The sequence below is a fragment of the Saccoglossus kowalevskii genome, chromosome 6 (assembly GCF_978046115.1).
Source record: "Saccoglossus kowalevskii chromosome 6, keSacKowa6.1, whole genome shotgun sequence".
Taxonomy (NCBI): Eukaryota; Metazoa; Hemichordata; class Enteropneusta; family Harrimaniidae; genus Saccoglossus; species Saccoglossus kowalevskii.
The window spans coordinates 26,070,086-26,131,033 of record NC_140646.1 but is presented as its reverse complement, the minus strand read 5'-3'; the positions used below and the strand labels follow the sequence as shown (position 1 = coordinate 26,131,033).

The window sequence follows — 60,948 nt, the reverse complement described above, 5'->3', positions numbered from 1 at the left end:
ATAATGAGAAAAAAAAACTTTATGACGTATTCTTTACAATTGTGTATTTTTGGACAGCGCTTTTATTCATATTACTCATTTATCGCGTCTGTTGATTTTTGGAGTCGTGTGACCCTAAAACTAACAGCCTACACAAAAGTGTTTTTCAACCCAAATCTGTCTACAAATGTATAGGCTTTGGCCTTTTTTGTTCTGGTAATACTGACATTAACAATTTTCTGGCAAAGACTATCCTGCTACCTGAAACAAATATTTGTTTCTTCAGGAAGATTTTTATTTATTTTAGTAGACAATAGCAGAACAGACAATGTACCTCCCAAAACGGAAACAAAATTGCAGATCCCGCTATACAGAAACAGAAACAGTCTTTCTGAACACAACTCAGATACACACATATGATCTAGACTTTACACCCCCACAAGACAAGTGGTCGGTGCCTGTAATTGAATCTTCCAACATGTAACCAGACGATATCGCCCTCACACGGTTCTTAATTTCAAAATGGCTGCGCCCGTGTGCAGGAGATATTTTGGGTGGTTTCTTCGTTCTTCCATCGGCAATTCTGTCCGTGGTTGGCCACGGTACCGATTGAGACAAATGGTAAGCGTAGCGGATGCGTGAAATTTTCATTGGAAGTAATCTTCTTCTGAGAAATAATTTGCATGGATGTGACCTGTCGTACGTGAACACAAATTTTGCTTACGGCTGATCATTGTCTGTCGAAACTCATTTGCATAATTAATAGTTAAATTCTGCAGTGGAGCTGCAAACTGTGTTTTCAGATACTACTGTAAAATCTGCATTAGAAGCCGCAGCTTCTATTAAAATGGTATAATGCAATAGAAGGGGAGCGGCTTCAATTAGAGCATCTACACATATGAGAAATGATGATTTTTTTGGTTCTCAAAAAGAATAGGTGCGAATTCTATTAGGGATGTGGCTTCTAATACAGCTTTTAGTAATAAGAACTTTTCTGTCTTGTTGCCAGGCGTAGATGTGTGGATTAGCATATACACACCGGTTGGGAAACTAAAAGCAATGAACACCTGAGATGTGTGGATGTAATCTTTGTTTTACATTACATGGATGTTTAATTGCATCGTGGGGAAAGTTGTGGTTGATTTATAGGGAGCCCAGGAACTATAATAAACTATATGCCCAGCCTGTATGGGGGAGGGTGGTGGTTATCGGCTAGTATCCAGTTTATACAAATATTTTTAGGTAAGAGTTCCTCAGCTCAGGGCCTCTTTGCCCATCCTAACCATTCACCTTCATTGCCCCTCCCCCATTTCAATTGTATATCCCCCTCTTCAGGTCACTTATAGTTATTTGGAGGGGCATATTGAATTACATTAGGGGGTTAGGGTTGAGGTTAGGTTTGAGGGGGCCTTAATGAACTCTTTCTGTCTATGGGAGGAACCATATCTTTTCTTAAAGAAACCAAATGTACCAAAAATAACTAAAATACCATCACAAACCTTGCAGCAATAATTTTCAGGTTTTGTTTTGTTTAGAGACAAAATAACGATTAGCATTTGGTTTACAAAATAAATTTTTAAGTCAGACTTATTTGATTTTGATCAACTCAAGTAAATGTGTTTTATTGAAACCATACTATCTCATCATTGTTTGGACAAAAAAACTAAAAACCAACACAAGAAGAGCTATGGACCCTTAGTTAAAATAGTTAAAGTTAAAGTTAATAGTTAAAGTTGATTGACAGTGTTTGTGGAGCATATATTGTAGGGATTAGTGGTGTCGTTTATAGTAAAAAGTATCGTGAAATGACAGGGGTTCAGCCACAAAACTGGATGCCCAGGACTGAAAAATGGGGTTAGATGAAAACATCAGGGAATACAGATGAGCAGAACTCAATATCTGCATAAGTGTACCTCTAAATGTTACATAATATTATTACATATGTACTGTGTATTCATGGTTACAAGGTTGCTAAATATGCAAATGAGATAAAATAGTCCCTTCTAAAGTTGTGTTTTCTGGACATTTGAAGCACAACTTGAATTGCCTTGGTACATTTTAACACTTCATTTATTAGTCCCCGTTCGGACGTAAACAGGGACTTATGGTTTGCCCTGTGTGCGTCCATGCGTCCGTGATCACCTGTATCTCGAACATGCATGGACCGATTAAGTTCAAACTTCACTCATACATCACACAATTATATGGGACATATGCACAAACATTTGGCAGCCATTTTGTTTTAAAGAATTCAGTTCTGGATCCGTATCTGAGACATGCCTGAATTGATCGAGTTCAAACTTCACACACACAAAGTACATCATGTCACAAATATGTATGTGCATTTGTTTCATGATCTCATTAACGATAGCCAAATGGCAGCCGCTTTAAGGCCGAAAATGCATTGAAATCGCACATTTTCACCATTCTGGACCCGGATCTCAGTTATGCATGGACAGATTTTGTTCAAATTTGGTACATACATTAAACATAATAGGACCTTGATGCACGTCATTTTATTTTCCGGATCAAGTTCGAAATGGCCGAGAGGCGGCCATTTTGTTTTGAAGAATTCAGTTCTGGATCTGTATCCGAGACATGTCTGGATTGATCAAGTTCAAACTTTACACACACATGGTACATCATGTCACAAATAGATATGTGCATTTGTTTCATGATCCGCTTAACAATAGCTGAATGATGGCCATTTTAAGGCCGAAAATGCATCAAAATCACGTATTTTCACAATTCCGGAACCGGATCTCAGTCATGCATGGATGAATTTTGTTCAGATTTAGTACAATGTGTTGTACATATGCAGGTGCATTTCGGATCAGACCACTGAATGTGGTCTGAGATTTCGGTCATGATCTGCTTTGAATGTATATGTCACTCCAATATGAACGGAACGGGGACGTGTCATTGACAATGACTTGTATTATTTAATTTTATGGTTATGCCTATTTGTGTAATAAAACGTCCAGAAATCATTTTCTTGCACAAACTAGACTATCAAGAGCCATGAAATAACTATGCAAATTAGTCGCGTGTTGATATAATAATTCTATTAATCTTGCAATGAGTTGCCGTCATAGTCTGGTACATTACAGCTGGAACTAAAAACAGTGTCAACACCAAAGTGATGTGCCTCTGCTCAAGCTTAATTTGTTTTTCCATTGTAGATTGACCAACAAATCAAACTTATTTCTAAATTGATTAGCAAATTAAAAACAAATCTTGCATAGAAAATCTACTTTGATATGAATATTATAAAATAGAGATACATCATTTTGGAAACCATAATTAGTATTCATACCATTAACATTATTTTCTTCTTGAAGACAACAGGATATATAAAGAATGGCAGAAACTCAAAATTCAGTCGGATTCTATTTCCAGCAGCACCATTGTTAAGTCTCAGCTTTTGGGGATCAGCGCCACCTGAACCAGGTAAGACTTTTACTTGGACAGTTCAATGGTTATGTATCCCATGATCATGGATCATCACACAATACACAGTAAACAAACAAAAAATCACGCAATGGTACTCAGTGACAGGAGAATTATCAGATTGGATAACAACAATTACTCGTACAATGCTTTGAAAATTAAAGCCCATCATACACTGCCTGACTTGAGACGCTCCACCCATCTCAACTCATTTCAGCACGTCCAGTCATGGCGAGTCGATCGATGTATATGTAAAAAACCACTCAATGTATTTTGGAATAAAATTGTATAATTTGCGAAGCAATTGACCAGTTTCGTAATACTATAATTGATGCATTTTTTGTTCTTTCAACTACGTTAGTTTGTCTAATAACAATATACATTATACTCATGACAAAACGTCTGACTAATAGTATTTATGTCAACAATTCAAAAACCGCAACTATCTCAATTACAAACTGCACTTATAGTTTCTATTTTTTGTCTGTGAAATCTGTTTAAACAAATCTGTGAATCAGGATCATTGTGATTTAAGAGCAAGGTGTTGAATGGTTTTGAAACAAGTGACCTTGGGACAGGCTATTAGCCAGAAATTTGCAACTGCCAGTCCAAAACAATTCAACTTATTGAAAATATAGATGGATTTGGATATATTTTGGCAAAATTATCAAAGAACAATAGGAAAAAACAGAAAAATGGAAAAAAATTGCCAGTCCAAAATCAAAGTTGCCATTCTGTTTGGTGGGTGGACTGGTAGCTGGCTAAAAATCCTGCATCGGGATAAAATGGGTCATGGGGCACCTCAAGTCTGACCAGTTTTTGTTTGACTGCTATATAGTGTAGCGAAAGGGGCATCCTGGAGCAGTTTTTACTGACACTGCTCGCAGTGCCGAGGAAGATTTTTGAAAAAGATAGCTAGTCCTGACAAAGAGAGAGATGATTCCAAGATGAGTTGGCAGTAGTTTATATTTCCAAAACTAAATTTTGTTTCATAAACTGCATTTAGATCATGAATGAATATACTTGGTGCTTTTAGACTTTGATATATTTCTTGTGTAGAATTTTCAAATAGAACTCTCCATATGCACTCATTACAAACAACCCCTGACTCTGTGATTTTGAACTAATTTTTGTAGCATTTGTAACACAAACAATGGTTGATAATATAAGATTTTAATGATATTTATAAAATGATATCGATATTTATATCATTTTCATTTTATTTAACTTGACCGGACACAATGTTCGCCTATACGCTCACAGTGACAGACGCATTTTTATAGGATTTACAACACAGTAAATCAACATGTAATTAGTTCTTCTCTGTAAAGCTGGTTAATAATTATAGCGTCACTGCCATGATGTCACTCATATCAACTAGCCTTTATAAACAAATGATACTGTGTGATAACCTTTATTATCTCATTCATGCACTGTTGTTGTGTAGCGAATTATATAAATCTTAATTAATTGTATTTTTATGTTGAGGGTTAAAATGAATTGAAAATTGACTACAATAACAATCTATATACATGTACATGTATCATCTGAATGCTTACATATATACAAATATACTTTAGTCTAGTGCATATGCCTCAACACTGTTCATCTGAAGGATTAATTGAAGGTCAATTTCTCTATTGTCGTTTTGGTCTAATCTAACTAACCGCAGTTAGACACATGAATGATCTGTGCAAGAAAAGTTTGTAATTCTCTAAGTCAAGCCTACCTCACAAACTGGTCAAAATCCCCCAAACATTGCCAGTAACCAATCACAGACTAGCTTAAAGCGCGGTGGTTGTCACACAGCATGTGTTCGAATTTCATGTAAATAAACAATGTATTTTACACACGTTGTATACGTCGCTATGTGTCCCATATGGAACAGGATGCGGCATAACGACTGCCGCCCTTTAAACAATAGCTTTTCCTGACGATAATACTTAGCAATGTTATTTCACCCATGCGCTAAAATCTTTTGTTTTTGTCTCGTTTCCGTTTTCGGTCTGACTTAGAGAATGCTGTGTTCAGTCACTGTCAAGCAAATACAAGTGTTACAACTACAGACATGACAGGATATAATTAAAAAACTAAAACATAAATAAAAAAAAAACAAGACTGTTTATTGTCTCAAAAAACTATTTACAAAAAAAAATTCCCCAAAACCACCTTAAGATTTCTTTGACCTACAAACTTGGCGTCAGATAATTCTTTAGGTAAACATTCGTATGGCATACGCACTATCTTATTCAACCTACATCTTTCAGCTTTCAGATAATGTATTCGTGTTAGCTCAAAGGTGACTGCCCCTAGACAATACAATACAATATCTTGGTATTCCCATGGACGTATATGGTATTCCCATTGTGCATCTCCGTCAAGTAAACAATAGAGGGGTTATTTCCCTGCTGAAAATGACAACATAATGGTCACACAATAGTTCTTTGATTGTGTGCTATCTAAAAGAGATCAACATTTGGTTTTATATTTTTTTTTCTTGAAGTTTTTGACCCACTTTAATATCCAACTTATATTAAACTTGGAGTTTTTGTGTCAAATGTTTCTCATTTAATATCTAAATTTAGTTCTAAATGAACATTGCTGACGTATCACACCATCAGTAAATTACAATAAATTACAGTCACCAAAACAACATGCATGCCATGTAAGTTAACATTGAATATATGGCATGGTAAATTATGTTACGGTAGTTTGCTACCATTAAAACATGAAAACATTGATTGAAGTAAATCATTTGAAAATTGTTGTGTGATGATTCACATACCTGCCTGTCATTCATATTTAACGTTTTTACGGAGAAAGAAGAATGTGTTTACAAGAAAACATGTGCAAAATAATCTAAAACGCGGCCATTTTGGAACATTTTCCATAGCATACAATGAAAACACATTATTTCATGGATAACCTAATCCACAGTCCCTCCACAACCGGTTATGAAACGATCAGATATCTACTGTTACAATGCGTGTTTCGGTTAATTCGTTGTTTATTTAACAGCTTATATAGCATATTCGATGGTGTAATTTCTCCCACAAAGCATTGCGTTTCTTTTAGTGCGCATGCGTACTTTCAATGTTTTCATTCGTGTCAACATAGTTTTTACTTCCGTGATCGCTCTAAAATATTACTGTAATGTGGAAATCTTACGATGATTTCGTCGATTTTGACGATGAAAATGTCGATTGGCCATCAGATTTAGAGGAGGAAAGCCGTGATGTGGAGTCTGATTTAGATTACGAGCCAACAGTGGACGAAGCAATGACGGGCGACTATACAGAATCGCTGTCGTTTCAGGAAACAATATACACAAAATAAGAATAAATTTGAACAGAAAACTGCATTACTGTCTATCAGTAAGTATTGATGAATATATGTATATAATCAGCGACGAAATCACGACGTTTTCAAAAATGAAACTGATCTACCGAGTGGCAACCATTTTGTTTTACACACAAAAAAACAAACGAGTTGCGAAATAAACAATTTCAATTTTAATGTATGTCCTATAACGCAATAAACAGAATTAACCAGGTAAAATCCTATTCAATTTTAAAATAATTCGAAAAATTATCATTATATATTTGATAAAGTGTCAACAATTTGGGTCAAAACTACCGACATCGTCATAACACAAATGCAATGACAGATTCTAAAACTGCCCCTGAAGTTCCCAGTCACAAATCATTTGATACCTCGGATAAAAACGACATACACAACCTAATATTCACTCAAGATGTTCCTGACAACTAAATAAACTCAAATAATAGCGTCAATTACGAAATATATTTGAAGAAACTATTACACTACGTTGATTTCTCCGACTCGACCAACGACCGACCTCAGTGTGAGCGCGTCAGCGTGAACTATGATGTCATAACTTCAGCTGGAAGGCTGAAACACGCATTGTTTCTCGATCTAAGCTCGTTCACACCTTTTGACAATAGCGTTTCATAACCGGTTGTGGAGGGACTGTGCCTAATCTATTATTCAAATATTTTTAGCACAGGTCACTGAACAAAATTTTGAGATATGATGGAATGTTTCTGTCCTAAAAACCTGCAAGCTATTCAAAAAACGCAATTTTCAAGGTTGTTTTGTAGAAAACTTAATTCGGTGGCCTTATGTTTTTATTTCAGAATTTTTAACATTATACGGTAACTCAAGCGCTTTTGCTAGATTTTGAGAATTTGTGAATTTTTTTTTAATGGTAGCAAACTACCTTATATCAAAGCAAACATGTATTGCATGCATGACTCAAAACAAATCTTTCGTACATGCCAAATCATTCACGTATTTGCACATCACAGCGTAACATCTTCCCCTCGGCCATTGGGCATCCCCCAATGAAAGGATGCATAACAAACCACGTTATTTTGTGCAGAGACCATGAAACCTGTCCACGCTGATCCACCACACAAATCCTAGCCAATAGAAGACAAGACTTGGTGATTTGGTGCTGTCGCGCATGTGATACATGTTTATGTTGATTCAACATTGTAGCTGTGTATTCAGTGTTTATAGTCATTGCAAAATAAAAGCATGTTTCTGGTAAAACTGTTCTTCAAAAATGAGGCGTTGAGATTTTCGGCACACAAATTTTGCAGGTTTCATCACTATGTCAACATGATTTTTACTTGCTTTACTTCTTAATTGTTAGCAGCCAATAGGTCATGTCATGTTATGAGTCATCAAAAAATACTGAAAATGTCAAGCTAATCAAATATCATTCAACTTTTCCTGCATTTTTAGAAGCCGCGAAAACACCAGAACCAGAGCCAGATCCAGAGTTGTTATTAATCCACACAGCTGATGTACTATATGATGCCAATAATACTAAAGAGTTGTACGATCTACTCATCCAACACAAAGACAGTAAGAATGATGAGTTACTATGGAGATTAGCAAGAGCTGCACGAGACCTTGCACAGTTGTCGACAACCGAGACCAACGTAAAGAAGACGCTAACATATGAAGCATTGGCACATGCTAAAAAAGCTTTAGATGCAAACGATGGAAACTTTGCATGCCATAAGGTAATGGGTGTTTTGTAATTTAATTTGCCGAGACCACACTCATTTGTATTTGACCTACATGTTGAAATTAACAGCAGATAGCAACAGTTACTTTCATTTACCATCTTCACCCCTCTACCTCTCTAATGTATTTTTTGCCAGTGTTAGCGGCAGTACAGTTGGTAACCATGGCAACAAGGAGGATATCAATGAAAATGTGTGAATGATTTGTGGAAAAATGTACATATGTGTCAGGAATCCAAAGTTTAAATGATTTCCGAGTATTACGCCCTTCGTGTTAGGCTTATAAGATTTTACCGGTAAATACATACGTAATTTACATAGAGAGGGGAATATTTTGTGACCTTTTTTAGGTGTAGAAAATCCGAGAAATAAAGAAATATTTAATACATATAATGCATGCACGTATTGTTACATTCTTCGCAAGGAGAGAAGCCTTATTGGATGATAAAGAATATACCCGGTGTGAGATTTGTCTCCAAATACTATGGTACCGAAGACTTTATGATTCCCGAGAATCAAAATGACGTCAGATGCGATTCTGCAGTGGTATTAACTTGAATGTCTTAGGAGGAGATGATTCAAGCACTCTGTATGAACTTGAGGTTAATAAACTTTGGTGAACTTTGATAGACAGGTCAACAAACTCGAGTATGCATTTCTGTTAATTTGCCTTGAGGGTTCATTCACTTATATGACAATGGACTATGGCACCTGATTTGGTATTTTCTCGCAATTTTTTTGATTTTAACCAATTAGAAATAAGCAAGTGTAAACAAAGTGATGTCATCTTGATTTACATTTTAATTTACATAATAATTATGTTTTCCTATAAATTGAATAAGAAATCGTGCCTTAGGGCTGCATATTTGGCTATACGCCAGAAATATGGTATAGCACAGATAACGTCATCATTGAACTGTCGATTGAGAACTTATTCACAAATCGTTCCATTTTCAGCTATAGTACTATACAACACTCTTATCGTCTTACATCATTACGTCTGGTAAAGTACATGTCCATTACACTTGCAAACAGCCAGGTTTTCAGTTTCCCCTGCCTTACCTGCATATTTTGACCGCGGTTACGTTTATCGAAACCGTCTAAAATATTTAGGCAATGCAGTAATATTTAATCAGCCAATTTTTTGTTATTTGTAGTTTTTTATTTCAAGTTATAGCTATATTCTCATTGTGTATTTATTGTCAAACTTTTGGTTAAATTTCTTTGTATTAAAGTGTACGTACGCACATTTAAATTAATTTAAGTCATTTAGGGCTGTGCGTGTATGATGAATGTGTTCGTTCCCTTATTTACAAATTTCGTATGGTTCTTGGATGCCCAATTGTTATTGGCCTGGGATCCGAACATTGTCATCTTGTAACGATAACCATCTTAATGATTTCCAATGCCGTGGCCCGTGAAAAGAACCCACAACTAGTGTGATCTATATATGTTTATTTCATACAAATTACAGTTTGGCATCCCTATTTAATTCGTATGAATTATTTTGAATTACGTTTCAGATTTGGGATCAGCCTATAGTATTATGCAAATTTATGCAAATATATATAGACCTCTTGACATTGGTGGCAGCGGTGGGATATTGTTAAAAAGAAACAATATCCACAAATTATACTACCCTTGTATAACGAACACTTTATCATATGTATATACAACACGTGTTACACATCATTTGCGAAAACGCTATTACGTTAGGTTATTGGATTACACTTTGGTTTCGTTCTAAAACAAATTTGTAGAAATAGAAAAATTATCAGTTCACAGACAGATGATGACAGACGCTGCCTCATGAAATTTATTAGTTCATCTGTTTGATTAGAAATTGATTGTAATAATATATGTTCTTGTTTATAATTCTTCCTATACTTGAATCATTGGGGCTTGTAGCCCTGTTATAGTACCTATTTTCTCAAACTTCGTCTGTTTTTTTGTTTTTTTCTAAGCTTGTTTCAGAGAACCAGTGAACATAATGCTCTCAAACTTGTTATTAGTCCTTGTTCTAACACAGTCGGAAACAGGGTTTAATGGTTTCTTGTGTGTTCGTTCGTCTGTCTGACCATCTGTCTGGAGCCGTTTCATACTTACGCACATACAATACGTTTGTCATTTGAACAAAGATGGCCGCCTGCTGACCATTTGTGTTGTGAAAAACTACACTAAAATCAGGCATTTTGACATTTCCAGATCCTGGGCATGCTTTGTCCAACCCGGTGGAAGGATTAATCATTATTGGGAATTAATGCACATAACTTCAACCTTTTCACCACCAGTTCCCTATTTTCATCACAAATTCACAAAATAGTCTGCACATTCCTTCAGAAGATTAGGTCAAAAATAAGGTGCACTTCCAGAATTATTGAAGAATATATTGAAAAAGTGCAGAAAAATTTGGGTGAAAAAGTCTGGTGGTGAAAAGGTTAATTTGTAAACCTTAAATGGCAGACTGGTGTCTTTTTGTGTTTCGACAATTCTATCCCAGAAGTATATACATTATATTTTGTACATGCTTCGAGAAAAACCGAATTCTGTATGCTTATGTTCTTCATCATTAAATACAACATAAGAGAGACTGCTGTGCATTGCCAAATGTTTGTATTGATTAAGGATAACATGAACAGGTGCACCTGCCTTGCAATATTTTGATTAGTTTCATGGTTTGGTAGCCATTTTGGGTAGCTTTTAAAGTGACTATAATTAACTTGAGGGATCACTGATAACCGATCACTGGTAGCATAGTGGTTGTTGCATCGGACTCAGGATCGGCTGAACACCTGAAGAGTCGACCCCTACCCTGGGTGAGTGTGCCACAGACTCAATGAGAAGGCCAATTCCACTGGCCGAGATTCATTCACTAACGAATGCGACTTTAGGGGAACCTTGGTTAAGGTTCGCAGGTGCTTGTGTTAGACCAAGCCTGGTTGACGCCAGGATAGCGCATTAAATTGCCATTTGATAGAGAAGATGGCCGCACAGCCCTGTCATGTGTGTAGTTCCAAAATATGAATATGGCTTCTGTAGCAAAACTGCACTATATGTCAGCACTTGCAACTTGCACATACAAAAACAAAAAAGTCAGGCGAGACAACAGTGACATTCAATGGCCAGAACTGTCGCCGGGCAAAAAAAACACTTAAAAAAAGAAAAATAAAGAAAAAAAAATTAACTTTGGGAATACCAAAGCTTAATCGTGTTTTGTTTTTTTGGTGACATGGGTAGTTTTCATGTGAATATAATTAACTCAGGGCATTGCATTGGGTCGGATGAATGAGTGAATAACCAAAAATGTCCCAGTGTAGTTGTGGAGTTCAATGGAGACATGCTTAGTTGATGTATTAGAACTGCCAAACAACACACATAAAAACTATGGTTCCTAATATTTGTTTCAGAAAACTAGAATAAAATATCGTTTGCATGTATGACCTCCTTACAGTAATATTTACTGTCAAAAACAAACTTTAAAAATTAAAAAACATGCCACACATGATACGTGTGTTACCAAGATTAGATGCAGTTTGTTTTTTGGATCTTGTTACATGTTGGTAGCTGGCAAGTTTAGTTCAGGTGAGTTGGTTTTGCGTGATTTAGTGCAAGGTAACCTTAAATTGTATGAATCAACTTGTGGAACGAATCAACTTGTGGGACGAATCAACTAGTGAAACGACTAAACTTGTCAAACAAATCGACTTGGGGCGAATTTACCTGTGTGACGAATTGACTGTCTCAGTGATCTGAAATTTTTAACATTGCATCATCAGGGTTTTTTCTAGAAAAAACTGCAAGAGGGAGCACTGCAATTCAGCGGCGCCACCAAGTGGGGGAGATAGGGTTCTCCCTACCAGGGTGTGGAGTTTTTGATAATTCTACGTTAAAATTGAGCATTCTATTGCTTCCTTGGGGCCAAAATTACTATCACACAGGTCAGATGAAGACTGTGGCCACATGTGATCCTTGGTCAATCACAATTTTATGGTTGCCAGAGGATCTGCTCCCCAGGGTAAGGGGGCGCATGGCCATGGCATGAGGGCGCTGCGCCCTTGTTCCCTTGTTTAAAATATTCCTACATCATGAACATAGTTACTAATATCGAGAATAGAATATATATCATGTCATGTGAGTTTTTGCACAATAATCAATTTACGAAAAATGACATAAAACATGTTGATTTATCATCAATACATCTCTGAAATTGCTGTGTATTTATAAATGCACACATTTTTACAACTTTGTTTCTAATTCTGTTTCTTTCAGTGGTACGCAATATGTATCAGTGATGTTGGTGACTACGAAGGAACCAAACAGAAAATAGCTAATGCATTTGTCATAAGAGACCATTTCCTGGTGAGTTCACAACAGTTCTTTCAAAACAAAAGATACAATTAACTTTACATGTAAAGGGCAAATATATATATAAGGTGCAATCCTCGGGGGCGGAGCTACGTCACAGACGTTCCACGTTGCTAAGACGCGCACCACTGTACATGCATTTCTATGGGCTCTGTGCGCGCTGCTGTGGAACACTGGTCGAGTCGGTGAAAATTCGAGAAAACAACACAAACTCAACTTTGAAGTAATCCTGAACAACCAAATTCATATATGTTACGCACGTAGGGCTAATCTTGTTACACTGTTCAGGGGACTCTCAACAACCATCGCAAAGTAACGTTTTCTGCGAGTTTTTGGTCTTTGTTTTCACCGCGAGGGTTGCCAGGCGGTGAAAATGCCCGGATGTCCGCCCCCGAGGATACACGTCTCACAAGCGCCACTAGAGGGCAGTCATGCAGTGTTGTAGTAGTTATAGCAGCTGTGGTAATCTGATGTTTCATTGTAGTACGTTTCACCTGTGAATTGTAAAGCCGTCAGTCCAATCAATCTCCTGTCATCACAAGATGTGTCTGTCTGTTTAATAAATAATGACCTTTGAACTGCTTGCAGTATGATAAATAATCTGTTTTTTTTCATGTTTGAATAATACTGAGTTTATACAGCCATTTATTCTCTGTATTATATCGCCTGTGAACTGCATTAATTTTGCAATAGATAAATTTTCTCGAGCAATTAAAAATTATAAAATTTTGTAGCAGTGAGTATTTCTCAGGGGATTCTATTCCGCAAAATTCGGCCTCCGTGAATGCCGAAAAATCATCAAATCATGAAAATTAAGCGGTTTATAGTACTCTACCTTTGTTTTGGTACGTTAGTGAGTACTCTAATTAAATATGAGAAGGTATAACAAACTCTGTATAACATATATATTTCTGTTAATGTTGGGGGTCTGCAAGCCGGCATTATATTTTGTCGGTATCCCCTTGTCCATCTTATCCTGTGGGAAATCTAATTCTGTTGATCAGCTTAAAAAAATCAAACACACTGGCCTTTGTACAGCTCAGAGTATCTATTGTATATTTCACAATAACGATGTAATGCTGACTTGCCTTGCTCCAACAGACATATGACTTTATGGGGAGAGAATCCTCTTATCGTAACAGCAGTGTTCAATCATCACAGTTCCCTCTGTTGAGTAATGTAGTAGTCTCCTAGATTCTATATGCCACCAGCATGTACTGTAACCAATTTTATTTCTTAAATGTTTGTGAATTTTTAGCTTCGCTGTCAATTTCGTCGAGTGGAGCTAATCATATTACTGTTTTTTTTCAAAAACCACATATCTACTTTGATACATAACATACCTCAGCTACCTCAGATAGACCTGTTTTACATTTTGTGACGATAACTCCAATTCTCCAATTGGAATGTGCATTGTTAACAGCGAAGCTTTATCAGCCAAGAGGCTTCTATTTTGTGATTCACATAAAGCTTGCAGCAATTAAAAGCTGCTTTAGTGTTCACGCAGAATGTGTTGGAATTCTTGTAAATGTTGCACATAACATGCCATGCTCCTATGTATAATTCCAGTCTTTCAGGCAGTTCTCAGGGCAGTTTGCTTCAAATTCAAATACTGTGGAATACTTTATTTTCGCTGGAATTAATTTTCGCTGAAAAGGCTTTTTTGGGCGTTTTGTATGGAACTTATTTTCACTGATTTTTGATGAATTTAATGTGAAATATAGGAAAAAAAGTATATTCGCTGGATTTTATTTTCACGGAATCATCCATTCAGCAAAAATAGCGAAAATAAAGTATTCTACAGTATTGCACTTACTGAGCTATGCATCATGGGATACAACTTTTCAATATAATGGAAAACTTATTATCACACTGAAAATTCACTGTCGATTTGATTAAGTGCTTTCCTGATTGCTTTGATAAATCATGTGTAGATTCTTTGGATTTATTCATTTCATGACGATATCTTTAATTCTCTAATTTTAGAGATTTCTTCTTGAAAATGTTTTGCTCTAATGTAGGTACTTTGGGTTGCACCTTTATCCGATAGTTCATTTTGTGATGATAACTTTTTTGGTAAAAGCTTGTTAATTTTATGACGATTTTAATTCTATCATTTTTGTGAATAATCTGTCATTTTTGGTAAATTATGTTTTTTATTGAAAGCATTCTAGCTAGATTACTTTGATATTGTATATGAGGTACCTTCTCTGGACCTCTATCAGCTTTATGTCAATTTGTTATCATTTTGTTTTTTCCTCCCAGAAAGCTATAGAATTAAACCCAAGTGATGCCACATCCATTCATTTAATGGGACTATGGTAAGTTTAATTAAGTATATCTAAAGAGATTTCAAAAAGAAATTTATTTTTCTTTTCATGTAGTCTCATGCACTGTTTGCCTTTGCAATTCACTGCGTTACAACACTGTGTAGTTATTGTGACATTTGAGTTCTTTATCACTATATACATTATAAACAATATTGTTTTGGGCATTTGACTGCGAACTGCACATTGTTTTTTACCAGATTTGCCTAGATCTTCTGAACCAGAGTAACCAAACAGAATTGCAGATTATGTAAATGTTGAAAAACAGCATAAACTGTCGCATTTTGTTTATAACTTTAATTTTTAACTTATTCACCCAGACATTCCATCTCTCAGGTACATTTGAATGACAAGTATCACATGGGCAGCACTATTCTGTTTGAAACATGTATCAGGGGTCAAAATAAAAAAAAAATACCTGGTTGTTCACATGAAAATGTAGTTGTCCAATAATTTTTGACCCTTTCACCACCAGTTCCCTCTTTTCATCACAAATTCACAAAATAATCCTATTTATAGTCTGCTCTTTCCTTCAGAAGATTGGGACAAAAATGGCCACATGTTTTGAGTAAAAATTGAAAACTGACTCAAATTTTTTCTGTTGGCTCCAAAATTAAGGTTCATTTCCAGAAATATTGAAGAATATAAGAAAAAAGTGCAGAAAAATGTGTGCGAGAAAGTCTGGTGGTGAAATAGTTAATCTAAACAAACATTACAAATTCCTGGCTTACTAGTAGTATATCTCCATATATCTGGAGGCGAGTAGCAATGTTTGAAACTGATTTTTTTCCCAGCAAAATGATAAAACTTCACTGGACTTATAGTTTTTATAGCATATAAATAAAAGGAAAATTTATTGACTCCATGGGCAACCAGTTTCAAGATTTGGTTGTCCCACGGCCTAGGACAATGGGACTTGCGCCTATTTTGAACCATGTGCATATGGTTTCACATGCCAGCCATAGAGGTAGACCATGAAACCATCAAGAGATTTGTGACACTTGTAGATGCTCTCTTGCAACACCGGTGATGATTGTCACCACTGTCGGGTTCAGTGTGTGATGCATTGATTGACAGGCACACTATTATTCCGCTAATCAACATTAATGTCTTGATAGTTTAGAAAACTTCGCAATTTTACATTTCATATTTTTTTGAGATTTTTATGATGGCGTTGCAAGACAGCGTCAAAAGTGCTCTAAAGATACTAGGCTATACATTGCTTTGGGAATATGGTCGCGATGTTTTTGTGAGTGTGCCCACTGGCAGTGTAAAGTCCCTAACCTTCTGAATTACGTATTTCTGCCCGGACTTCAAGCTTTACAGAAATTTCTATGAACGTCCAATAGTATCTCTACTGGTGGCTTTTATGGAAGAACAAGTACACAAAATGATGGAACGCGGCCTAAAAGCTGTCTACATCAATGGCGATGGGGTTCAGATTAAAGGCGTCAGTCAAATCCTGTGATATGTAAATTACGTCAAGAGAACCCTTGCAAAGGTTTCGCAGTAACCTGTCTTTCGGCATTTATTCACTCACATAATATTTTATTTTATTGAAAATTTTATTGGGCCCATAATCTGATCAATATATTTAATAGCCCTATATGATCATGTGACCTCATTAACATGCACAATTATTATATCTAGAGCACTATTGCAGTTAGGCATTCAACAAGTGCTTCCTTGAAAACATTTGGCTTATGATTTGATCAACATATTTGACAACCATACATGCCTAACTATCAAATCTGGAACACTGTTGCAGACATCGATGTTCAACCAGTGCTTGTAATGAATGTGCAAGGTGTTCTGACATCTCTGTTGGCTTTCTTGTTATATCACTTAAGAGCCATCTTGAATCCTGCACCACATCAGATCATTTGATTGGGTGGTGGCCCTGAACCATGAATTGTCAAAGGGGCACTCCCAGTTAAGACTAATCGCACAACAAATTTACTTTCTTACAATGGATAACAAAAGATAGATTAACTTTGTAAACAACATAAACAATAGGGTCCCATGATTCTTTGGTGCAATCCCTGGGCTTGGAAGGTTCCCCTTTAAACACATGCTATTTTGTGGCAATCCAGTACCTGCTTGGGCATATCATAGCGAACAATATACGTATATGGAAATACTGTTAACCAATCAAATTTCTTTGCTAGGAATTCTCACCATTTAATTTGGGGTGCAAGTAGCGTGACATGATTCCAAGATCCTGTTTCAATCTCGCTCTCGCATAAGCGTTCCCAACTCAGAACAATGCGAATGCGCACGCCCAAGGTAATTAGGATACTGGGAGGTCCAGGTGGATCAAAATAGCTGCTCACGATATGACGGATTACGAGAACTATATTTTCTGTACATTTTCGATGTATTACATTTTTTCACTATGATAGTGGTAAGACATGCTTTATTGTTTTATTACAAACCTTGAACATTGATATATGTCATGTCAGAAGGTCATAGCATCAGTCTCGCTATCTACGAGATGAGACTTGAATGGGATCTTGACATGATGTCACCATACAGTACTATGCGCGTTGCAAACCCCAAGTAATGTACCTCTGTTAAGACATACTTGAGACAACATTTCTCAAAAGCTCTGTGACACAGCGTTTTTCGCACCTCGGTGAAAAATTCGCAAATTTAACCGTCACTGGCTATTTATCACTCATGAAATTAAAATGCTTTTCAATATTTTGATTTCAGTAAGAATTATTCGTGTGATTAAACCTGAACCTGGTTTTATCGAGTAATGTGTTTAAAAGTATAAGCCTCGAACAATTTGTTTAATATCATAATCAATACTGAACTAATTGCATTTGAGTACATTGTTTTGAGTTACCTGAGTTAGTCTGTGTAATGTGATATATGAAATAAGATAGGTGTTACTATTTCCACAGCTGTTGTACATGCGTAATCTTTTTTTTTCATCAAATGTGCCACTAAGAGGATTCGACAGGGTCAGCTGACTGAATGAGAGCATAACAGAGTTGAATAAATAGCTTTTTTTTTATTCCTTCCATCTGGTTTATTCCAATCCCAAACTCTCAGCTGTTATCGTTTGTTGGCTTAAATTCCAACGTACAAATAATGACTTTATTGACAACTTTTTGGTCATTTTATGTTTAATACCAACCACTGCTGTCTCATTTTTTCTTTTTTTTCAATGGCTAATTTTATTAAAAGGTGTGAAATAAAATGTATGTAGAGCTGAGCTTCAGTAGTCATGCTCTTTTTATTTTCATAAATGCTGATTTAGGTATCTGACTTTCACACAAGATTTTGCTACCGGTATTCATAAAGGTGATTTTTCCAATGACTGTCCATTGTCTGCCTTCTGTGTTAAATTTTGGTGTAAATGACTTTTTCTTGAATACCACCTACACAATTGCTTTTGATACTTGATGTGCATTTTGTACTGATAATGTCAAATTTCTGATTTTAACAAATATTTTGTAATTTTTGTTTAAAAAATGCTATTTTCACTACTATGAACCTAATTGCTATGATACTTTGATAATTGATATGTAGATACTTTCAGCAGAATCCCATAAACTGCCATGGTTGTGATATGACAAAAACACTGATAATGATAACTATGGCAAATAACTGTAAATTACTATATTTTAGCTAATCTTGCTTCATACACATCATGATTGATACAATTTGACTGTAAAGTCGTTTGTTTTGAATTTAGCACTTCACAACAATCTATTTTGCCTTTATTGAATGGGGTCACCACCCATCGTCCACAACACTGGTTTATTTCTGTTCCTGATCTCACTGCCACAAGACTACTGTTATGAACTGTTTGTGATGAAGTACTGTAAAATACTTTATTTTCGTTTGGAAATAATTTTTGCTATTTTCGCTGAAAGAATGATTCAGTGAAAATAAAATCCAGTGAATATACCTTTTTTCCTATATTTTACATTTAACTTGTCAAAAATTAGAGAGAATAAATTCCATACAAAGCACCAAAAATGTCTTTTCAGCGAAAATTAATTCCAGCTAAAATAAAGTATTTTACAGTATTAGGCTGAAACAAAAAAAATCCTTGCATTTTCAAAATGTCTTTCTCAAGGCTTTCATGAATTGTTAATTCCAAATGGCTGTCGTGGTGGCTTCTATGCTATGAGGATATCGGAAATATGAAAAATTCATTTTTCAGACCTTCTCAACTCAAGGAGTACATGTAAAAAAAATATCAAGAAATGTTATACATGAAGTTTATACAGTTCTCATTTCATTCTAGGTGCTTTACGTTTGCCGAGATGCCCTGGTACCAACAGAAGATTGCTACTGTTATATTTGCAAAACCACCAGAATCCACTTACAATGAGGTAAAATTACATTTATTTTTTCATGTTTTAACCAAGTGTTTATTTTAAAAGTGATTAGATAATTAGATGCACGCTTACCTGAACATGGTGATGTCAGAAAATGGAGCTACAGAATTTTTTGAGATTATTTCAACGTTTACAACAGTACAGTTTTATAACTTCTTTGAAACTTTAACCTTTCAACCACCAGACTTTCTCGTTCAAATTTTTCTGCACTTTTTTCTTATATTCTTCGATATTTCTGGAAAAGAACCCCAATTTTGGAGCCAACAGACAAATTTGAGTCAATTTTCAGTTTGTACAAAAAACATTTGGCTATTTTTTTCGGAATCTTCTGAAGAAAAGTTGCTGACTATAAACGGGACTATTTTGAGAATTTATGATGAAAAGAGGGAACTGGTAGTGAAAAAGTTAAACAGGTTGTGTTCAACATAATAGTAGATTAAAGTTGGAGGGAAAATGTACGTAACTTGGGACTTGGAATTTATTTTTCAGGCACTTACATATTTTATGAGAGCTGAAAATGGTGAGTGACATCTACTTGAATAAATTTGCATAATGATGTATATGACTAAAAAAATGTTTTTCATCTGATTTTTCTCATGGATTTTCATTAGTTTCTGTCAGCCTGTAGTTTTGTTATCCGGGAATGCAGAGAGATGAAGATTGTGACCGGCAATTTCTTGGTTTAGTAATTCTATATTTGAATTTGTGCATGTCAGTGAAAAAGTTTTTCTGTATCCTGATTAGTGACCCTGAAAGAAAACACCCAGAAGTCATACTTTGTGTCTAAATAATGTAAAGGCGATATCAGTTGGTTGAGAAAGGTGTTGTCCTGAGTGGTCGCAGACCAAGCCACTATGTAATTGATCAATTTGGACCTATCGAATTGAAGTCAGTGCAGAGCCTGTTACAGTTGGCATGGAGGCCATACTAGCTCTGAAGTCTGATGGGGCAGAAATAAATTTTGAGCCACCATGTGCGAGAGAGGATGTGTAACCCTGTGGTTCATTGATCTATTAACTCCCCAAAGAAGTGATTATTATATACAGGTGCTACAAATTCTACTTCTCTGTTGGTCCCTCCTAGTCTTTTGGCAATGAGTTTGTGTGGAAGAGTAGATATGATGTTGATTTAAAAGTGCAGTTCGGGATTGTATAACTTCATTTATCGACCTTGGAAGGGGAGAACGATGACCCATGTTTTTGTCTCAGTAACAACAAGAAAATACAAGACTCTGAGATGGTCTGTGACCAATTAAGCCATTTCTGACTAGTTACATGACGATCCAGATCTCAAGCAAACTCGATGGAAGCCATATCATCTCTACAAGAGTTTAATTGTCAATTCTTGCAGTGGAATTATATAAAGACCACAACGTGTGATAGAGGGGCTGTAATGTGGTGATTCACCACCATTCTCTCGAAGTGGGTATTTTGAAAATATCATTGAGGGGCCATGGGGGAAAAACCCAAAAAACAAATTTGCACCAGTCTATCTACCTTCTTGAGTATAATGTTTAAGCAATGCCAAGTAAAGTGATACCAAGCGCAGGATGACTGAAATTAATCGTGGTATCCCACTGAAATGGCATCCTAGTGTTGCAATGCAACACTGCTGTCGTGGCTGAGGATTTTATTTGAAATAGAAGACTAGTCAAAACACAGGGGATTCCAGACATATATAATTCTAAAAAGTAAAGTGACATAAACTGGGCAACAAAGCAATGCAGTTTCAATTATTATATTTTTTTTAATAGTAAATTTAGTAGATCTACTTAATTAATATTCCGCTTAAAAAATTGAAGTGAGACAACTTTCCTGAACAATTATCCTGAAATCATCCTGATAAAGTTATGAGGCGCATAAAACGTCTTTAAATTTTTTGAAAAATGGCTGGTACAACAGAGGTTCACCGAGCAAGTGTCTCAGAAACGGATAATATGGAGCTGGTAGCAAACAAAGAAATTTGGATCAACATGTTCAATTTGACATACGATAAAATTAATCTGACACTATCTATCTGCTTCTCCACCTAGAAAGTGAGCTTCGCTACCTGATAGGTAGACTGGGCAGTCGGGGCGATTAATTTGCTTTTGTAGTTTAATTAAAATAAAAAAAAATCGTGAAATGGAGGTGTTAGCGCGAAATCCCCTGTAACTGCGAAATCACCCCGACTGGTTTATTCTGCATGGCCCTCTATCGACACTGCAGGAACCCGTTGATTTTTCAACGGGTAATTATGTTAAACAGTGTTCTAATTGACAATCATCTACGCCAATCACAACGTCTCTTCAACTGACCTCTGACCGAAAAGACGTTGGCTGATTGTAGCAGCCGATTTTTTTTAATTTTTCAACTAGTACGAGTTATTTTTTTACACATTGTGATGAATTAGAAACGACGACTACGACAAACTCAAATTTCAATGTGCCGCCATGTTGTGTCTGCAGTGTGACCTATACCATGTTGACCTTATTATGCACGTATTTCCGCGCCCACCTCATTATAATATGTGCATTATGAATATTTAATAGCAATGAATTTCCTGCAGAATAAACCAGTCAAGGTGATTTTGCACTAACACCTCCATTTTGCAAATTTTTTTATTTTATTTAAACTTCAAAAACAAATCAATCGCCCCGACTGTGCCAGTCTACCTGTTAGGCTATTAAAGTTGATGGTATGTAACATATCAATCAATCAATTGATAATTATATTATCTACGACATAAACATTTTCTTTCTGTGTTTCAGTGGACCCCAACTTCTATAGCATGAATTTATTAATGCTGGCTAAAACTTATATAAAACTAAACGACAATAAGATGGCACTGCTCTATCTGACCAAAACTTTGGACTATGCAGAGAAAACGGAAGAGGACCAGAAGGTGAGATGCATATACTTTCTATAACCTGATCACCCCTCTATTGAAAGTGAACCCTCAAACCAACTCGTTCTAAATTCAGGTCCACTGTAGAGGGGATGATGAATCTCGCATGCTTTAATAGATCAAGCTCCAATAGACCATTTTACGGTCACTGCGAGATCTCACGAGTTGCCTGGAAGATGCGTGCCAATCGTCTGCCGCAAAAATCAAATGATTTGATTTTAAACTTGAATTTTGTAGCTCACAGGCTGAATTTTGACAGAGGAATATTGCATTTGAATACCATTACTTCATCGAAATTGACCATCATCAAATGTGTGCAGCCCATTATTAAGCATGGAACTATCCCCCACTAATATCGCCACTACAACGCTATGACGTTTGTTTGCCCTGTTTTTACATTCGATTTCACGTACAATGCGAGATCACGCAGTGACCAGAAAATGGTCTATTATGGGGCAGTGTTTACTACTGGAAATCACCTTGTTATGCAAATGACTTGATTTATTATGCCCGAAATTTGCGCTTTGACAGGTCTCTGGCAAAATACAACCACAACACATCATTGATACAGATAAGGTGACACATGGTTGATATTGACACAGGTTGATATTGACCATTATAACACACTAGATTCAGATCCAAATTCTGTGCCATGTTATCTACCTTTACATGGCAGGCAGGGTATCTGACAAGGATTCACAAAAGCTTATGAACACTATCAAATATTTTTAGTCCCCGTTCGGACGCAGTCCGATCGAAAACAGGGACTTATGTATTGACCTCCAGGCGTGCGTGCGTCCGTTCGGACCTGTATCTTAGAAATGCCTGGACCAATCACAATCAAACTTCACACATACATCATACATGATATTATACATAGGTTATTCAAGGTTGGCCGAATGGCGGCCATTTTTGTGCTAAAAATCATCAAAATCAAGTATTTTTCGGCTGTTTACAGATAGATTTTGTTCAAAATTGGTATATACGTTAGATATTATAGGACCTTGATGCACATCATTTTGTTTTACAATCTGATTCAAGATGGCCGAATTGCGGCCATTTTTGTGCTAAAAAAATCATAAAAATCAAGCATTTCTCTGCTGTTTACAGATGGATTTTGTTCAAACTTGGTGTATACATTAGACATTATGGGACCTTGATGCAAATAATTTAGATTCAAAATTAGATTAGATTCAAAATGGCTGACTGGCGGCCATTTTGTTTTAATTTATGTGGTTCTCGTGCCATATGTCTGACTTGCTTTCATTGATTATGTTCAAATTTTAAATATTCATTATACATCATGTCATAAATATACAGATTTATTGGTTTGACGATCCTATTCAAAATGGCCAAATGGTGGCCATTTTTGTGCTAAAAAATCATCAAATATCAAGCATTTCTGGCATTTATAGATGGATTTTGTTCAAACTTGGTACATATATTAGACATTACAGGTTTCTAATGCACATCATTTATTTTTCAGATCAGATTCAAAATGGCTGTCTGGCGGCCATTTTGTTTTAATGATTGGTCTTCGAGAGCCATATCTCTTAAATGCTTTGACTGATTATATTCAAATTTTATACATTCGTTATACATCATGTTATATATATACATGTATTCAAAATGGCTGATTTTGAATGCTGTTCCAGAGCAATATGGAAATGTCAATCATTTTAATGTTAAAAAATCATATTCCTGACATGGTTATATTCCAGCTATATTACTATAAACAAAACTATATATCTTAAATTTGATAACTAACGGGGGCTGTGCCATGCATGGCTTGTTTTTTAATCCTTGACTTTAACTACCTTGTAAAAACTACTGCACCAAAGTTGTCACTTTTGTAGGTCGAACTGAACATTGCATGTTTTTTTACACATGTTGAAATACGAAATACAATAATAATTTTAATTGTAATTATGAATTGAATTGTGTTGACCACTGTTGTTGAATGTTCATTGTTAATTAAGTGTCTAAAATATATGGGTTTCATTCTACATAGTGTGTAGTAATTGTCATGATTGATTCAAAATGAAAATCAGAATCTAGATGTGATGTGTTACCTAGCCTATGATCTCAGGAATTAGACATGTGATATTGCCCTACTGGCCAGTCAATATATATGTATCTGTGTTTACTATTGAACTATCGTATCAACCTAGGCCTGGGTATGGTCCATGTTGTAGAGCTGTATCAACTTTCAATTGGTTGACATTGAACAGCATGAAATTTGGGTTTCACCTTGATTGACAGAATGACCGTGTATTCGTGTTCCTATAATTCTTTGCTTGCTTTTATTTTTCGCTTATTTCGCGAGTAGATAAATGCACTCAATTGAGATCCAGTGAATATTCAAATCAGAATGTATTGTTTCCATTATGAACCAGTTATTTTAAAACCGACAGTATATTTCCAGTGACATATCACATGATGCAACTAAGCTTCCCATATGGTTATTCACTCACAACTGAAATAGCAGCTGTTTGCAATGTTATATACAGAACAGGTAAAAATGTCTGTAGGACCAGAAAACAAAACAACCAGTAATTATGACCTGGATGTTAACACACCCACCAATATAGTGAGAGTTTAATCCTACAGTACACTACGATTACTTGTACTTTACCAACCATTTGAAAATAAACAGTAATTTAATTTTCGGAAGCAGTTTTACAGCTGGGGCAATGTTATATATTAAAAGAATGCATTAATAAATCCCTAAATGAGATGCATAGAAGAAACTGTACACGAACGTTGTGCCATTTGTTCAGTTTTGAGTGTATACTGAAAGCCTTTTGAAAATAGCAAATCTGGTGCATTCAGGGTGACTGGAAAAACTACCCTTCACCATTTCATTACCAGTTCCCTCTTTCCATCACAAATTCACCCTGTTTATAGTCTGCAATTTCTTTCAGAAAAAAGCCAAATTTTTTGAATAAAACCTGAAAATTTTAACTGGTGCCTCCAAAATTAGGGTTCATTTTCAGAAATATAGAAGAATATAAGAAAAAAGTGAGTTTGGTGGTAATCGTAAAGGTCAACAATGAAATGCACTTCGTGAATAAGTGGCACATCAGGAGCAAATATTGATGTTCTCAGATTCTGGGTCATATTTATTTTATCATCTAGCTCCTACCTCGAATATAATTTGAAACAAACCTTAGCATAATTCGTCATCACATGACAACGACAGGACTTGTCATTCCTTTTTAACGAAATATTGCATTTACAGTAAGCTTCATCACTGATTCACTAAGTTTGTGTCAGAATATTACACAAAGTTACTCTGATCATGGTTTTTTAGTAACCGTGCTCTGGTATACAGTTCTTCATTTTCTCCAGTGTACACTATCGAAACATGAGTGTAGTCCTATAGGTGACATTTTTACGAATATACAAATAAAACTTAAACTTTTTTTTATTTATGTAAGTCCATCTTATTCTTAATACTATTGTTTTGAAGAATAATTGCTTTACTGTATACTCAATGTGTGTAATATCTGGTTGTTTTTGAAGACTTTTTTTTTTTCAAATTAAACCAAGGCCTTTAGAGAGTGCAGGTTGTAAAATGTAGAAATTCAGAGAAAAAAAGGGTATGTGACTATTAAGTTTTCCGGATTTGTAACAGACCACATAGTATGTGTATAGCTATTCACACCTCTGTCTTATATTGCTTGAACAAACTATCAGGGGATAAAATCTTCTTTCTCTCTGGGATTCTCCACACTTGTCAGGGGGGAAACTCGTCTCGTCTCTCTATCTCGTCTCCTTGAGGTACGGGATCGGGAAAGTCACTTTAACTTTACAGTCAAATAAGGCACACACAACGAAATACGTTTCAGCTCTCGTCTTAGTCGATCTTTTGGAGCACTCTATAAGACACAGCGCCCTGGGGAAAAGTCCCCAAGACTCTCACAAGGCTGAACCAAGACTCGCTCAAGACTGGACTGCCTCAAGGCTCGCCCCTGGACTGCACTCTCGACTGCCCAGGACTGCACTCTCTCTTCTCTACTGCGTCTATCGTGCTGTGCTCCCCAAGACCAACTCAAACTCTCTTTATTCATTTTCAAAACTCTAACCAATTACAAAACAGTAAAAGACTCTAGGGCGTAACCTTCAATCATAAAGCTAATCACACTAAGCACTGAATACGTCATATCTTTTGATTAATCGTTCACTACATTAATAACTATGAATATCAACTGTCAGAATCGCGACGGATATCTGGTAATTAGTTCCAAATCACTGAGCCAAGTTCCGTCCAAAACTTCAAATAGACCTAAACGATGACAGACATAACACAGCAATTCGCTAATCAACTAATTAAGTCGGTTAACAGATACGCAAAAACAAATTCATGACAAAACACTTGGCTTGACTGATTAGCGTGTCTATTTCCTTGCATTTTGGCCTCAAATAAGACTACCAGTATTTAATTACAGTCCTTGAAAATTATATTTGAAAACTTTTGCACATAACATACCCTGATTCCTTAAAAAAAAAAAAAAATGCATGACACTGTCACTTTTGGATATATTTATTTTATTTTTTTATTAGACGCATAAAATCCTTAAGAAAGGATAAAAAGGGTCTTACAGAAAGAAATTAAAAAAAACTACAATCTAAAAAAGAAAACAGAAAATAAAAACTTTTCTAAAAAAATAAAAAAAATAAAAAACAATAAAGACAATTTGCAGCCAATGGTGAATACAGAATAAAGAATGAACACAAAATGTAGCCTAATACACTGATAGTTGTTGCTGTTTTGTTCCATAGCTGTTTTTTAGGAAGACAGCTAAGGCTGGTGCTAGAGTATGGTTTGCCATAATCAAAGTGAATTTATTCTGACTATTTTCTTTATCAAAATTTGGAATTTTATTTTGTGCAGTCAGGAATAATTTGTCCCTATGGTGACTGTAAGCTGGACATTTCATTACAAAATGTTGCTCATCCTCAATTATATTTTGGCTGCACATATCACATGTTCTTTTATCCAGCGGCACATTGTTATGTCTGCCTTTCTCAATTATATGCATTGTTAAATTTGCCAAATTTGAGCATGTCCACTTGCAGATAACTCGGGCATGTGACATCAGAGTTTGAGCATGTCCATTTGCAGATAACTCAGGCATGTGACATCAGAGTTTGAGCATGTCCACTTGCAGATAACTCAGACATGTGACATCAGAGTTTGAGCATGTCCACTTGCAGATAACTCAGGCATGTGACATCATGCAGAGTTTGAGCATGTCCACTTGCAGATAACTCAGGCATGTGACATCATGCAGAGTTTGAGCATGTCCACTTACAGATAACTCAGGCATGTGACATCAGAGTTTGAGCATGTCCACTTGCAGATAACTCAGGCATGTGACATCAGAGTTTGAGCATGTCCACTTGCAGATAACTCAGGCATGTGACATCAGAGTTTGAGCATGTCCACTTGCAGATAACTCAGGCATATGACATCAGAGTTTGAGCATGTCCACTTGCAGATAACTCAGGCATGTGACATCAGAGTACGGAGCAATTACTAACTTTGAAACCACGTGATGACTGCTTGTCCAATAGGAAAATCAATAAACGAGTTTGGAGATGACAATGACTATCATCTCTTAGTCAACTTATTTGCAATGCTATATATAATATTATTCTATTTTGAAATACTATACTATACTATTCTCGAGGGCGAACATCCAGGCATTTTCATCGCTTGACAACAATCACAGTGAAAACGAAGGCCGAAAACTCTTAGAAAACTGTACTTTAGTTGTTGAGACTCCCCTGAACAGTGGTGTGCATCTTAGCAACGTAGAATGTTCTGTGACGTAGCTTCACTCCCAAGAATAAGGTAGTCATATTCCATAAAACTGTATACTCAGTATTTCCTCCTGAATGTATACTAACACCCATAGTTGAAAAATAACAATATCACCACCAAAGTGGCTACAGACCATACTTCAATATACATGTAGCAATGTTGTACTGGGAGAATGCAAATGTTCACTTGCTATATTGATGAACAACTTTTAGAATTTTTTTTCTTATAAAGGTCACTGCATCTGTATGACTGCGTCTTTCTTCACCAATTTCTTTTTTCATTTCATCAAGTCACCTATTTTATTAATTGTAAAATATCTAAATTATAATAACTATATTTTTATTGAATGAAGTAAGTTATTATGACTGCTCACACAGATCCAGATTACCCCACCACCTGCACTGATGGACTAGAATTGTAATTATGGATTTGAGGTGTTTTTTATTACTCGATATTACATCTGTTGACCAAATGAGTAATTATTGAAGCTTAACTTGATTGTCTATCCTTGCTTTGTATCCAAATATGACCCACTTTCGCTTGTCAGAAATAGCTGTGCATGTCAGGCCAAGGGAAAAAAATTATGTGTTTCCTATAACCTGACTACCCTATTTTTCACCGCTCGACTCAACGCTTTTTTCACAAATGTCACAAAATTTACAGGCTTTGAATGAGATTTAACAGAAATTCAAAAAATTATGACATTTTTATTCGCAAAAACACTCAAAAAAATAACCAAAAAAATATTTAAAAAATCCCTACCTTGACCTACTTTGAAAAGCATGTTAAAGGATTCAAATATTTGTTTTTATTTGGCTTGATGGATATGAATCAGTGAAAAAAACACAATTGCAATGGCCTCAAGAAGGTGTGAAAATATAAAATATTGGAAAAGGTTGGATAAAGTAAGAATTGAAAAGTTTCCTGATCATTTGTAATAATCAGGTATCACCAAATCAGTGATTTGTTTCCACGGAAACAATGATTTTGTAGTTTTCTTTCAGTAATGTTTAGTTTAGTATATACCTATCACTATGGCGGCTCTTTTGAATTCTTGGTTACTTGAATTTTTATTTTTTTTACGAATGTTAAAAGAAGTCATGAAAAGAATAGAGCTTGTACATTTCCTGAGAATTCCTGTGTCACTTCCGTTATAGCTGGCATCTTGCATTTTCTGTAAATTTATTTTTTATGTAAAAATTTAATTGTAAATGTATTAATTCTGTCCTTGGATTATAAAAGATTATTTAGAATAGTTTAAATTTCATACAACATGTTGCCATTCACCTCACTTACTTACTAAACCTTCACAGATATGTTTTTTTTGTTTTAGTTGCTATAAAATGTACAAAAAACACAATAGAGCATATGTTTCATATTTTAACCAGATTGACACAATGTAGCAAATTTTGTCCACCTTATATAGCATATCCCATTATCTTTTATCTCACTTTTGTTGCACCTGTTTTTCATTTTCTTTGCACCCGTATCTCACTTTTTTTGCACTCGTATCTCACTCATCTTGCACCCATATCTCACTCACCTTGCACCCATATCTCACTCACCTTGCACCCATATCTCACTCACCTTGCACCTGACATCTCACTTTTCTTGCACCTGACATCTCACTTTTCTTGCACCTGACATCTCACTTTCCTTGCACCCGACATCTCACTTTCCTTGCACCCGATATCTCACTTTCCTTGCACCCATATCTCACTCCTCATGCACCCATATCTCACTCCTCATGCACCCATATCTCACTCCTCATGCATCCGTATCTCACTCCTCATGCATTCGTATCTCACTCCTCATGCACCCGTATCTCACTCCTCATGCACCCGTATCTCACTCCTCATGCACCCATATCTCACTCATTATGCACCCATATCTCAGTCTCCTTACACCCATATTTCACTCACCTTATACCCATATTTCACTCACCTTATACCCATATCTTACTTGCATTTTACTGTACTTCACTTGCCAGTCACTCATATCTCATTTACCTTGTACCCATATCTCACCATTCTTGCAGTACATCTTGCCATTCACCCATATCTCACTCCATGCACCCATATCTAACTCACCTTATACCCATATCTCTGTCATCATGCACCCATTTCTCACTCATCATGAACCCATATCTTGCTCTCCTTACACCCATATTTCATCCACCTTACCCCCATATCTCTCTCGCCATGCACTCGTATCTCACTCACCTGGCCCCCATATCTCTCTTCTTACACTCGTATCTCATTCACCTGGCCCCCATATCTGTCATCGTGCACCCATTCCTCAATACTTTGCACCCATATCTCCTTCATCATGCACCCATATCTCACCCTCCTTACACTCATATCTCACTCACCGTACCCCAATATCTCATCAACATGCATCCATTCCTCAATAATTCCCCCCCCCCCATATATAAGCACCATGTACCAATATTTTACTCGCCATAGCTGCACTTGCATCAAACTTTCAAAGTACCCACATGAAACTTGCCCTGTCCCACATGAATCTCACAACACCCATATCTCACTCAACCACATCATACCCTAAAATGCCAGGCATGGTAAACAGATCTGAGATTATTCAGATGCATATTCAACATGTGTACAAGCTGGCTGAGGAAGGTCACAGCTACGAAAATTATCCAAAATATTCCCACAGAAGTAAGCTTATTAGTTTTGCTTTGATTGTTTTAGTCATTATCCCTCGTTATTAAACACATTTTACACGATATTTGCGGCGAAATCTATCAGTTTATTGTGATTTATAAAATCTCCCAAATAATAGTGATTTGAAGAGGATGCTGTACATGTTGCCATTAGCAACAGTTGTATTTAATATGTTCATATATACAACCCAAAGGAAATGCATTACAGACCACATGTTGGAAAATCCTCTATTAAAATAATAGTTTTTTTTCATAATAGATATTGTCCCCGAAAACATCGTTTGACGATGTTTGCCAAATAAATTGTGTACAGATTCATGATTAGTTGAATTTTAAATAATTTTGCATCATTCTTTTTTCAACTTGTCAATTGAAATAAGATGTGATGCTCAAAACTCCAAAAGTTATTTTTCTGTCATTATTGATGTATAATCTGTGTTGTTACATCACTTAAGCAATTGAATTCATCTCAATAAAAAGTGTTTTGCTCAAGTAATAATGCATAAATTAAAATACCAATCAATTTGAATTGTATAAAACATGTCTTGGGTAATTTTTGTCACATGGGCTGTATGTTCGTGTGATAATTTCATCGCGTTTCATGAACATCTGGTTCACTTTTAATTATAGGTGTTTATGTATCAGATTAAAATGAGCTGATTATTTATATTTTTTGTGGGGATTTAATAATATATAGCATATCTGCCGACACATGTATGTGAAAAACATGTATATGTAGTTTTTAATATGAGTAACTTTAAATTGTACAACGTAGATATTAAATTTAGTATAAAGCCTGCTGTTCAAGGTTGACTTCTGAAAGTGCAAAGACTCTTGATCCTAACAAATATTCCTGTCATCGTACTTTGCATTTCTATGGTATACTGGTAGTTAAATTACCGGTACATACAATATGCCACCATTTATCTCATTTACCCAGCCTTTGCACATATCTAGCACTTTTCACTCTGATTTATGTATTGGCTCAATCATTTTTTGACTCCCGTGTGCGAAGCACAAAAGGGAGTCTTTGCAGTTACCCTGTCTGTATGTCTGTATGTCTGTATGTATGTATGTATGTATGTATGTCACTTTTTTTGTTCCACCGTTATCTCAAGAACCACTAATCAAATTGTGGTGAAACTTGGTACATAAATGCTCTGGGATAATGCGCAGAGTTGATTAGGTTTTGGTAAAAATCTATGAATATTAATTACCTAATTTGCATGATAATTAGCTGATTTTTAGCTGTTCCATGACTGTTCCACTGATATATGAAGAACCACTCATTGGATTTTGATGAAACTTGGCACATGGATGCTCTGAACTAATGCGCAGATTTGATTTGTTTTGGGTAAAAATCTATTAATATTAAATACCTAATTTGCATGATAATTAACTGATTTTAAGCTGTTCCATGACTGTTCCACTGATTTTTGAAGAACCACTCATTGGATTTTGATGAAACTTGGCACATGGATGCTCTGATCTAATGCGCAGATTTCATTAGTTTTGGGTAAAAATCTGTTTATATTATATTAATTACCTAATTTGCATAATGATTAATCAATTTTCGGCTTTTCCACTGATATCTCAAGTACTAATCATAACATTTCAATAAAACTTGGTACATAGATGTCATATGAGACTGCACAGACTTGATAGTTTTTAGGGTAATATCAGTACATATTAATTACCTAATTTGCATAATTAATTAATTTTCAGGTTTTGATATTTCGAGTAATAATGATCACGTTTCAATGAAACTTGGTACATAGTTACTTGAGGACTGTGCAGAGACCTAATTAGTTTTGGGTAAATATTTGTGCATATTAATCACCTTATTAGCAAAATTATTTAATTTTCAGCTTTTCACCTGATATCTCAAGTACTAATCATCACATTTCAATGAGTCTTGCGACATAGATATTCTAGGACTATGCAGAGACCTGATTAATTTTGGGATAAATAATTGTGCCTATTAATTACCTAATTTGAATAATTAGTTAATTTTTTGCTGTTCTATGGCTGTTGCACTGATGTCTAAAAACCACTCATTGGATTTCAACGAAACTTTTCAAGAGTACCTGTCACATTTCAATGAACCCAGGACTATACACCATATTAGTTTTTGGTAAATATTTATGCTTCTTAATCACCTAATTAACATAATTAATTAATACTGTATATCTCAAGTATTGATCATCACATTTGAATAAAACTTAGTACATAAATGGTCTAGGACAATAGACAGCCTGATTAATTTTGGGTCAAAATCTGTTCATATTAATTCTCTAATTAGCATATTAATTAATATTTTTTTGGTTCTAATCACATTTCAATGAAACTTGGTACATTGTGCAGACCTTATTAGTTTTACACTTAAATCTGTTCGTTACCTTATTTGCATAATTAATTTTCTGCGTTTCCATCAACATCTCAAGTTCAAGTAATTTTGAATTAATTTTTAATGCGTCTCCAATACTCTCAGCACACGGGAGTTCTTTCTAAGCTTTCTTTGATTTGGAAAGTGAGGTATCTTGGATAGGATTTGTTGGTATTCGTTAAAATTTGATACAAACATTATACATGTTGAGATACTTGTCCATAATGATTTATTTCATGTTTGAATCCAAAATGACCAACTGGCAGCCATCTTGTTTTTTTCAAAATGTATCGCTGACATGTCTTTTTTCTCTTCAAATTATACATGTTAGGATACATGTCCATGACAATTAGTTTCACAATCAGACCAAAGATGGTGACTGCCTGCAATCTTGCTTTTTGACCATACTACAACATCTCTGTACATGAGCGTGGACAAATAAAATTCAGTTTGAATACAAAAAATGCATGAATAGCATATCCTGTTTAATTTCTGAATATATATTCAGATTTTAGAAGTCGTATATTACATGTAATTTCTGTTGATACTAGACCAGCCAGTTATTCACTCTCAATTACTAACTATGCTTTTGGTTCATATTACTTTATTTTTGTCATGAATAACATTTCCCCTAATTCCAACAAGGACTATGTCATTAACAATGACTTTTTATTATACATCACGTCATAGATATACAGATGTATTGGTTTGACAATCTAACAGGTGGCCATTTTGTTAATCAATGATGTTCCAACACAATCTCTCAATATGGACAAATATCGTACTATTCGATTTTGTTTGTGTAAACTGGCATTTTAATTCATTTTGAGGGGTCTGAATTTAGCCACTGTGTAATGTGTGTTCTGGATTTGTTATACAAACTTCAGGGCTTAAACATACTTCATAGAACATACACATAGATTGGTGAAGCACATGACGAAATAGACAACATTTCTAGTCAACTTCAATGAACTAGCGCTAATACCAACTACACTATTTTGACACATAAACGAAGTGTAAAAATAAACTGTTTTTAGTTGTGATTCTTTGCATTTTAATATGTTGATTCACAAAACAGATGACTGTCCCGGCTCATGACAGGGACAGGCGCATTAATGTCACATGTTTTATTTGAATGCTATGACGCAATGCATGCACATATTCCATGCACACATTCTTCATGGGAGTTTTCTTGCAAAATGCAAAATATATTACCATTTTTGGAAATAATAATTGATATTACTATATTATCCCTGTTTTGATAAGTTGATCATACACTCGCAATCACTATGATCGAATAGTGCTCGGTTGTGCGATCTCAGTTCAGTTAGATATTTGGGGCAGGATCACAGGTCTTCTAGTGGCAGATATAAGACCTTGCTTCAGCTAATCAAATTGCTAGATTCAGACCATGTTATCATTATTAACTCGCTATGGCTGCCAATGTTTTTAACCATACTAATATAATTGTGATTTTTGTCTTACAGGCTCACAAGGAGGCTGAAGAGTTAATGAAGAAAGTGAAGTGAGCTGGCCGATAATTGTATGCACCTACCTTCTAAAGTGTTTTCAATATACACATAGTTAAAGTCAGCTCTGTAGCCAATGATGAAACTCAGTGTTTTTTGTTTTTCTGTGTGGCTGTAGTTTCTGCTGGTAAAATGATGCAGCACTAAGATTAAAATTTTCGCAAACAGCGATGAAACACTGCATGTGATTGGCCAGTGACATACGTATTATTATAATCGACATTATTTACAGTCGTTCATTTCTGAGATCTATTAATTGTATGGTAGTAGTATATATAAGTATAGTTCCGTTTTTGATATTTTTAGATAAGATAGGGAATGCAAAGGTTTAAATGTAAATATGATGCTATTAACTATGACCTCACATACAGTCAGTAATATCCTGATAACTCGCCTTACACAGTAAATGACCACTCACCTGTCACAGTGAGTAACTTGATAACTCGCCTCCCAGACAATAATATCCTGATAACTCGCTTCATACAGTGATTGACCACTCGCATGTCACACAGTGACTAACTTGGTAACTCACCTCCCAGACAATAATATCCTGATAACACGCCTCATACAGTTTATGACCACTCACCTTTCACAGTGAGTAACTTGATAACTCGCCTCCCAGACAATAATATCCTGATAACTCGCCTCGTACAGAGAATGACCACTCACCTGTCACACAGTGAATAACCTGGTAACTCACCTCCCAGACAATAATATCCTGATAACTCGCTTCACACAGTGATTGACCACTCACATGTCACACAGTGACTAACTTGGTAACTCACCTCCCAGACAATAATATAATGATAACGCGCCTCATACAGTTTATGACCACTCACCTTTCACAGTGAGTAACTTGATAACTCGCCTCCCAGACAATAATATCCTGATAACTCGCCTCGTACAGAGAATGACCACTCACCTGTCACACAGTGAATAACCTGGTAACTCACCTCCCAGACAATAATATCCTGATAACTCGCCTCATACAGAGAATGACCACTCACCTGTCACAGTGAGTAACTTGATAACTCACTTCCCAGTCAATAATTGCCTGCACGTAGTCAATAACATAACTCATCTCACAGTCAATGAACACTTGCTTCGTGCAGTTTAAAACCTGAAAACTCACACAGTCAATAAACGCCATATTGTCAGCTTAGTGTTTACCTCTTGTGCTAAAATGGTAATGTATAATTTTAAATAAATTTGTACAACTACAAGAATATCACTGCATAAATAATGCTGCTTTGACGTCATTTCAATATTAGACATGAAGATAAATAAATTATTATTGATGCATTTGTTGAATAAATATTAATGCCAGTTTGTTTGTCTGTTTTATTACATAACACTATTCACATTATTGATTTCAATCTCATGAGTAGGAATTACTCAATGAATCCACAAGAGTTGTATTTTTGACTCCTGTATGTGAAGCACACAATGAGTAATTGCAGTTAGTCTGTCTGTCTGTCTGTCTGTCTGTCTGTCTGTCTGTCTTTCTGTGTCTGTCTGTCTGTCTGTGTCTGTCTGTGTGTGTGTCTGTCTGTCTGTCTGTCTGTCTGTCTGTCTGTCTGTCTGTCTGTCTGTCTGTGTCTGTGTCTGTCTATCTGTGTCTGTCTGTCTGTCTATCTGTGTCTGTCTGTCTGTCTATCTGTGTCTGTCTGTTGTCTGTCTGTCTGTCTGTATGTGTGTGTATGCTCAAATTTTATTAGGTTTTGGTTTAAATTCATTCATATTAATTACCTAATTAGCTAATTTTTAGCTGTTCCACTGATATCTAAAGCACCACTTAATTGATTTTAATGAAAGCCATGGCAGCCATTTTGATTAGGTCCAAATTGGTACATAGACTATTGCATTCTAGCACATTATTGAAAATTTATGTATTCCTGTGGTTGTGGGAAATGGATCAATTTGTTATGTGACTTATAATCCTTGGCGGGAATTGTAATATGACATTGCCCACTTGGTCAACCCAAATTTTTCTGTTGACACACTCAAGTGGTCACTGTTAAATGCTTTGATGCAGAATTTTCAACTAGTGTAGTGACAAGTACTTTGGAACAAAATTATTGATGTATCATGCAATTCCCATCTTGTAACAGTGCAGTAAACAAACCTGAAACAAGTTGGTCCCTTTGAACACATGTCAGTATGTGTAGCATGATGTACCGTGTGGGTAAAGTTTGAATTCAATCAGTCAGGACTATAGAACAGCCTGCCATGTAGGCATGGGTAGACCCGAACAGCATCAGACCTCGCTAACACCCGACAGAATATTGTCTGTCTCGTTGGAAAGATAAATATTGCGAATTCGCAAAGTTCACGCCTTCTTACAATGAATTTTAATGAATATTCATTTTGGTAGTCATGGTAACATCGTTAATCAAAGCAGTGTTTGCATTGTCGGCAAAAATCACAGGCTGTTTTCAATAAGATGATAAACATTTGGCGTCAAAACATTTAAGTCAACAAACAAATAAACCCTGCCGTGAATGGTTACTCTTTGATGGCTGTCACTATCTGATGTTCCTGCAATTTGATTGGTACCGACAAAAAAAATCGTCCAGGGAAGTGTAAAACTTCATCTTTCTGTCAGGCGTGTGTTGGGTTCGGAGCACCGTGGAGGGTGCAACTCGCGCTACCTCATCAGGCTAGGCTTCAGAACAGCATTGTGTAAAATGGCTTCCCACTTGTCACCAATAGCTCTTTCTGATCACCAATTAACTGAGATATTAATTGCTTTTGCACATGAACTCAAAGATCTTAATGCACTCAGTTATCCTGTGCCCTCTTCTGTTGTTGCCCAGCTTTCCCTTATGCTGACACTATTAAGGCCACTTTGATCAGTCTGTTGACTCGAGCATCAACTCTGATTATGGTTTTGGTAGCTGTCCTCACATTATCCAAGCTTGATGCATTCCTCTCCTCTGTTGAATTGTCATGGTATGAACACCTACTTGGTAACCAGGATGTTTAATGCCACAAGAATCATTCATATGTGCTCAATTAGTTCATGAAGTGAGATACGTTCCGTACCCTCATGCCAACATTGCTCTTGCAAAGTCCGACTCTTTATCAATTCAAGCTTTACCATTATCATCATTGCAATGTACCACGTGAACATCCTTTTTAATGCTTTCACTAAAACAGCTGCATCCAAGTCCCAACCTACCAATGACTATAAACCTAGAATCTGGTCCAGTAAGTCAAACACTAGCAAATGAAATAAGAATTCCCACTCCTACAATTATACATGCGTAAATGCTATAAGCTATGGTGTGTCAGTATTTGTTTGGGACAGAACCAACCAATCGTACTGGTTTCAGTACAACCGGGACTAGGTTATTTCAGAGAAGCACAGGGCCCAGACGTATTGGCATAACAAACTACATTCATAGTTGGTGTGGTATCTTTACTACTGACATGGTCTCGAGGCCAATTCAATTCAGAATTGGCAGAGATTGCAAGCCAACTCAATTTAAAGTTCATACAGTGTCTGGCCAGTATGGGTTCTTGTTCAATGCTACTTCACCAATTGGCTTGTGCCTGTGTGTGGATCACTGGAGGAGGAGAATCTAGAACAAACTTTCTGGTAGAGTGAGGGTACACGATACCATTCTTTTTCACTCCCACACCCATAAACAGATCCTCTATTTGGACCATTTGCAAGAGTTTCAGAGAAGACTCGTGTATTATTGACAAGCTTGAAGCCTTACTAGAAAAGGAAGTGATCCAGATATACACAGGGTCAGGACCTGTATTTTATGCTCCTGGTTCCTGGTACTGCGGCAAAAGATCCTTTAGCAACTGGCAGAGCTGTAAGACCAAGACCCTGGGCCAAGAGTTGCTTTTCTTATCCCATTAATAGCAATTGTTCGCCATTGTCTGCTTCAAAGTTGCAATATTCTTTGTTTGGTTTAAATAACATTCATCAATTGTTGTTAAGGTTTGGGTTAAAAGAGATGGTATATCAATTTAAGATCTTCCCTTTCAGCCTCTGAATGGTACAATTGGTGGTCGTCTAACTCTATGCCTGGCGCATCATTAGCAGAGAATAATATATCTTGGGATTACACAACACCATTACCGACTAAGACAACACTAAATGGCAGATCCTGACCAGAATCTAAACTACTATACAAGCCCTGGGTGGGACCACTCATCGAGCTGACAGTCACACCACTGATTGGTTATCGTTAGCTCTTCAGGTTAAGTGTGTCATGTTAACAACACCAAGGCATCATTCCTCGCTGATTATTCAGGAAAGACAGTGTTCTTCGCTTTGCTAGCATGAGAAGATGTAGCAAATTACAAGTACACAGCTTTGAATGTTCATTTACAATGCAGTGAACAAATATAACACTTTTGCGTGCTGCACCATGAATGGTTCGTAGAAACTATCTGCATTACATGTTCCCTACGGCTCAATCCGTATATGGTGAAAGTGCATGGCTTTAGGGTATTGCTCATATGTTTTTTAAACACACAATACATGTATCTCCTCAAAAACCTTGCCATCAGCAGCACTGGTTGTCTTCTGTTGTTGTGGGACCGCGAATTACAACCATGTTTTGTTTAACATGTCATTTCTTAACCCTTAGCTCTGACTAACCATAAGGATGGCTAACCTCAAGTCATTCACGACAACGTAAATTAGGTATTTTCATTTCAGAAAAAATAATGCCTTGGTTATGTTGGATAAAACTGCATAAAACACTATATGAAGCCAGATTTGTTGGCAAGTTCAATTGAGTGTGCAGCTAAAGAAACTTTCTTACAGCAAAGATGGACTTCAAAAATACTTTGAAGGTATATTTTCTCACACTCTATACTACCATACCACGTGACAAGTTAAAATTACATTTGAATAATATTTTCCATAAAATATTACATTGTATAATGGTAAAAAATCCCATTTTTTTTACTGATAACATTTAAGCAAAAACGTTCCACGCGGAAGATAACATTGTCAATATGCTTGAATATTTGACTGACAACATATTTCTTTGGTAACCATGTCTTTTAACAAAGCATCGGCATTCCAATGGGAACTCTTTGCTGGCCGAGTTCAAAATCATTCAATATCATCTTCAGATGATGTACTTTTCATCTACAATCCATCTGAACTTGAAATCAAAGGAACACGAGAATCAAGTTCTTCTGCCTCATATCTTGATCATTGCCGATATTATTCAGGTTAAAGTGGATAAGACATTATGAAAATAGTATCTTGGTCTGCAGTGGTTCACTGCATGCTCACTCGCTTCATTGTAACTATAACAACATACTATGTGATTATTATTGGACATCCTTCCAGTCTTGACTACATCTTATCGCCCAAGCAGACGGACCTACCTCCACAAACTTAAGAGCGACAGCTCCTTGTATGGCTATACAATACTACAGATCGACTAGGAATAATTGTACTATGGTACACTCAAATCTTTGGCCCAGATGTATGAACTTACCAATTCATTTTCTTTCCATGAAATATTAACTTAATTTTCTATAAATGTAAAATCAGTGTCACTTTACAAATGACTGCAATAAAATAACGGTAATGTTATAAGTAAGTATTATGGTCCGTTATAAACAAATCAAGTTGTGGATCTGCCGGTGGTCCACAGTGTGTTTTTGTTTTATAATAACAACGCCCATTGTCCAATTATTATAATGGTCTAGCTACAATGCTATAAAGACCACTCATCACATACTACATTATGCTGAATGATGTGCCTATTAGACGAGGACGTGGTCTCGGGTGTTTTCGTTCCCTAGTTAATAATACAATAAATAAGGGCAACATCACATGACTCTCACTACCTTCTAGTATAATACCTGGGAATCAAAGGAGCATCCAGAGTTGGCAAAACAACGATGGATGTCAAGCTGAGCAGCCATGTTTCATCATCCCTACTGAACAACCTTGGCGAATCATATTATAAGTAATGTTTTTTTTTCATAATTTAGGACACATCTCCATTTCCATGCTACGTGTTTCTGATTTACATCTTTTTTATTTTCAATGATTTTGTTAACAAATGACAAAAAATTAAAATAATCCGATAACACCCCAGATGTCAGTAACTCACCGGAAGAGTCTTTGTTGAAATGTTGAGGTTGCTATAGCAACTCAATGCTGACAAAATACGACTGTGAATGAAACGTGCACCTGTTGTTATTTTCAGTCAGAGGAAGTAGATGGAACCTGTTCCATTGCCATGGATACTGTGGGATGCTGCGAGTAATGTGTTGAAAATACATCACTGAGTGTCGGATGTAGAAATCCCAGCGGATTAACGCATCCAGAATGCAGAACACATCCTTTTATTTTTTGTTAAATACATGTTTAATGTCTCATTTTTTCCAAAATGTATTTTATGACATTTTAACCATATGCCAGGCGAGTCTCTGCTCTCGTTACATTTTCCGTATTGCCATTTGATATAAACGCAATTTCAACATTTTGACGCAAAAGATAGAGTTGGGTGGGTATTCGCATTTATCAGGCAGTGTGCCCGTGAACATGATAATATGCGTGACGACATTGTACTATATATCTGCGGCTTTCACCTTCATATATACGCCTTGATGCGGTTCGTCAATATCTCATTATCTATTCATAAATGTATGTAAACGTCATGAACTACGTGTGATGTCACACACGTTGAAATTCTGCAGCTCCGGTGTAACTGTTAACAAACATTAAAGAAAATATTAAAATGGTATACATATAATTTCAAATTTGTTTGAAATGTGTTGGATAGATGGATCGTATCGTCAGTTAATACCACGTGGAACACTTCTTTCTGGTAAAAGAAATACTTGTTTCCCAGTCACAAACGAAAAGTTATATAATGAGATTGTGAAAAGTGCTGTTTGAACTTTAAAAATTGTAACCCATCTTCAGCCAACATTGTAATCACTTGACTTGAAGAAGAAAGTGTCTTTGAAACATTACCGGTAATTTAATTACTATAACCCCCGCCATTCCCTCTTTGTACACCTCCGCCGATTATTGTGGTCACCACGAAAAATGATAAAGTCAGTCGGTTTGGTAACAAATCTGAAATATTGGAAAACCGATTGTACAGTTTTCAGTTTTGTTAATGTTTACACAGGTTGATGATAGATACAGATCATACAAAGTAACGTGGGAATGGAATTTCCCCTTAAATTTTGCTGAAGAAAGGAGTGTTTGTGTATGTAATAAACTTATTGCACTATTCAAACGGACAGTGCTCGTCGTGCCACGCATGCGACATTTGTGTTGATAAACATTGATTTTCCCACAATTCAATGCGCTCTTCTAATGGAAATCACGAGTACGAATTTTGACCTGGGCGCGACGTACACTAATTATCGTTAGTGACTCCTTCGATACCTTCCAAACACTAAAGAAATTAACTAGATAAAGCTTGCTAACGTCTCAGTTTGTATTGATCTACGCAACAGCCAAAGTCGCCATCTTTGTTCATATGTAAGCCATATCTGGTGCATGCGTAGCGCGACGACCACCGCCCTTTGAACAATGTAGAAACATACTGTGTCGCAATAAAAAAAAATATCTTATCTATGTTTGCTTAGTAGGAATTCACGTCAGTTGCTCTCAGACTAGTCTTTAGTCATGAGTGTGATAAATAGTTCAGTATGAATTGAGTCTTTAATTTTGTTTGGCCCCATGGCTGGAGGAACTGGTGTGATAAAATAAGTTACAAGTGTTAGAGTAAATAACGGCGGATGTGTGGAACCGTAAACTGAGTGACGCCGCCCATCCCATATGATCCCGCCCACCCTAATGACTCTGTCACCCAGGGGTACACGCTTGTATTTTTAGTGGGGTGTTCCGCAAGCACTTGAAAACTTTTAAAACAAGATGGACGTTCACATTGTACTGTCACCTTCTCCGAGTCATTTCTCCACCCCGTTTCGTTTTTCGGGATGTGTCACTCACTTTACATACATGCATTTCATCACTGGGACGCCAATCCACGTGTTCCTGACCATGCCATCTTATATTTAAATTAAACATTTATAATCTGACTAGTATCGATACGCGCTGTGCTTTTTGCAAACACAGTCCCGCCTATATTTAACCTCGCTTCTCGCACCACACCTGATTCCTGGTGTATCTTGGACCATAATTCTTGTTTAATTATTTGATGAAGGTCATGGAGTATTTGGAAGCTGTGAAGTGAATTTGGAGCTGGGGGCACTCCATCGTCTTCGCAGACAAATTTCGCGTTATAATAATAAATTGCCTATCGATTATCCCTCCCTTCAATGCAAGCTGTTATCATTAAAGTTTAAAACCAGATAAACATGGCAAAAATCACGTTTAATATGGAAAATTCGTACGACAATAAACCCCCTCCAAGTGCCAAGATGTATGTCCTTCTAATATATGCACAAGACATATAATTTATTAAAAGATATCTTCAGGGAGGTTTTACGTTATATTGGCACTGAACACTGTACAGAATCCGTACTCGCCACAATGAACAGTAATGTCGCTTTTAAAAATCATTTTTAATGAGAGAGTCTATATCGTAGGCTTAACGTTGTAAAATCAACAATATCATAGCTTAGGGACCAATAAATCGAGTTGGAATCACATAATCGCCTTCAAAAACTCCCCAGCTGTCAACGTGTTAGTGTCAAACTTAATTTTTTAGTATAATGATGTCATTCTCGTCGTCGTTATGCTATGCCTCACTTAGAATAGAATAGAATAGAATAGAATAGAATAGAATAGAATAGAATAGATGCTTTATTACATCCTTAATCAGAGGCGGCGGCACTAAATTTGGCATGGGCGAGATCTACTCACCATCCCTTTGGTGCGACCGTGACCTTACTAGGTGTCCAGGGCATTCTCCCCCTTCTAGACCCTCTGAAACACTATTACATGCATTTTGAGGGGCAAGACGGGCATTCCTCTTCAACAAAATACACAAAGGGTTTCAGCTTGATTTGGGGGGGGGGTTCATTTACTGTATTAAATCTTTTAAAAATAAACTACAATTAAACTACACATATAATACAATGCAATAATAGATTTTAAGTAAACTACAACTAAAAACCTGATTAGGATATTAAGTTTTGTTAAATTATTAATCGGGTCGTGAAAATTAACACCTGTAGGAATGTGTTTACGCGCCATTCGTTTACTATGTAACTCGCATTTACCGGACGTCGAGTCTCGGCACAACACGCTATTGCGATAACCACATAATGCAAAATATATAAACCACACAGAAATATTCTACTAGAACCGAGACTGCTAATAAATTAGTGTATTTATTTTATATACAACATATGTACAAGTACTTAATAACTTTATCACAACAGCCTACAGATGTGTAAATGTTATGTATTCGATACAAATCTGCAAAAACAAAATTACATGATTCTAGTAATCCCCGGTGCTGGGGTTTTGCGTACGACAATGATGGATTTTGTATAATTCACTATTTTAAAATTCCAGCTCTCTCATCATCACAACATACTGTTTAAATTCACGAAAATATTACATATTGCAATTGCACCTAATTGTATGGAAAATGCAATGTGTATTCGCGTATAATAATAATAATAGACGTCATGTGCGCAATTTTTCGGTGCCAGGTATCATACTCCGACAAAATGTATTAAATATTATGAGTCATTATCAAAAATTAAAATATTCCATCCGTATGATTTCTTGTAAGAGAAATTTAATTCTGATGTTAGCTTTAATTCGTGGACAGACATGGGGGTCACAGTTCAACCGCGAAATTAAATTTGCAACTGGCCACCATATAAAATATATTATTAAACATATATTTTCTTTCTGAGATACTTGTTTAATTGTTTACTGTGAATTTCATGAAGGTGTGAATTTATTTCTAAGGCATTTATAAAATATTTATAAAACATGTATCCAGGAAAATCAAAGAAATACTCGCTGTTACGGCACGCCTGATTGGCTGAAAATGAGTATGCGCACTTGATTTACCCAGAACTCTGTGCGAATCCCCCTTGATTCTGGCTGCTGGCCATTTTCGTTCATGAAATCGTCGGATATCATCAGAAAACGCGGGATTTGTGCAGTTTTGAATAAAACCAAGTTAGCGATTATGAACAATGGTTATTAACGTAACACCTGATCCACTCTAAAATTTTTGTTTCGCATTTTAAGGTAAGAAATCGACACTTGAAACCGACAGGGTGTCGATTTACTAGGTGCCGTGTTTCACAACTTGTTTATTTATATACGTATAGCGGATGATTTTTTTTGAAAATTAGTATTTATTGATTTTCAGCCCCCAAGTGACTGTGGTCTAAATACGTTGTACCACTGAGTTTGTACTGTACGATATACAGGTACAAAGTCACAAAGTCAACTTATGAGGGCGTAACTTATATTCGGACTCTTGGTATTCCGCACCGACTTCAATTGTTCGGAGACTTACTCTAATGTATGAAAGTAAACCAGTGCCAATCGTGCTCTTCCAAATGTCTAGGAATGGTCTATTCATATGTTCTAGCTCAATTATGTAGAGTGAGAATGAGGCTACTTTGACCCAAACATCGAGATACGAGTTAAATGTTGCACTATGTCTCTATAGACACGATAGAAGTGTGTCTTGCGTCTATTTATTCCGTGTCACATTATGCATATAATTAATAGTTTCAGGCAAGACTAAAATGTGGACTTTAAATTCACTTTCAATCTGTTTGTTTGTTTTTTCGCCAAATAATACTGTATGTATAAAATGGCAGCGGTTTCTGTAGTAAAAAAAAACACTTTGTCATTGAAATGACCAAATCCTACTAAAAATAAGATCAACTTGAATGCTGTAATAATCCCAGAATGTGGGATGTCATTTTTTTTTGCCGTATGTGACAAATCAAGATGCCTAGATATTGTGATAAAACTTCATCATAAAAAACAATAGGAAACAAAGAAATGCCTTTAAACAGAAGAAATATTTTTACATCAATTTTCAATGAACTGAGTACGATGTCCTCCTACTTCTCTTCCTTGTGACATGAAATGTCAAATACATTATATAAAGAAAATAATAATAGATGTTTTTACAATTAAGTAGCATTCTACCGTAAGTCCACTTCGATCATTACATTTATCGCGCAATGTGAACAGTGAGAGGGAGTACTGCGTTTTCCCTTTAAAACAGTTAGTGATTCTAGTTAATTATGGGGGGCATCTTTTATTGATGAAGGTTTAAGTATCCCCACGTGTGCGTTTCTGTGGGTTTTAGGACTTTACGGAAGCATGGTATTTAAAGCGCGGTGGTCGTCGCGCAGCGCGTGTTGCAACTTCGTGTATTTTACACGCGTTGTATACGTCGCTATGAGTCCCATATCGAACAGGACGCGGTGCGACGACTGCCGCCCTTTAAGCTATTCATTATATAAAACAATCTGAAGTATTCACTTTAGAGCAGGGGAGGCAACGGTAGTTGCCAAGGAGAGAGTTTGTCTATATGAGACAATGCATTTCGTCTTCTGTTAATTTGTTATTTAACAAGATATCCGGCTTTGATAAATTAAATGATAATAATAATAATAACTTTATTGACATTATTCATTTTGAATAGAACATAGTCAAATACTATTCTAAGAAACAAAACAAAAATAATAAAAAGAATAAAAAAGAAAAAAAGAAATGATGGAAATAAATATATTGTTAACACTGGTTTAGAAAAAGACACTTTCGTTAATGTAAATTTCCAGTTCTATATGTATGTTGCCCGTAATATATATAAACTTTGCTTATGTATTCTCTATGTTCTATGTATTTGTTCTGTAGCGATGGAACAGTTGGCCAGGAGTGGTGAATTCAAGAAACTCGTAGATTTATCACTTTGATGACGTAACGTTTTGGAAGCATCGTGATATGCAAATTCAACCAAATCACCTTCGTGCAAATTGGCGTCAATAAATAAACGGGTATATTTATGTGTTTGGTATCAAATTATAAAAAGACGAACAAACACGTGGCATAAAAACGCTAACTCGGATGATTTCAGCAAAATCGGATGGCATTACATGCATTTTATCAGGGACAAATGCAACGCTTTCTGTGTAACGTAAAACACTATACATGTAGTGTAGCGATGACGTCGCTTCGTGGCACGCATGTAAACGGTGGCGTATGCATTTAATGGGTTAATTTCATTAGATGTCGGCATATAATATGTGACATCATTTAACTTTCTCTATAATGTTGTTTCATCATTATAATAATCCTTCACTTTTAGGTGAATCGTTGTCACATTAACTCGGTGTACATTTGAACATTAATTGAATTTAACACAATATGAACTTGAACGTTTACTGTCACAGGCGAATGTTACCAAATACAATTAAATAACCGATACTTTTCAACTTGACAGGTAGCAGCGTAATCTCAGTCGCATGCGCTATGAATGTTTCGACTGGATCATTGTCATACAATGAAACTTCACGAATCGATGTAATTAATAATTTGTATGGCAGAGAACACATGACGCGTTCACTTATTACAGTAAAGACAGCGGCTGCCGATACAATATTTTACGTCGTGACTGCACAATCGACAGTTACTGTCTAATTACCATACCCAAAAAATAAAAACAAAACACAAATATGCGCCCGTATGCGCGCAAAGCGTATTCTCTGCTCTCGACCTCTGAGATAATTTGTATTCATTGTTGGTTGGCAATGTACGTGAATGAATTAATCACGTACGATCAAGATCCAGCTTTTTCTTTTCATTCAATTTATTTTAATTTTGCATTCATATAAAACGATGCACATGTGGTGATTTTTATATTCAAAAAAAAAAAAAAAATACGAGAAAAGCCGCTTTTTATACTTTTCGCTTGTTGTTATCTTCGTCCATAGAGGGTCAGTCGGAGATCTATTGATCTGCATTGAGCGAGATGAGAAAAATCAATGGAGAAGTCATCTTTGCGATATTATCTTTAGATCGCCCGGCATTCACAATAAATATGCTAAATTATAAGAGTTTTTGCATGAAAACAGGTGCATACATCAGAAAAAAGGGGAGACAAGGCTTTTTACAGAAACGGCGCATATTAACAATGCGCAGTAACAGCTGGTCTCGCTAAATTGGCTCGCACAATACTCGTTAATGCTGGTTCTATGTTTTGTTACAAACGTGACGCGTGGACAAAATCACCCATTGATTCACGAGAAGTTCATATCTGTCAAAATATGTGAAATGTTCTATATATATATATAAACCTTGATTGGACTATGTGGGCATGTGTTATAATTGTGCCATGTACATTTCACATTAACTAAGGAGTTAAATAAATGTAAACAAAAATAAATGATTGGAAATAAATGGGGGCGCCAAATAAAGAAATATAAAGACCGTAAAAAGTTCAGAACGAGCGTGCAATGGTCTGGGTATCACGCCTGTTGAAGAGACACTTAAAATTGTTAATTGCGTATGATAAGAGTTTCTCATCCAGTCGACTTAATTTACATAACAATGCCATGCCATGCCGGACATGCACCTGTGTCGATCAACTCCGTAGGATTTCAGCGATCATCTCGAATAACCGTGTCGATAACATTCAATGACAAAATAATTATGCCAAAAATTGGACAATGTTCCATTTTACGCAATATTTTTTTTTATTTATTACTTTTGTCGTATTTTTATTACATGCAAACTACTTCGTGTCACATCCGGTATGATTTAAACATCGTGATCATAATGACTTTATCAAAGCAACCCCGAATTGAATGTACAGTGAAGTGAATACCATAAAGCGATCACAAGCGTTAAGGCTGTCCGCTCCCCCATCGCCTACCACGCACCGTCGTCGTCCCAGAAAGTACAATTCTGTGCCTCTGTGCTCTGTTCTTCTTGGTCGTATCATGGTGAATAAACAGGTCGAACAATACATGATGAAGAGCTACCTCGTTCCTCGAAAAGACTTGTTAATTAAAAAAAGACACAAGCACTGTCGCTGATTTGACAAACAAAACAATTTGCCTATTTTACACAATAAAAACGAAGAAGAAAAGCCATTGTATTTTCAACCTTAGCTACTGTTACCAAAAAGTCTTTGTTTTTTGTCCACGCGTTGCTTCAGTACGAGACGGGGCAGGAGTACTTTTGCAATATAGGTATAACAAGCGTACGTGGAAAACGCACGTGTTGCAAGCATTGTGTGAATCCCCCTTAACACATGTGATACACGTATTTACATACATGCACCGTAACAGGTATTAACCAGAGTCGCCAACTGATATCCCCAAATTCCCATCCATGCTTTACAATTGATTCTCGTTTTTTTTTACCAATTGCAAACGGACTACGTGGTAAAATTTAATGGTATCTGTAAAAAAGATTGTATTATTTCACTAACGACTACAGAAACATAAATTACTGTTATCAACATTCACCGATTTCGTCTCGTCGATTTGCATATAATCGTGTGTAAGTGCACTACTTTTGGTTTCCCAACACAAATATCCGATCTTCGTCATTTATTCACAATTATTTGTAATTAATAAAAATAAAACGTAAAACTGTAGCAATTTCTACATTTGGCAATTTATAATATCATATATTCTTGAAAAAAAAAAGAACTGTCGAAAAAAACAAAGACAATAATTGAATAGCTTTCCATTTATTTAAAAAAAAATCTTATCCCCCTTCAACGTATTATATTCGCTCGAGCGACTGACGGTTGTTCTCAATTGTGTGTATATATACACACGGTTCGCCAGTATCGAAGGACGGTGAGCTCAGCCGAGAGCCGAGCAGGTGGCTTAGATCGTCATTCAATATAAAACATAGGTCAAAGGGCCCAGACTCTAGCAACGTAGCTCCCGTTGTCATCGTGTGTCACCGTCTCTAGCAAATATGGTATCACGGATGGCGTATTTCGTCCTATCGTGGTAGGAACTTCAACTTTCAACTGTTTTGTGGTTATTTTGGTCCAGAAAATGCTTTGGTTGATTTAAAAACAGAAGCGATCTGGTATTGCAGTATGCAATATTCACGTTTCCGGGCGAATGTATAAACAAAGCATTGTGGGCCGACAGCTTTACAGACCAGGAAGAGATTTCACACACGTTCAGCAGTGATCTAGCAATGTGGTGTCCCTCTCCATCTCTCGTGTCTATTTTCTCGCATTTGTGAAATGTTCATATTCAGAAAACGATTGTTTGTATTACGTGGGCGAAAGACGGCATCGCCCAATTGAAGAAGTTTTCGGAGTTTTTGCTCGCAGTGATTTAAAATCACAGACGATTGGATAAGTGTGCACCTCATCAACAGCGCAGTGCTGGCAGACGAGCAATTTCGAAATTATGGCGGCGGGAACGAAGAATGAAAATTCGTACAAACCCATGAAAGGCAAGTCGACAAGATCTCCGATATGTTTTGTGTGCGGAAGTGAAGGCGCGTATTGTCAAACCAACAGCCGGGTGCGAGGTAAGGAACCGTTTTTCTCGTTCCTTGAATACCACGAACCGCCTTCAGGCGCCCGACCTCTCAACCAAGACGGGACTGTCGAAGCATGCCAAGTTTGCTATGCGTTTTTGATTCAACAATGGCACGCTTTTGAGCGTACGAACACGCCTATAGTTAAACGCTTGTACTGGTTGAAAAGGTCTGGAGGGGGTGGGGCTGACAAGCCGGACCCGCAAATGCAAGTAAGCCAACAAGCCAGGGAGGAACTTTACAAGTTAAAACTACACGATGTCGACAATCTTAAACGCCACTACGAGGATCAAGACCAGGGAATTATAAACGCGAACAAGCAAAATGGTGCCCCGGAAAAGAGGTATGAAATTCGAACGCCCAGTCGTGATCGTGAACGCGTGAGCAAAGGCAAGTCCCCGGCTGTGAACGGGAAAGAAGTCAAACAAATGGAAGTGTGTTTTTGTTGTGGTAGGAAGAGACCTAAAGAGTGCGTGAGGGCTGTCAACACTAGGTATCAGCTCCAACTCAACACAGGAACTCCATTTTACCCTTCGCTTCAAAATCACACGCCTTTTCCAGGGGCCAAGCCACCCGACTTTAGTGGCAAAATAATGACATGCGAAGAGTGCGAACAATTTTTATTCCGACAGTGGCAAGTTTATCAGGATCGTAACGTGGCACTTCATGAACGAAGATATCAGTTGCGAAGTGCTGAAACAAGTGTGTCCACCAACGAGGAGCCTGGAATGTTGGCAACTATGGTGTGCTTCCTGTGTGGTATCACCCAACCAGCCACATCTGGTAGATTCATTTACTCCAAGAAACACACAGAAGGTGACCCTTATTTTGCTTTCCTTGAGAATTTCAATCCTCCACCTGGTGCCATGCCGCTCACTGCGCAGGGACTAACTAGAGTGTGCAGTACTTGTCATAAGGCCCTTCGTCGGCAGTGGAAAGCTTATGAAGTAACAAATTTACCTGAAGAAAATCGGGTATATCAAATACGGAATGAGTCATTCAGAAAATTACCACCTGTACTTTCGTCGGAAACTACTGCCTTGGGGAAACTAAGTGAACCATCACAGGAAGAGATATGTTACCTTTGCTCCCAGGTGTTTCCAAGATCTAATATTCGATATGTGCACACCTTGGCTCCTGATAAAACCAGCAAGCATATAATGTACTTCCCTTTTATTATTAATTTTAAATGTTCTCCCAGAGCTAAAGCAATTGACGAAGAGGGCAGAATATTGGCCTGTGAAACGTGTTATTTTACTCTTCAGCAGCAGTGGCAAATATACCAGTCTGAAGGAATTCCACTTACTGATAGACGGTACAATTTACGCCCTGTAGAACATGGAACACCCCATAGGCTAACTATGGAGGATGAATCGGAATCTCAGTTGCAGTTGCCTTCTCCTGTTCTGCCAAGTCGCGAGTCAAGTCTGACAGTTAGTCATACGGTCAAAGATGGGTGTTTTGTTTGTGCTACACCAGTCAAAATGACAGAGAGATACCAACTTTGTGCTTACCCTGCCAAAGGCGAGTCTCCAGGGGGACCGTTTTTCCCTTTTCTTGCCCACCGTGATCCCGCATCAAATGCGATACCTATGGATAGTGAGGGGGTTGTCATTTCTTGTACCATCTGTTACCATAACTTAGTCTGCCAGTGGGACGAATATGAAAATTCAAACGGCCTACGAGATTCAAATCGATGGTTACGTAGATACTGCATTTACAACATGGTTTGTTACCTCTGTACAAAATTAGTTATGCGAGGCAAGGTGAAGACAGTGGAGATACAGAAATACCCATGCATTGCAGAGATAGATAAACCTAAAGGTGCTATTAAAATGGGAGGCATGGTACTGGTGTGTGGGACATGTGAGATATCACTCATCCGGCAGTGGACTGCATTTGAACATAGCCAAGTTCCTTCTGATAAGCGCAGATACAGTTTCAACTTCACCAGCAATAATATTAGTGCACAAGAGGTAAGTGGGATTTAAATTGACTTTCACAAGAAATTGATGCTAACTTATTTTTCACCTGTTAAATATGTATGTATGTTGTATAAGACTGTCTCCTTGGTAGCCTCCAAACTACTGTAGAATACTTTATTTCGCTATTTTCGCTGAAGGGATGATTCAGTGAAAATAAAAACCAGCGAATATACCTTTTTTCCTATATTTCACATTAAACTCATCAAAAATCAGTGAAAATAAATTCCATACAAAATGTCCAAAAAGCCTTTTCAGCGAAAATTAATTCCAGCGAAAATAAAGTATTCCACAGTACTCTGAGAAACATTGACACACACTTCAATAAACATACAAACATCATAACAATAATAAACATTATTGAACTTGTATCATTGGGATGATGTCCTATCTAAAACCAATCATTGAACACAAACAGGTCGTCACACTGCAAAAAAGCCTGTTAAAGGTTTATAGGGCATGAACCTCTTCACCAACAATATAAAAATAACCATGATAGTGGAGTAAGTAAACAACAATCACATTTGATAGAACTCTGAATAAATAAATATAATACAATTGCCCATATTTGGTCATTGTGTGATGTCATAGCTTCACATTATCAAAATATTGTATTGTGTTCTATCGTGCCATACATGCATGTGTTGGAGCTTTAAACTTGCTAATGCATTAACATGCGTTGTCAATAGCAATCTATTGCATTGGGGACGAATACTAAATTATAAAATCATAGTAAAGTAAAACTGGCCTTTCTGTGAGAGTGTGGCATATTCCGTGCGGATGTTTGTTGATCCAGAAGTCAAATCACTCATTTTATGCACATAAAGCCCAAACATTTTTTTCTGGTCATTGCAAGCATCATTTTAAAAAACAATTTAATTTTCTGGAAAATGAAAGCCCATTTTTTATGAACATTTTAACCCTAATTTTGTCAGCCACATGTACTTTTACATTGACTTACCCAAATAAAACCAGAAACATTTCTATATTTTTTTGGGGGCCTAACATTCCTACACATTGATAATTTAAAACAATATCAATTTAATTATAGTAACAGTCAGAAATAAATTCTGTTCTCGATAATGTCATTCACAGCCTATCGGCATCTGATCTAATGTGGTGATCAGTGTAGTAAAAATCTAAATGTAATTGGGTATGGTTCATCAGGTACAGAATTCCCCAACATGAAAACAAATTAATTTATTCAATACTGTGGAATACTTTATTTTCCCTGAAAAAGCTTTTTGGGTGCTTTGTATGGAATTTATTTTCACTGATTTTTGATGAGTTTAATGTGAAATATAGGAAAAAAAGTATATTCGCTGGATTTTATTTTCATCCTTTCAGCGAAAATAGCGAAAATAAATTCCATGCGAAAATAAATTATTCTACAGTATATCTCTCCATTGTATTATTAATTTCAAAGTTTTGTTTTTAATTTTTCTAATTTGTTGCATGTGTTATTATGGTCTCTTGGTAGAGTATAAATAGCCCATAGGTTGTTTTGCATAGCCAATTTAGTGGCATATGGATAACAGAGCTGTCAAATTACCTCATAAAAATAAATAAATGCCCTGACTAACAACCATTCAACTAGTATGACTTTCTCAGCATTGCCATGTGAGGATAATTGCATTGATCGGTTTAGATCTGGTTTTGGTGGGGAGTTCTATATTCAGTAATGTTTCTGTCTTATTCAGTGTAACATTCTGAAATGTTCAGCGTGTAACATCTGTCCCTGTAAAATCCGACAAAGTAATTAGAGTAACTAATTAAGAGTGTGCGAGAAAAAGTCCTTGGATTATCACTGATTATGGCGATGTGTAAATCCGAAATATCTGATACTTTTATATCCCCTCGTTTATTTTTATAATAAAAATGAGGAATTTAAAAATAATTACAGGGAAAATTACAGAAAAAGAACCATTTTTATAAAACATTAATATATTCAACATTTTGTGTATTATTATGTATTTTAAAAACCATTATTATTTTATGTCAATTTTGAGTCATAAATTGTGGCAAAAAAAACATAAAGAAATATATTCCGTGAACGGTTATAAAGATGACTTCGGTATAAGGTTCAGTCAGTTTTTCTATCAAACCTTAAAAAATTTGTTCAACCATCTTCTCGGAGTTTTTCAGTGTATGAAATGCAGAAAGTAAGCTTTGATACTAGTATTAATATTATCATAGTATTTTCGAAAACGCTTAACCGACTTGATTATAGACTATGTTGGATCACTCTGACTCTCTATTTTCATTTGTAACTAGATATACTATACATGTCAAGTAGTTTCCAAGTTTTATCAATTGTACAAAGTACCAGGATGGGAATATGACCACATGCTATACTTGTTAATTGATAATAGAAAGTTGGTGTTGTTGTTGGATGATTTCAGTCCCCCACTCTCCTGAGCCAATCATGCGTAAAGTTTCCAGGTGGTGATCACAGATTTATATTTTTCCAGTTTTCTGGTTCAGGCAGCAGATTGGATATTAACATAGATTTATGCTGGATATGTCTTTTTTATCTCGGTTCTTCAGTTTTTTTCTGTCCATATTGGGTACTTGCCCTTGGATTTTGTTTTCCTTTTAATTTTGTACTAGAATTTCTTCTTTGCCTTTATAGCAACCATTCAAAGTACAAAGTACTGTGAAATACTTTGTTTTAAGCTGGAATTAATTTTCACTGAAAAGACATTTCAACTTTTTTGCAAAGTTTATTTTCACTGATATTTGATGAGTTTGTTTTTGGTTGTGACATGTTAATTTTTCAATTGATTCATGCAATGGCTTCAACATGATTTTTCTTCTTTTTTTGCCAGCAACTAATGAAATCATAGTAAAAATGGAGTGGACAATAAAACCTCCTGTCATGGTACTGACCTTCTAAATTCTAAACCATTCTGATAAACACATACTTCATTGTAATTCAAACCAATAAATTTGGAATCCTACTTGTTTGATAAACAAATTAAAAATTAAATAGCTGCTCTTCGATCTGCCTGGTTGATTATGATCTTCCTTAGACATTGTACTTGGCTTGCTTCTAAAGCCCCCAGTAAATGGCTGACATGTGTATTTGGAATTTTTCTCATATCACTCAAAGCCCTGTGCAGACAAACATTGTCATTGGATCCATATAGTTGGAATGGTTAATAGGAGTGTTGGCAGATGGGCTGTCTGTTGATGTCAAATCACTCCATCACTTTGGATTTTCAAATCCTACAATAATTATGCTTTGGTCAAATTGTAATATTAACACCATCTACTGTTTTAGTGCCGCAAACTGCCAAATAGTCCTGACTGTATTTTTGAAAAGGCCTAATTGAGAAGAGCTTATTTTGTTTCTGCCTAATTTTAGTAGTGCTTATATCATTAAATTAAGGAAAAGGCATATGGTGGAAGTATGTCTGTCGTCGTCGTCGTTGTCTCCGATTTTCACATGTATATTTACGAAGATATTTGTAAAATTCTTTTGCTTGTGGTTACAATAAGTTCAAACAATTTTCCTCGAATCATCTTCAAAATGTCAACCAAGTTCAAAACTGAAAACTGAACTGGACCAAATAAAATATATTTTCCTTCTGATCAGTGTCATCTGATGATGTTGTTGCAAACTTAGTACACCCAGTGTACTGAATAGGTTATTAATTCAGTCACTCCTGAGAGAATCTTATTCATGTTCAAACAGTGGATGTAATAGCATTTAACCATTTCACCACCAGTTCCCTCTTTCCATCACAAATTCACAAAATAGTCCTGTTTATAGTCTGCACTTTCCTTCAGAAGAGAGGGACAAACATAGCCAAATGTTTTTTAGTAAAAACTGAAAATTGCCTCAAATTTTGTCTGTTGGTTCCAAAATTAGGGTTCACTTCCAGAAATATTGAAGAATATAAGAAAAAAGAACAGAAAAACTTGAGCAAGAAAGTCTGATGTTGCAAAGGTTAATTTAATTTAAATTATATCCTCACGGAGTCAAGTCAGATAATCGTCAGTGATACTAATGCAACAACCAATCTAATTTGTACCCCCCCTCCCCCACTGCTTCTCCGTTATTTAGTTACATGTACCTTTCTCAAACCTCCCTGGTTACTATAAGAATTGCATTTTTAATTGGCTTTACTTATTGTTTTAATTAATCGTTCTTATTCTGCCTTTACTGTCGAGTACATTAGTGCTTTGTATCCTCTGGGTGTGTTTTATTTAAACTTCTCTTGCGGTATTATTATTATTATTTTTGAAACCATTTATCATTTTATTTTTTAAATTTAATTAATAAAAAATAATTGACCTTATTGATAAACTGATTGATTAATCAAACTACCGGTATTTCCCTCTTTCAAATAATCTGACTTGTATTCATGGTTGGTATAGATCTAAAAATAAATGATAAATAAAAAGGTGCATTTTAACCAAATAATTAAAAATGTCAAGTTCAAGATAAATTAATCCGTTTTTAAGGAAGAAAGGAGGGATGTCGCTGATATTCAGGGAGAGTGGAGGGGAAGTTGCGATCTATATGGGTGGTATGATGTCTTTATTTTAGTGCTGGCTTTGATATGACCAAAGTGATCGAGGCCAATCATGCCTGTAAACCAATCTACTTACTATAGATATTGTACTTAACCATCTGTCAGTGAGTTCCTTGTCTCTGGCATACTACCCCCTGCCTTCAAAGAATCTCTGGCAAAAAATTCCTACTGACTTGTCAAGTTTCAATCTTGCCTGACAGGTGAAGGTCAAAGGTCGTGTGCCTTATTCCTGAGGTTGTCTGTATGTACACCAATTGGTGGTACTTAAGTAACTGAAGTGCTATACTCTTTGTGAATTTATTTGGGTGGGTGGGGTGGACCTGTGTCATCTGATTGGATTCAAACATTGTACCACCTTGACTAATTTGTCGCTGGGTTAGTGGATTTGTGTTTCATGCAATTTAATTAAAATGCTATGATTTTGAAAACATTTTATCTGGACGCTGTATTATGTCTTTGCACCATTCTCTATACCATTTAAAATACCAGACGTATCTATTACTTTTTATGCTCACGATAATTGTTTGTTGAAATAATTTGAATTTTTTGTGTGATTGATAACAACATTGTTGTTATGAAAATAAAAATAAACTCCAGTACATTGAACAAAAAATAAAAAACATAACCTGGACTTTTTAAAAATAATGGAGTTATAGGCGAAATGAAAACCATGTATTTGTCAGGTGTAATTACCAAACCAGTAAGGATGTGAACAGCTGCAATATATTGTGAGGGTCGGACCAAACCATTCTTAGAATAGGTAGAATTAACCGTTACGAGGTAGTTAAGTATAACATACCATAGGATCATAAATTTCGTTGAACCATTAAGAACGACAGCACTCCTGAACCTTGAACATTTTGGATGTTTTACTACTGTTGCGAAAAACAATGCTATGTCATGCTGTAAATCATGCTATAGTGTACAATTAAAACTGTACTGCTGTATCTAGTCATATTATGTACTATTCGCTGATCCATACATCACACACGTTATGTTGTCTGTCACCAACCTTACATTTATGGCTTTAACGTCCATTACAAAATTTCGAGTGGAATAAAAAAACAATCTGTCAAAGTTATTGCCTGAAGGGACAGCATCAGACATCTGGCTGCCCTTCAGTTTTCTGTCCATTTTCCATTGAATTTTTTCAACAAATTCATAATTCTATTATTCTTTGTTTGGTAAAAACCAGTGAGCTCAAATTTGCTCGTGGCTGTATCTGTCATTTTTTATTCACTTTGCATCTCACATTAATGGATGGCCTGTAATTAATGGTTTTCATCTACCATATTGTATGATTTAGTGTTATTATTACAATTCCATTTTGTATTGCTGTTCAGATTTCAACTGTGAGTTCTTGTAATATTTTGTAATTTTATTAACCCAACCCAGTGGTTGTGTTGCTTAATTTCATTTTTCAATTATTCTCCTACGAAAATCTGGTCGGTTTCTATATACTAATAATACTGTACAGATGATTTTATGGATTTGAATTATTATGTTGATGAATGAGATATAATCTGAAATATTTCTTTTAGTATTTTACATGGAATTGTTCTCTTAGATTTATTGCCTATGTAATCCCTCAGGTTGGTCAAGATTTGTGACTCTTCTAGAAGAGTCTTTGTGTTCACCCTGTCTTTGTGTATGTATTGTATCTATGTATGTATGCACTGATATCTCGTGAACCAATCATCACATTTCAATGGTACATAGATGTCATAGATGAGCAGATTTTGTGGTATTTCGTGGTAAATATTCATGCATACTAATTACTTAATTTACATAATTACCATTATGTCAAGAATCAGTAATTGCATTGGTATAGTATGCTCTGAGACAGTGCACATAAATTATTAGTTTTCAGTTGAAATTTTTGCCTAATAATTACCTAATTTGCATAAATTTGGCAACTTCCAGATATCCACTTTTAGTTTTGATTGAACCCAAGTACATCATAAGTGGTTTCGATATCCCACAGACTTTTTTTAACTTAGTGTAGAAATGTGCTCATATTAATCATCAATTTTACATTAATTTAAATTAGCTAATTTTAGCTGTTGCGCAGGTATCTCAAGAATCACTCATCAAATGTCAATAGAATTTAATATATGTGTGGGCTTGGATAATATACACAACTGATTTATTTAGGTTTAGTTTTATCATGAGCAAATGTTTCACATGCTTTATCATTTCCGTAAACTCACATCTGCCAATGAATTGACCTGCAAATGTCTTTTGACCTGATAGGTAAAGAATGCTGTGTGATGCTGTCATTATCCTTCATTTTCCGAATATTCGAAGTGATTTAAATGATTATCGAATTTCGGAGTGTGATCCTTTAGTGTTGATTTCGCTGGAAAATTGCTTTTTTTTTACAGAAGCAATTAGCAGTTTTTAAAGTATTGAGATTTAAAAGCTTTCTGGATAATAACAGTTGAAATGTATTTTACTCATTTGTGTAGCAAACAGTGTTTTCCTAGTGCAAACTCTGTTCATAATCTGTGCTTTGGCCATTATGGTAATGTGCCCCGATTTTTTTAAGCTAAAGAGGCTATGTTACGATTGTCTGTCATTTGACCTATGCCTTTCCATCTGTGCAACTGCAAATCTGTTGTACAGATATTGTATTTTACGGTAAATATTAAGTATCTAATTTAAATATTAATCAACACATTTGTGTTGCACCATTTATCAATTTACAGTAAGGCCAGAAAAACAAAATTCTCGTTTCATGGAAATTTTAAAATGAGGCAAGGCGATTTTTTTTTTACTGATACTTACTTATACTGAGCTAAAATGGAGGAAATTTGAAACAAGTGCGAGTACAAGTGCATTTTGGAATGCTTTAGAAAGAAAAAAAAACGTCCGAGGCGCATAGTTCAAAATGATGTGCGCGGAAACGAGAAACAGATATTTTTTTTCTCAGCCTAAATTCATTTATTTTCACTGACATTTAATTTAACTATTTTGAGCCTTGAGCACTGGATTTTAAATTTACAAACTTGGCAGGGAATTGAGTTTTATTGTTATTAACATGTTCACATGAATTTAATTTAGAAAAATAGTGAATTAAAAACCAGTGAATAATTAATACTTTTACAGTAAGCTTTAGTAGTAACTTTTCATAAATGATTCCCCCATATTTCTATTCATCTTTGACTCTACTTAACACTTGTCAAGAGTTGATCCACTTTGAGTTATACTGGGATTATACACCTTGTTCCTTCTCATCTAACTGTGTCATTCAATTCCAGAATGCATTTTTGCATCAAGAATCATTCACTTGTTTTACAAAAGGTTGCCTGTAATCTTTTCTCCACCTTCAGTCATGCAATGAAAACTACCATAAAATCTGTATTAGAAGCCGCACCCATTGAGACCCAAAAATTCACTTTCTCATGTGTAGATGCTCTAATACAAGCCGCATCCCCTCTATTGCATTGTACCATTTTAATAGAAGTCGCAGCTTTTAATACACATTTTACAGTACTACCGGTATATATACATGTTCATCCCAATGTCTGTCACTCGAACAAACTATTTTTTTTTTTACTATAAACTGACTGGTAATGTATATACGGGTACATATTGCTGACCATTCAGGTTACTGTTACATCAAACAAGTGATAATATGTAAATAAAAATTCAGGGTACCCAAGTTTGTTTCCTTGGTAACAAACATATCTGACTCTGGTCGGTGGCCATTTTGACTTTGAAAATGGTTACTACATGTACCTTAATAATTTTTACAAATTTGGTCATTGTGAATATAGGAACATCCATTTTTAAGTCAGTTACAATTGGACTGACAGATCCTAAACTCATACTAAAAAATTATGATTATGTCCATGATGCAAAATTGTCTTATTAATTAATAAAATGATGAATGCAATGATTCTTTCACTGCCACAGAATGTCAATTACCAATGGATTAACAACTCCATTAGTCCATGATGTTTCAGTTCGGTTAACGAAGGTTAAAACACTTGTCATCACTTATTAAACTATTAACCACTTCAGGTATGTTGTAAATTGTACAATATGCATCTTGTTTTCGCATTAAGAACTCACAAACTGTCCCCATC

General features: G+C 35.9%; 1 protein-coding gene across 1 annotated transcript; it reads left to right on the top strand.

Moving 5' to 3' along the window:
• Window positions 1-481: 481 nt before the first annotated feature.
• Window positions 482-36,179, top strand: LOC100377474 (regulator of microtubule dynamics protein 1-like). Its single transcript, XM_002735215.4, has 9 exons — window positions 482-600; window positions 3,321-3,429; window positions 8,200-8,483; window positions 12,756-12,845; window positions 15,117-15,172; window positions 19,443-19,530; window positions 20,026-20,056; window positions 22,286-22,419; window positions 34,809-36,179. Exons 1-9 carry the CDS (start codon window positions 502-504, stop codon window positions 34,848-34,850), a joined length of 933 nt encoding a protein of 310 aa, XP_002735261.1. The 5' UTR covers window positions 482-501; the 3' UTR covers window positions 34,851-36,179.
• The last annotated feature ends 24,769 nt before the right edge of the window (window positions 36,180-60,948 follow it).

Excerpts from the sequence above, each read along its gene's own strand:
- LOC100377474 (XM_002735215.4), top strand. The coding sequence starts at position 502 with ATGGCTGCGCCCGTGTGCAGGAGATATTTTGGGTGGTTTCTTCGTTCT. Across the intron at positions 8,484-12,755 it reads GAAACTTTGCATGCCATAAG|TGGTACGCAATATGTATCAG; the intron begins GTAATGGGTGTT and ends TGTTTCTTTCAG. Across the intron at positions 12,846-15,116 it reads TCATAAGAGACCATTTCCTG|AAAGCTATAGAATTAAACCC; the intron begins GTGAGTTCACAA and ends TTTTCCTCCCAG.